General features: G+C 45.9%; 1 protein-coding gene across 1 annotated transcript; it reads right to left on the bottom strand.

The window, feature by feature from the left end:
* Positions 1 to 25,596: 25,596 nt before the first annotated feature.
* Positions 25,597 to 53,240, bottom strand: ZFAND5 (zinc finger AN1-type containing 5). Its single transcript, XM_040417076.1, has 6 exons — positions 52,929 to 53,240; positions 42,876 to 43,034; positions 34,277 to 34,388; positions 33,182 to 33,279; positions 31,969 to 32,094; positions 25,597 to 27,618 (listed from the first exon to the last, which is right to left on the bottom strand). Exons 2-6 carry the CDS (start codon positions 43,021 to 43,023, stop codon positions 27,470 to 27,472), a joined length of 633 nt encoding a protein of 210 aa, XP_040273010.1. The 5' UTR covers positions 43,024 to 43,034; positions 52,929 to 53,240; the 3' UTR covers positions 25,597 to 27,469.
* Between the last annotated feature and the right edge of the window lie 18,849 nt (positions 53,241 to 72,089).

The following is a 72,089-nucleotide window of genomic DNA, read 5'->3' as shown; positions in this document are numbered from 1 at the left end:
GCTCTGTATGAGCGGGTTTATTCTTTTCCAGCTTCAGATGGAGAGTTGCCAGTTCTCACATTGCTTGGGCCATTTCTGGCAGCTATTATTTTTTTTTAACTCCATTCATTTACCAGATGTCAAACGAAAGGCCTTTATCTCTGAATAAGAGCATGAATTGTTCGTTTCTACAGTACGAGTCAAATACAAAATGTCAAGTCATTAACGATCGCCTTGCTCTCCTCCTCTTATCGTGAATTAATAACTGTTCCCTGGCAGAAAAATGCATTGTTACCATGTCCTACAGACATCAAGTGTCAAATCTGCAGTCTAAGGGTCCATTCACACGTCCATGGATCCACAAAACACGGACATCGGGGATGTGCGTTCCGCATTTTGCGGACCGCACATCGCCGGCACTTAATAGAAAATTCCTATTCTTGTCCGCAATTGCGGACAAGAATAGGACATGTTCTATTTTTTTTCGGGATCGGAATTGCGGACCCGGAAGTGCTGCCCCATAGAAATGAATGGGTCCGCAATTCCATTCCGCAAAATGCGGAACGAAATTGCGGACGTGTGAATGGACCCTTAAGATCAGCATTCAGGTATTGTAAAGGCCAGTTGACTGCGCTGAAACATGTCCCAATCTCACCACCCTGAGAATGTATTTTTCTGAGGCTAGGGTCAGGGGTTGTTTGGCCTCAAGGTTTACTGAGAAATCCTAATGCGCCAAGAGACTATCATTAGCCAAAAGCATCCCAAGATAATGCCCTTTTGGCATACATTTGACTGGCATGTCAGTATACTGTACATTTACAACTGTATTAAAATGTGTAACCTTCTCAGATTTTCAACGGGCTACATACAGTAATAAAATCCGATTTATATTTTTATTTTCAATTAGAGTCAATCGAAGCCATACCCTTGAACCTAAGGGGACATTATCCTCTGTATGCCAGAAAAATTGCTGTGAAAAGTCACAAAGTTTGGAGCATATCACGGCAATGCAAAATCTTTAGACATTTTGGGGGTTTAGAGCACCGATTGCAACTATTCCAAAAAGACAGCCAGGCTGACTTTAGCATAGATTATAGTGGAAATCTACACCCGCTTCTTAGCTTTGTCTCTATAGATAGTGCAGTAGAGCGCATTCACATTATGGTAAGGGTCATCATTACCATCTTCCGATACCTTGCTTTAAAGGATAACTGTCATAACCGTCATATTTTTTTTATTTGCTAGTTTATTAGAGCTAGGCATGTATACCTGAGTTAGTCCGTCAATAATTGTCAAAAGATCTGTAATTACCTTATCATAACAGCTTTCATTAATGTCCCCTGTCCCTTTCCACTGCTCCCTTAAAAGACCATTGCTATGGCTTGTCTGTCTCCAGCTAGGAAGACAGAGGGGCGGTCCTTCACACTGCATGCCTGCATTAGGCTTCAGAGTGAGGAGGCGTGTCTCTCAGTATTCCAATCCGATTGGCTGTCAGGAAGCTGCTAGCTGCAACAAGAGTGTATGGGAAGTGAGGGAAAGCAGTTTTGTCCTCAGAGAACTGGCAGAGGAGGCATCTTGAGAAGGTCCTCATATTGTAAATGTTTAAACAGCCGTAACTAAGGGAAAAGAAACTAAAGATTGCTTTATGCATAATGCTGCTGCAGCAGTAACATATGCTATAATTGATTTTTTGATGAAAACATGACAGTTACCCTTTAAAGTGGGAAACAGATCAAATCAGAGCGTACAAGCCATACTATATAGTCTGTAGGTAATATTAAACACAGCAGATGCATTTTTTGTAGTGCCATTTTCTAAGTCTTAAGGTCTGGCATTTTTTCCCCTCCTTTTCTTGTGTTTTTCTCCCATAGACATCCACGGGTGACAGTGTGTGTTAATGGCGTTTTTGTGTGGAATTTTTTTTTGTATCAATGCATTTCTTCCATTTTGCTCTACATAGGAAGAAACATTACAGGAGGCTACGTATAATAAAATGTGAGGCATGCAAAAAAAAAAAAAAAAAAAAAAAAAATTGCCAATAAAAAACACCAGGTGGTCAAACAGTATTTAGGTATAAATGGCACAAAATTAGCTTCTGCTACAACAAATACACAAAATCCGGTCAATTACAGTTACACTATTACCTTGCTGCAGAACTGCATTCTTGATTAACAAATCAGTAATTGCTCTTTGTACAGTAACAGATGATAAAAAAAACACTACTTGTCAGTGTCCAAACTGTCTACAGAGACTGCACTGCTTCAGAGTTACCCAGCCTTTAGATGCCTCATTAATTGGGAAGCTTTTTCTGCACCTGGACATCCATATGCCCCCTACTTATTATGTAGGCACAGCAGCTCTGTCTGCCAGATCAATCACCGGAGCACAGCCTTAAAGGGGTTGTCTCACTTCAGCATTTATCATGTAGAGAAAGCTAATACAAGGCACTTACTAATGTATTGTGATTATCCATATTGCTTCCTTTGCTGGCTGGATTCATTTTTCCATCACATTATACACTGCTCGTTTCCATGGTTACGACCACCCTGCAATCCAGCAGCGGTGGCCATGCTTGCACACTATAGGGAAAAAAATTGCTGGTCTCTCTAGTGACCCGGACCGTTGGAGCTTTTTTATAGTATACAAACTAAGAAGACAGGTTGGCATTAGCAGGAGCTGCTCAAACCCACATGCAGTTGTGCATATATACAGGGGAGCAAATCCTGCACTTGTGGCCCGTTGCTAATGGCAATCCCCAGCAAAATGCATACAATGGAGGATGCCCGCGGCGAACCACAAGTACCACAATAGACATCCTACACAAGGTAGCAAGTGTGGATGTGATAATTAATATAACAATATAACAAAACAATAACAAACATAGGTGCACTCTGCAGTCTCACTAATTCTCAAACTGATTTTAAAATTGAGAGATTAGTCAACATGTCCTACGGTGTAGAACATGTCTAAGCCCGGACACCACGACAAGGTTTCTCAAGTAGCCCGGGACCCTACACTCTCCTACCTGAGCCATATGGGCGATACCAGGAGCCAGTGGGCAAATTACAGGAGCATAAGGCCGATTCGCAAACAACTCACCAGTTACCTCCAGCATGTGGCCATGCTTGCAATGGGAGGAGGGAGGAGTCTGTGAGTCCCACTCAAGACTTGCTGATATAGCCCAGGCTTCACAGGTGCACCTAAATGTGACCTGTAGATGGAAAACAGGCACATTTAACCTCTTAAGGACATAGGGCGTACAGGTACGCCCTTGTGCCCTGGTACTTAAGGACACAGGGCGTACATGTACGCCCTGTGTATTTTCGATCACGGCCGCGCGGCGGGCGGTGATCGGAACCCCGTGCCTGCTCAAATCATTGAGCAGGCACTTGGGGCAAATGCGCCCCCATGTATGCGATCGCAGAAAACCGCAGGTCAATTCAGACCTGCGGTTTTCTGCGTTTCCGGGTTGTTCGGGTCTCTGAAGACCCGATAACCCGGAACAGGATGGTGATGGTGGTGTGATTTCACCCCACCAATCACCATCCAGCGATCCTGAGTGGTGATGGTGACATCACCACTCAGGATCGCTTCCTGATTGGTCTGTGGGCGGTCCGGCGGCAAATTCAAAAGAGGCAGGCGCTCCTCTCTTCCTCCTTTTGTGTTCCGGAGCCGGAGGAGAGAGGAGCTGCCTGCACGTGTGTCTGTCAGCACCCCCAGGACCCGATCTGTGCCCCCAGGACCCGATCTGTGCCCCAGCACCCCCCATCAGGTACATAGGGACAGCATAGGGAAAGTTTGGTTTAGGCAGGGAAAAAAAAAGGGAAAGTTAGTTTTTTAACTTTTCTAACTTTTATTGCATCACCCTAAGTTAGGGTGTCTGGGGTCCACAGCACAGCTGTGTGACCCTAGACCCCCCAGGGGTGCTGCCACTTGCCCCCCCTTCCCCCTGCCCCCCCCCCCCCACCCCGGTGGGGTGCATTTTTTTTTTTTTTGTGTACGCTGATTGTGGCCGGCACTTAGTGTCCGGCCACTGTTAGCGCATCGCACACCCCACCGCTGATCAACTTCGGACGGTTGATCAGCGGTTTTGATTTTTTTTCCCCACATTTTTTGCATTTTTTTTAGTTAGTTTATTTTATTTTTTTTCTGTTAGTTTTAGGGTGAGTTCGTGAACACCCGTGCCCCCACACACACGCACACAAAATAAAGAGTTACACACACGCACATATACACGCAGACACACACTCCCCTATGGCCCGCCGGACGTTCTCGGCCGAGGAGGCATACGCCCAGCTTGCCTCCGACTCCGAGAGTCCCAGTGAGGATGAGGATGACCCCACATTCCTGTTGTCATCCGCATCCTCCTCATCATCTAGCGATGATGATGAGCCCCCAAGGCGGCGGAGACGCCGCCAGGCGGAGCAAGGGGACCGCCATGTTAGGGACTCTGTGGCCCACACTAGTACGAGCAGCTCTGGGGCTCGTACTGGTTTCCCGGCCCACCAGTTAAATCCACCGGAGCCCCCTGCCGGTGAACTTGTCTGGTGTAGCCCAGAGCGATACGAGCCTGTGATTCCTGATTTTGTAGGCCAATCAGGAATCCAGATTTCCACAGTGGGCTACACTGAATATGACTTTTTTTGTCATTTTTTCAGTGACCCACTGGTAAATCTGATGGTGGAGCAGACGAATCTGTACGCCCAACAGTTCGTCGCTCAACACCCGGGCTCCTTTTTGGCCAGGCCCGGTGGCTGGACGCCGGTCAGTGCAGCCGAAATGAGGACATTTTGGGGCCTCGTGCTGCATATGGGCCTGGTCAAAAAACCCAGTGTCAGGCTGTACTGGAGTGGGGACGTCCTATACCAGGCCCCACTTTACAGTACAGCCATGACACGCTCCCGGTTTGAGGCCATCCGGAAATGTCTGCATTATTCCGATAATGCAGCATGTCCCCCCCGAGGTGATCCTGCCCATGACCGTCTGTATAAGATACGGCCGGTCATCGATCAATTTGGGGCCAAATTCATGGAGGCCTATGTACCTGGAAGGGAGGTCGCGGTTGATGAGTCTCTCATTGCGTTCAAGGGGAGACTCATTTTCCGCCAGTATCTGCCCTCCAAGCGGGCGAGGTATGGCGTAAAGCTATACAAAATTTGTGAGAGTACCTCAGGGTACACTTACAAATTTCGTGTGTACGAGGGGCGAGATTCCCGGATTCAACCCCCAGAATGTCCCCCCACTCTGGGTGTTACCGGGAAACTTGTGTGGGACCTTATGTACCCACTGCTGGATAAGGGTTACCACCTTTACGTGGATAACTTTTATACCAGTATCCCCTTGTTCCAGTCCCTTGCCGCCAGATCCACGTCCGCTTGTGGGACCGTGCGGAAAAATCAACGCGGCCTCCCTGCCCACCCCCTCCAGATACCTATCCCCAGGGGTGAGACCCGTGCCCTTACCACTGGAAACCTGTTGCTGGTCAGGTATAAGGACAAGAGGGATGTCCTTATGCTGTCCACAATTCATGGTAACGGCATCACCCCTGTCCCTGTGCGAGGTACCGCGGCAACGGTCCTCAAGCCCGATTGTATCGTCGCCTACAATCGGTATATGGGAGGAGTTGATCTCTCTGATCAAGTCCTCAAGCCATATAATGCCATGCGCAAAACCCGGGCATGGTACAAAAAAGTTGCGGTCTACTTGGTGCAGATTGCCATGTACAACTCTTTTGTACTATCCCGAAGCGCTGGCAGCACAGGGACATTCCTCCAGTTCTATGAGGCAGTCCTCAAGGCCCTGATCTTTTCGGACCGGGAAAGAGCAGGCCGGAGTACCTCGGGAACTGTAGGTGCCCGGATCGTCCCTGGCCAACACTTTCCAGGTGTGGTCCCCCATACTGGAAAGAAGGGACGAACGCAAAAAAAGTGCAGAGTGTGTCGCAGGAGGGGGATACGGAAGGACACGACTACTCAGTGCGACACGTGCCCCGATCATCCGGGCCTTTGCATTGACGGTTGCTTCAGGGAGTATCACACTTCCATGGAGTACTAAATTTATATCCCAATTTAGCACTGACATCGGATAAAAAAAAATGGTTCTCAGACCTGAGACACCCAAAAAAAAAAAAAAAATTTATTAAAAGTAGACATATTAGGTATCGCCGCGTCGGTAATAATCTCCTCTATAAAACTACCCCATGACCAACCCCCCCAGATTAACACGGTCAAGAAAAAAAAAAAAAAAAAGGTGCAAAAAAAGTTTTTTTTTGTCACCTTACATAATAAAAAGTTTAATAGCAAGCGATCAAAAAGTCATATAGCCCCCAAAATAGTGCCAATAAAACCGTCCGCTCACCCTGCAAAAAATGAGCCCCCACATGAGATAATTGGATAAAAAAATTTTTTTAAAAATGACCCTTAGACTTTAGAGATACCCAAAAAATAATTTGTATCAAAAAAGATAATATAGTCTAAAACCTAAATAATTGTAAAAAAAGTAGACTTATTAGGTATTGCCGCGTCCGTAAGAATCTCCTCTATAAAAATACCCCATTACCCAACCCCCCAGATTAACATGGTCAAAAAATAAAAATTAAATAGGTGCAAAAAAAGAATTTTTTTGTCACCTTACATAACAAAAAGTTTAATAGCAAGCGAAAAAAAAGTCATATAGCCCCCAAAATAGTGCCAATAAAACCGTCCGCTCATCCCGCAAAAAATGAGCCCCCACATGAGATAATTGGATAAAAAATTTTTTTTAAGAATGACCCTTAGACTTTAGAGATACCCAAAAAAAGATTTGTATCAAAAAAGATAATATAGTCAAAAACCTAAATAATTGTAAAAAAAAAGTAGACTTATTAGGTATTGCCGCGTCCGTAAGAATCTCCTCTATAAAAATATCCCATTACCTAACCCCCCAGATTAACACGGTTAAAAAAAAAAAAAAAAAGGTGCCAAAACCACTATTTTTGGCACTTTTCCATTTCAATCCGTTTTTTACGGTAACAAAACAAGGGTTAACAACCAAACAAAACTTAAATATTTATTACCCTGATACTGCAGTTTACAGAAAAACCACATTTGTGGTCGTAAACTGCTGTATCAGTAAAAGGGAGGCCGCAAAAGGAAAGGACTGACATGGTTTCTGGAAGGCCGATTTTGATGGCCTTTTTTTATTGACACCATGTCCCTTTTGAAGCCCCCCTGATGCACTCTAGAGTAAAAACTCCCCAAAACTGACCCCATCTAAGAAACTACACCCCTCAAGGTATTCAAAACTGATTATACAAACTTTATTAACCCTTTAGGTGTTCCTCAACAGTTAATGGCAAATGGAGATGAAATTTCAGAATTTAAATTTTTGGTAACCTTGCCTCACAAAAATGTAATATAGAGCAACCAAAAATCATATTTACCCTAAAAATAGTCCCCCAAAAAATGCCACCTTATCCCGTAGTTTCCAAAATGGGGTCACTTTTAGGGAGTTTCTACTCCAGGGGTGCATCAGAGGGGTTGAAACAGGACACGGTGTAAATAAACCGGTCCATAAAAATCAGCCCTCCAAAAACCAAACGGCGCACCTTTCACTCTACGCCCCGCTGTGTGGCCGTACATTAGTTTACGGCCACATATTGGGTGTTTCTGTAAACGGCAGAGTCAGGGCAATAAAGATACAGTCTTGTTTGGCTGTTAACCCTTGCTTTGTTAGTGGAAAAAATGGGTTAAAATGGAAAATAAGGCAAAAAAATGAAATTTTCAAATTTCATCCCCATTTGCCAATAACTCTTGTGCAACACCTAAAGGGTTAACGACGTATGTAAAATCAGTTTTGAATACCTTGAGGGGTGTAGTTTCTTAGATGGGGTCACTTTTAGGGAGTTTCTACTCTAGGGGTGCATCAGGGGGCTTCAAATGGGACATGGTGTAAATAAACCAGTCCATAAAAATCAGCCCTCCAAAAACCAAACGGCGCACCTTTCCCTCTACGCCCCGCTGTGTGGCCGGACAGTAGTTTACGGCCACATATTGGGTGTTTCTGTAAACGGCAGAGTCAGGGCAATAAAGATACAGTCTTGTTTGGCTGTTAACCCTTGCTTTGTTAGTGGAAAAAATGGGTTAAAATGGAAAATTAGACAAGAAAATGAAATTCTCAAATTTCATCCCCATTTGCCAATAACTCTTGTGCAACACCTAAAGGGTTAACGACGTATGTAAAATCAGTTTTGAATACATTGAGGGGTGTAGTTTCTTAGATGGGGTCACTTTTAGGGAGTTTCTACTCTAGGGGTGCATCAGGGGGCTTCAAATGGGACATGGTGTAAATAAACAGGTCCATAAAAATCAGCCCTCCAAAAACCAAACGGCGCACCTTTCCCTCTACGCCCCGCTGTGTGGCCGTACAGTAGTTTACGGCCACATATTGGGTGTTTCTGTAAACGGCAGAGTCAGGGCAATAAAGATACAGTCTTGTTTGGCTGTTAACCCTTGCTTTGTTAGTGGAAAAAATGGGTTAAAATGGAAAATTAGACAAAAAAATGAAATTCTCAAGTTTCATCCCCATTTGCCAATAACTCTTGTGCAACACCTAAATGGTTAACGACGTATGTAAAATCAGTTTTGAATACCTTGAGGGGTGTAGTTTCTTAGATGGGGTCACTTTTAGGGAGTTTCTACTCTAGGGGTGCATCAGGGGGCTTCAAATGGGACATGGTGTAAATAAACCAGTCCATAAAAATCAGCCCTCCAAAAACCAAACGGCGCACCTTTCCCTCTACGCCCCGCTGTGTGGCCGTACAGTAGTTTACGGCCACATATTGGGTGTTTCTGTAAACGGCAGAGTCAGGGCAATAAAGATACAGTCTTGTTTGGCTGTTAACCCTTGCTTTGTTAGTGGAAAAAATGGGTTAAAATGGAAAATTAGACAAAAAAATGAAATTCTCAAATTTCATCCCCATTTGCCAATAACTCTTGTGCAACACCTAAAGGGTTAACGACGTATGTAAAATCAGTTTTGAATACCTTGAGGGGTGTAGTTTCTTAGATGGGGTCACTTTTAGGGAGTTTCTACTCTAGGGGTGCATCAGGGGGCTTCAAATGGGACATGGTGTAAATAAACCAGTCCATAAAAATCAGCCCTCCAAAAACCAAACAGCGCACCTTTCACTCTACGCCCCGCTGTGTGGCCGTACAGTAGTTTACGGCCACATATTGGGTGTTTCTGTAAACGGCAAAGTCAGGGCAATAAAGTTACAGTCTTGTTTGGCTGTTAACCCTTGCTTTGTTAGTGGAAAAAATGGGTTAAAATGGAAAATTAGACAAAAAAATGAAATTCTCAAATTTCATCCCCATTTGCCAATAACTCTTGTGCAACACCTAAAGGGTTAACAACGTATGTAAAATCAGTTTTGAATACCTTGAGGGGTGTAGTTTCTTAGATGGGGTCATTTTTGGGTGGTTTCTATTATGTAAGCCTCGCAAAGTGACTTCAGACCTGAACTGGTCCCTAAAAATTTAGTTTTTGTAAATTTCTGAAAAATTTCAAGATTTGCTTCTAAACTTCTAAGCCTTATAACATCCCCAAAAAATAAAATATCATTCCCAAAACAATTCAAACATGAAGTAGACATATGGGGAATGTAAAGTCATCACAATTTTAGGGGGTATTACTATGTATTACAGAAGTAGAGAAACTGAAACTTTGAAATTTGCTACATTTTTCCAAATGTTTGTTAAATTAGGTATTTTTTGGTGCAAAAAAAAATAATTTTTTGACTTCATTTTACCAGTGTCATGAAGTACAATATGTGACGAAAAAACAATCTCAGAACGGCCTGGATAAGTCAAAGCGTTTTAAAGTTATCAGCACTTAAAGGGACTCTGGTCAGATTTGCAAAAAATGGCCTGGTCCTAAGGTGTAAAAAGGCTGTGTCCTTAAGGGGTTAAATAGGAGTTTATACACCTCCAGGAATCTATATATACAAACTAAGAAGACAGGTTGGCATTAGCAGGAGCTGCTCAAACCCACATGCAGTTGTGCATATATATAGGGGAGCAAATCCTGCACTTGTGGCCCGTTGCTAATGGCAATCCCCAGCAAAATGCATACAATGGAGGATGCCCGCGGCGAACCACAAGTACCACAATAGACATCCTACACAAGGTAACAAGTGTGGATGTGATAATTAATATAACAATATAACAAAACAATAACAAACATAGGTGCACTCTGCAGTCTCACTAATTCTCAAACTGATTTTAAAATTGAGAGATTAGTCAACATGTCCTACGGTGTAGAACATGTCTAAGCCCGGACACCACGACAAGGTTTCTCAAGTAGCCCGGGACCCTACACTCTCCTACCTGAGCCATATGGGCGATACCAGGAGCCAGTGGGCAAATTACAGGAGCATAAGGCCGATTCGCAAACAACTCACCAGTTACCTCCAGCATGTGGCCATGCTTGCAATGGGAGGAGGGAGGAGTCTGTGAGTCCCACTCAATGTCTATTGTGGTACTTGTGGTTCGCCGCGGGCATCCTCCATTGTATGCATTTTGCTGGGGATTGCCATTAGCAACGGGCCACAAGTGCAGGATTTGCTCCCCTATATATATGCACAACTGCATGTGGGTTTGAGCAGCTCCTGCTAATGCCAACCTGTCTTCTTAGTTTGTATATATAGATTCCTGGAGGTGTATAAACTCCTATTTAAATGTGCCTGTTTTCCATCTACAGGTCACATTTAGGTGCACCTGTGAAGCCTGGGCTATATCAGCAAGTCTTGAGTGGGACTCACAGACTCCTCCCTCCTCCCATTGCAAGCATGGCCACATGCTGGAGGTAACTGGTGAGTTGTTTGCGAATCGGCCTTATGCTCCTGTAATTTGCCCACTGGCTCCTGGTATCGCCCATATGGCTCAGGTAGGAGAGTGTAGGGTCCCGGGCTACTTGAGAAACCTTGTCGTGGTGTCCGGGCTTAGACATGTTCTACACCGTAGGACATGTTGACTAATCTCTCAATTTTAAAATCAGTTTGAGAATTAGTGAGACTGCAGAGTGCACCTATGTTTGTTATTGTTTTGTTATATTGTTATATTAATTATCACATCCACACTTGTTACCTTGTGTAGGATGTCTATTGTGGTACTTGTGGTTCGCCGCGGGCATCCTCCATTGTATGCATTTTGCTGGGGATTGCCATTAGCAATGGGCCACAAGTGCAGGATTTGCTCCCCTATATATATGCACAACTGCATGTGGGTTTGAGCAGCTCCTGCTAATGCCAACCTGTCTTCTTAGTTTGTATATATAGATTCCTGGAGGTGTATAAACTCCTATTTAAATGTGCCTGTTTTCCATCTACAGGTCACATTTAGGTGCACCTGTGAAGCCTGGGCTATATCAGCAAGTCTTGAGTGGGACTCACAGACTCCTCCCTCCTCCCATTGCAAGCATGGCCACATGCTGGAGGTAACTGGTGAGTTGTTTGCGAATCGGCCTTATGCTCCTGTAATTTGCCCACTGGCTCCTGGTATCGCCCATATGGCTCAGGTAGGAGAGTGTAGGGTCCCGGGCTACTTGAGAAACCTTGTCGTGGTGTCCGGGCTTAGACATGTTCTACACCGTAGGACATGTTGACTAATCTCTCAATTTTAAAATCAGTTTGAGAATTAGTGAGACTGCAGAGTGCACCTATGTTTGTTATTGTTTTGTTATATTGTTATATTAATTATCACATCCACACTTGTTACCTTGTGTAGGATGTCTATTGTGGTACTTGTGGTTCGCCGCGGGCATCCTCCATTGTATGCATTTTGCTGGGGATTGCCATTAGCAACGGGCCACAAGTGCAGGATTTGCTCCCCTATATATATGCACAACTGCATGTGGGTTTGAGCAGCTCCTGCTAATGCCAACCTGTCTTCTTAGTTTGTATATATAGATTCCTGGAGGTGTATAAACTCCTATTTAAATGTGCCTGTTTTCCATCTACAGGTCACATTTAGGTGCACCTGTGAAGCCTGGGCTATATCAGCAAGTCTTGAGTGGGACTCACAGACTCCTCCCTCCTCCCATTGCAAGCATGGCCACATGCTGGAGGTAACTGGTGAGTTGTTTGCGAATCGGCCTTATGCTCCTGTAATTTGCCCACTGGCTCCTGGTATCGCCCATATGGCTCAGGTAGGAGAGTGTAGGGTCCCGGGCTACTTGAGAAACCTTGTCGTGGTGTCCGGGCTTAGACATGTTCTACACCGTAGGACATGTTGACTAATCTCTCAATTTTAAAATCAGTTTGAGAATTAGTGAGACTGCAGAGTGCACCTATGTTTGTTATTGTTTTGTTACTTTTTTATAGTATGCAGCACAGCCACGCTGCTGGATTGCAGGGTGGTCGTAACCATGGAAACGAGCAGTGTATAATGTGGTAGAAAAATGAATCCAGCCAGCAAAGGAGGCAATATGGATGATAACAATACCATATTTTTCGTCCCATAAGAAGCATTTTTCCCCCCCAAAAGTGGGGGGGGGGGGGGGGGGGATACTAATAAGCCGCTTCCATTATGGAAGCGTCATTAGTACCGGTGAAGGCTCTGTACTCACCGCTTCCTGGTCCTCAGCTGTGCAGCCTGCGCAGCTGTGTGCGTCACAGCCACGGCAGGAAGAAGAGAGAGAGCGCAGGCGGTGAGGAGCGGGGGCGTCCAGGAGCATGAGAGATGTGTTTTTTTTTTTGCGCTGATGGCTGCTGGCTGACATGAGGCTGGGGGCTGACATATGGCTGAAGGTTGGGGCTGATAGATGGCTGGGGGCTGATAGTTGGATGATGACTGGGGGCTGATCTGAGGCATTGGGGGCTGATCTGAGGTCTTATTGAGGGTCTTATTAACATTGGGGTCTGATTGGGGCTGTAAGCTGAGGTCTGACTAACATTGGGGGTCTGATTGCTGGCCTGATCTAAAATTTGATCCCCCTCTAAAATATCGGTGCATCTTATGGGGCGAAAAATACGTTATATTAGTAAGTGCCTTGTATTAACTTTCTCTACATGATAAATGCTATTTGCTGAAGTGACACAACCCTTTAAAATGGAGTCTGCCTACTGGAAACATTTCCATATATTTAACCCTTAAATGTTGCAAAATAAAAGATACGATAAACAAAATTTTCTGAAATTAATTTAACTTTATTAGAAAGGATTAGTAAACATTGCATACCATATACATACTGGATAATCACCATTACAACCCACACAGAGTTACAGGGGTCCTGAAAGCAGACAATCCTCAGGATCCACTTACAATAAAAAAACTGGTAAGCACTTACCTGACAGATCCCTCCAGTTATCCAGTCAGTGATTGGCTTCAGTAGTCACGTGTTGTCAGCGTTACGTCACCTCTATGGCTGTGTAAACAGAGCCTGGATGGAAAAACTAGAGTCGTGGGGTCTGTTAGCTTTTGTGAAGGAGGATCCTCCTGAGGCTGGACAATCCCTTTATTTAACTCCTTCCAAACCTCAGAAAGTCGCGTCTTTAAAGATGGCTCTCGTTCAAGAGCTGCACACAGCTTTTTTTTTTTTTTTTTTTTTTTTTTTGGTCGGCCGCTGGACGGACTTCTGGCAACACACAGTAGTTACGGATCCGACAGGCTGTTCCCCTGCCGGGACCATTAATGCCAGTGTGAAACTGGCCTTACACAGCAGACACTTGGTGGCAGAGACCATGATCAACAACACCGCAGATGCCATAGTCAAGTGTGATTACAGCATCTGAGCGGTCAGTTACCTGAAATTTACACTTTAAAAAAAAATAATAATAAAAGTCAATAAATATCTATTCAGCAGGGGTCGAAAAGTACTGCACACTCTAATGATTAGCTTTTTCACAGTAGTTTCAGCACCAAAGCTACACAACTCGGTCCATCGTGTAGTGGACAGAGATGGTTACGGTCATGCTGCTCCCATTCACTTGAGAGTAGGCCTGCAGTAATCAGCTCTGTCCACTACCCAATGGATGAATCTGTGTAGTTATGGCACTGATCAGATACTGATGACCATTAGGGCTTGTTCACACGAACGTAAGGGCTACGGGCTGCATACGGCAGTTCCGCAATACACGGGTCACCAGCCGCATGCATTCCGCATCACGGATGCGGACCCATTCACTTGAATGGCTCCGCAAATCCGGAGATGCGGTGCGGAACGGAATGGAAGCACGGAACAGAACCCCACGGAAGCACTACGGAGTGCTTCTGTGGTGTTCCGTTCCGTGCTTCCGTTCCGCAAGAAGATAGAACTTGTTCTATCTTTTTGCGGAATGGACGGATCGCGGACCCCATTCAAGTGATTCAAGCCGCATGCGGCTGCCACGCGGTCGGTGCAATTTGTGGTCCGCCGCACGGGCTCGGAGCCCTTACGTTCGTGTGAACAAGCCCTTAGTAGTAAAATCCAGGACAGCCCGCTTTAAGCCACTGCTCCACGACCCACAGCGCTACCTCATTTAAATGAATGGGAGACAGAAACTACGAAGCTATGTGAACGGCCCCTTAGATTGTGTTTTCTCCACCCCACTGTACCACAGAAAAATTATAGTACAGATAACAGGAAGTGAAGCCATATTGAATGTCACTTCTGAATTAGCTTCCCAGTTACTTACAGTAAAATTGTCACATTGCAATGGACTGAATGGGCTCAGGAAACGACAGTTAATTGAAAGTTGGACTAAAATACACTGCTCAAAAAAATAAAGGGAACACTTAAACAACACAATGTAACTCCAAGTCAATCACACTTCTTTGAAATCAAACTGTCCACTTAGGAAGCAACACTGAGTGACAATCAATTTCACATGCTGTTGTGCAAATGGGATAGACAACAGGTGGAAATTATAGGCAATTAGCAAGACACCCCCAATAAAGGAGTGGTTCTGCAGGTGGTGACCACAGACCACTTCTCAGTTCCTATGCTTCCTGGCTGATGTTTTGGCCACTTTTGAATGTTGGCGGTGCTTTCACTCTAGTGGTAGCATGAGACGGAGTCTACAACCCACACAAGTGGCTCAGGTAGTGCAGCTTATCCAGGATGGCACATCAATGCGAGCTGTGGCAAGAAGGTTTGCTGTGTCTGTCAGCGTAGTGTCCAGAGCATGGAGGCGCTACCAGGAGACAGGCCAGTACATCAGGAGACGTGGATGAGGCCGTAGGAGGGCAACAACCCAGCAGCAGGGCCGCTACCTCCGCCTTTGTGCAAGGAGGAACAGGAGGAGCACTGCCAGAGCCCTGCAAAATGACCTCCAGCAGGCCACAAATGTGCATGTGTCTGCTCAAACGGTCAGAAACAGACTCCATGAGGGTGATATGAGGGCCCGACGTCCACAGGTGGGGGTTGTGCTTACAGCCCAACACCGTGCAGGTAGTTTGGCATTTGCCAGAGAACACCAAGATTGGCAAATTCCCCACTGACGCCCTGTGCTCTTCACAGATGAAAGCAGGTTCACACTGAGCACATGTGACAGACGTGGCAGAGTCTGGAGACGCCGTGGAGAACGTTCTGCTGCCTGCAACATCCTCCAGCAATGCCAGCATGACCGTTTTGGCATTGGGTCAGTAATGGTGTGGGGTGGCATTTCTTTGGAGGGCCGCACAGCCCTCCATGTGCTCGCCAGAGGTAGCCTGACTGCTATTAGGTACCGAGATGAGATCCTCAGACCCCTTGTGAGACCATATGCTGGTGCGGTTGGCCCTGGGTTCCTCCTAATGCAAGACAATGCTAGACCTCATGTGGCTGGAGTGTGTCAGCAGTTCCTGCAAGACGAAGGCATTGATGATATGGACTGGCCTGCCCATTCCCCAGACCTGAATCCAATTGAGCACATCTGGGACATCATGTCTCGCTCTATCCACCAACGTCACGTTGCACCACAGACTGTCCAGGAGTTGGCAGATGCTTTAGTCCAGGTCTGGGAGGAGATCCCTAAGGAGACCGTCCGCCACCTCATCAGGAGCATGCACAGGCGTTGTAGGGAGGTCATACAGGCACGTGGAGGCCACACACACTACTGAGCCTCATTTTGTCTTGTTTTAAGGACATTACATCAAAGTTGGATCAGCCTGTAGTGTGTTTTTCCACTTTAATTTTGAGTGTGACTCCAAATCCAGAACTCCAAGGGTTAAAAATTTGATTTCTATTTTTTTATTTTTGTGTGATTTTGTTGTTAGCACATTCAACTATGTAAAGAACAAAGTATTTCAGAAGAATATTTAATTAACTCAGATCTAGGATGTGTTATTTTTGTGTTCCCTTTATTTTTTTGAGCAGTGTATTAAGGCCAAGTTCACACTTCAGTTATTATGAGCCAAAAGCACTAGTGAAGCCTGCTCAGAGATGAGGTATAAGGGAATGATGGGGCACCTTGCAGGGACCAGGTTTCCCTGTTGAATTGTACCAGTGGTTGCAGGAGTCACAAACTTTTACACAAAAACGTGCAACTTTTAGGTCCATTCACACAGCAGTGTAGTTTATGCAGATTTTTCTTCATTTCCGCACCAAAATCTATTACTTGCAGTTTGTCACAGATCTCATGCTTTGCATTGCGGATATTTTCTGACTGGAAATTGACCCGTGGTACGGAAACTGATGTCAGCGTGTCAATTGCTTGCACCGATTTTCAGTGCAGATTTCACCCTTTCCAATACAATCTGGGGCAGATCTGCATCAAAATCCACAAGTAACATGCGTTTTTTTTGTGAAATTCAGTGAAAACTGCACAAAAATCTGCATAAACTTCACTGCTGTGTGCATATACCGTTAAAGGGGTTGTCTCACTTCAGCAAGTGGCATTTATCATGCAGATAAAGTTAATACAAGGCACTTACTAATGTATTGTGATTGACCATATTGCCTCCTTGGCTGGCTGGATTAATTTTTCCCATCACTTTTTCCTATAGTGTGCAAGCACAGCCATAATTCCTGGAAACGAGCAGTGTATAATGTGATAGAAAAATTAATCCAGCAGCAATGGAAGCAATATGGACAATCCTAATACATTAGTAAGTGGCTTGTATTAGCTTTCTCTACATGATGAATGCCATTTTCTGAAGTCAGACAACCTCTAAGGTTTTCTGCTGTTCATTGTACTTTTACAAAAAGTGGATGGGGCTTGATGGTAGGGACCAGACATCCACAGCCCACCACAGATAATTTACAAACTGGCATAGGCTACAACTGAAATCTATGCCAGCATATAACTGCCATAGACTCCAGTTTCAAGCATATGGGCAGCACAAGATGCAACTAATTAGGAGTGTCCCTCTCAATAAATTTAATGAATCTTAGTCCAACTGACGGCAGCCTTTAAAAGTGGTTAGAAAAAGCAAAAGATATAAATGTATGTTACACTGAATCTTTACATTATATATATACACTCACCTAAAGAATTATTAGGAACACCATACTAATACGGTGTTGGACCCCTTTTGCCTTCAGAACTGCCTTAATTCTACGTGGCATTGATTCAACAAGGTGCTGATAGCATTCTTTAGAAATGTTGGCCCATATTGATAGGATAGCATCTTGCAGTTGATGGAGATTTGAGGGATGCACATCCAGGGCACGAAGCTCCCGTTCCACCACATCCCAAAGATGCTCTATTGGGTTGAGATCTGGTGACTGTGGGGGCCATTATAGTACAGTAAACTCATTGTCATGTTCAAGAAACCAATTTGAAATGATTCGAGCTTTGTGACATGGTGCATTATCCTGCTGGAAGTAGCCATCAGAGGATGGATACATGTTCTCATTCTGTTTACGCCAAATTCGGACTCTACCATTTGAATGTCTCAACAGAAATCTAAACTCATCAGACCAGGCAACATTTTTCCAGTCTTCAACAGTCCAATTTTGGTGAGCTTGTGCAAATTGTAGCCTCTTTTTCCTATTTGTAGTGGAGATGAGTGGTACCCGGTGGGGTCTTCTGCTGTTGTAGCCCATCCGCCTCAAGGTTGTGCGTGTTGTGGCTTCACAAATGCTTTGCTCCATACCTCGGTTGTAACGAGTGGTTATTTCAGTCAACGTTGCTCTTCTATCAGCTTGAATCAGTCGGCCCATTCTCCTCTGACCTCTAGCATCCACAAGGCATTTTTGCCCACAGGACTGCCGCATACTGGATGTTTTTCCCTTTTCACACCATTCTTTGTAAACCCTAGAAATGGTTGTGCGTGAAAATCCCAGTAACTGAGCAGATTGTGAAATACTCAGACCGGCCCGTCTGGCACCAACAACCATGCCACGCTCAAAATTACTTATATCACCTTTCTTTCTCATTCTGACATTCAGTTTGGAGTTCAGGAGATTGTCTTGACCAGGACCACACCCCTAAATGCATTGAAGAAACTGCCATGTGATTGGTTGACTAGATAATTGCATTAATGAGAAATAGAACAGGTGTTCCTAATAATTCTTTAGGTGAGTGTATATATATATATATATATATATATATATATACACAATATATATATAAAGGACGACGTATATATATATGTATGTATGTTCCGCGATCACTCAAAAACGCAACCATCGATTTCAACTAAACTTGGTATACACATCCCTTGCTACCTGGAAAGAAATCTTGTGGGGGTCTTAGCTCTCTAGGATATACCGTTCCTGAGATTTTCCCAAAAAAATGACCTGCATTAGCCAATACAAGCCTACAAGTCTTTCCCTTCATATCCCAACTTCCATACACACGGTCACATGTCCCTTATCAGCCAATAGAAGCTTGCAGTCCCTTAGTCTTCACATACACACAGTTTTACTCCAGGTTTCCATAACAACCCAGCCATTTATCGTCACTGCTGTAGGTAAGCTTTAGGCTATATGTGTCGTGCAACATTGATGTCACGTGACAATTTTTATAATGATAGTCTATGGTGTTGCACTGCGACATGTGACATGCTGCGACTGCGGCAGTCGCAGAAAAATCCATCTTCGCCTATCATAAAAATTGTTGAGACAAAGTGTCGCACGACACATGTCGTTGTGTAGCCCTGGCATTAAAGGGGCAGGGCACTGTGGATGTTACTGTTAAGGGGGCAGGCCACTGTGGAGGTCATTGTTAAGGGGGCAGGGTCCACTATTAAAGGGGAAACTGCTGTGGAGGTCACTGTTAAGGCAGGGGGGTACTGTGGAGGTCACTGTTAAGGCAGGGGGGTACTGTGGAGGTCACTGTTAACTGAAACATTAAATGAAATAGATAAAATATACTCGTGCAAAGCCAGGTCCTTCTGCTAGTGTATATTCAGATGGAATAACATATCATATATTCAGATGGCATGACATGTACAGTACACTGGAATTTGGAGCTTTCAACATGATGCCCACTCAGGAGCTGAAGGGGCGCCAAAGCCGTCCAGTGACTGCTGTGTTATACAGCAAACACCTACTGGTAGTTTCTGTGTTCAAAGAAAACTCTGATCACAAACATTTAACCCCTCAGATGCCACAGTGAATTGCAACCACGGCATTTGAGTAGTCATTTACCAGGAGCAGGCTGCTCCCGTTGACCAGTTTCCCCAGTGACGAGATTGCAAGAGAACACTCCATGTCTTCCATAGCAAAGCTCCTATTCAGCTTATAAGAACACAGTAATTTTACCACAGACAACCCATTGCAGTCTATAGTAGAAACCCTTCAACTATCGCAAGTAAAAATCAGTTTAAAAAAAATAAAATGTCAAAATCTGAAAGAAACCCCTGAAGAATTAAAAATCCAAATTGCCCCCTTTTCCTAATTTTGAAAATAATTTTTTTTATATATATTTTGTGGGGACTCGCTCTGGTAGACAGGATTAGCGGACGCAGTATGAAGGCAACAAAAAGTTCTTTGGAAGGGGACAAAACAAGCAGTCATAATCAAACAAAGTCACCTTGCGGTGTTGGTGGTAATTCACACCATGCGGCAATTCTGCCTCAGAGTCCTTGCTGATAGCAGCACCAACCTGTTTTCACGCCAAACAGGTAGCAAGCCTTCATCCAGAAACAAGGCTCCCAGATTCTAACACAGACATGGCTTCTGAGCCCAGCTCCCTATTTAAGGACAGCCAGGTGCTGCCAAAACACGGACCGACATTTAAAATCCGGTCCGGTATTTGACCTCACCTGGCTGTAAATCCATAGCTAGGCTATGAGCTGAGATTGGCCAGCGCTACAGCATAGGAGAAGTCGACGGCGGCAGGATCAAGTGGGTGGAGCCTAACTACTTACATACCGGAGGCTATAACCGGAGAACGGAGAGGCGCCCGGGGATAACAGTAAGTGCAGCGGGATCCCTGGGCGCCGCTCTACACTTCTGTATAGTCAGTTTAGAGGCTTTCTTCTGGTGAAAGGTCCTCTTTAAACACCTGAGAAAATCAGTGTTAATATTTGGTACAAAAGCCTTTGTTTGCAATTACAGAGGTCAAACGTTTCCTGTAGTTCTTGAGCAGGTTTGCACACACTGCAACAGGGATTTTGGCCCACTCCTCCACACAGATCTCCTCTAGAACGGTCAGGTTTCAGGGCTGACACTGTGCAACATTGAGTTTCAGCTCCCTTCAAAGATGTTCTATTGGATTTAGGTCTGGAGACTGGCTAGGCCACTCCAGAACCTTGATATGCTTCTTACGGAGCCACTCCTTGGTTATCCTGGCTGTGTGCTTCGGGTCGTTGTCATGTTGGAAGACCCAGCCACGACCCATCTTCAATGCTCTGACTGAGGGAAGGAGGTTGTTGCTCAAAATCTCACACTAAATGGCCCCATTCATCCTCTCCTTAATACAGTGCAATCGCCCTGTCCCTGTCGCAGAAAAGCACTCCCAAAGTATGATGTTACCACCCTCATGCTTCACAGTAGGGATGGTGTTGTTGGGATGCAACTCATCCCTCTTTTTCCTCCAAACACGAGTGAAGTTTAGACCATAAAGTTCTACTTTGATGTCATCTGACCACATGACTTTCTCCCAGGTCTCCTCTGGATCATCCAGATGGTCATTGGCAAACTCCAGAATGGCCTGGACATGTGATGACTTGAGCAGGGGAACCTCCCGTGCAATGCAGGATTTGAAACCATGCCGGCAAAGTGTTCTACCGACAGTGACCTTTGAAACTGTGGTCCCAGCTCTTTTCATGTCATTGTCCAGCTCCTCCCTTGTAGTTCTGGGCTTGATTCCTCAACTTTTGTATCATCAGTGATACCCCACGAGGTGCGATCTTGCATGGAGCCCCAGTCCAAGGGAGACTGACAGTAGTCTTTAGCCTCTTCCATTTTCTAACAATTGCTCCAACAGTTGATCTATTTTCACCAAGCTGCTTGGCAATTGCCCTGTAGCCCTTTCCAGCCTTGTGGAGGTCCACAATTTTGTCTCTGGTGTCTTTTGACAGCCCTTTGGTCTTGCCTATGGTAGTAGTTGGTGTCTGACTGACTGTGGGGTGGACAGGAGTCTTTAAAGAGCTCAGACAGGTGCTACTAAGTTAGATTAATGAGTGGAGTAGAGGTGGACTTTTTAAAAGGCATAGTAACAGGTCTTTGAGAGCCAGAATTCTTGCTGTTTCTCAGGTGTTGAAATACTTATGTTCAGCAGTGCAAGACAAATAAATTCTTAAAAAAAAAAATCATACAATGTTATTTCCTGAATTTCCACATCTTTTGCCGGCCCCATTGAAATGAATGCGGATCCATTTATATGGTCATGTGAGTGAACCCTTAGAATGAATTGGCTCCGATGAGCTGAAGTTATTACTTCGCTAAGTCTCGCAAGACTTTGCATAATAACTTCATAAATGGATTTCTACTAGGGATCGACCGATATAGATTTTTTAGGACAGATACCGATAATTTGTGAACTTTCAGGCCGATAGCCGATAATTTATACCGATATTCTGGGAATTTTCATTTTTGAAGAAAAAAAATTCCTACACAAATCTGCTGAAAATTGTTTGTTAGAGTGTAGTTTATTTTTTTTGTAAATCTTTCTTTTTCATCTTTCTTTTTTTCATCTTTCTTTTTTTTTATACTTAATATTTTGGTGTTGTTTTTTTTTTTTTTTTTTACTTTTAGCTCCCTTAGGGACTAGAACCTTTGTCCTATTCACCCTGATAGATCTCTATCAGGGTGAATAGGACCTCACACTGTCCCTGCTGCTCTGTGCTTTGTGCACACAGCAGCATGAAGCTTATCATGGCAGCCAGAGCTTCAATAGCGTCCTGGCTGCCATGGTAACCGATCGGAGCCCCAAGCTTACACTGCTGGGGGCTCCGATCGGAGGAGCAGGGGAGAGGGGATCCTGTGGCCACTGCCACCAATGATTAATACTGGGGGGGGGCACACTGCGCCACCAATGAAGAGAAATCTCTCATTCATTCGTATACAGGAGGCGGGAGCTGGCTGCAGAATCACATAGCCGGCTCCCGACCTTTATGAGCGGTAGCTGCAATCCGCGGCACCTAAGGGGTTAACTACCGCAGATCACAGCTACCGCTCATAGGAGGTCGGGAGCCGGCTCCCCTTCTCTTGTCCTCCTTCCTCTCATTGGTGGCAGCACAGGGGGAGAGGGAGACACTGCTTCCTTCTCCCCTGTGCTGCTGAGGGAACACAGAGCGCTGAGAGCAGCGCGATCTGTGTTCCCAATAGGTTATCGGAATATCGGCAAAATAGATGCCGATAACGGTCAAAATACTGAATATCGGCCGATAATCGGTCGATTGCTAATTTCTACGGTTTAAAAAATAAAAATTTCCCGAACTCTGGTTCGGTTCCAAGTGGTCTTATTGGGGCAGTATGGGGCGAAAAAAGGAAGTTTTCTGAGGAACCGGGAAACCCCCTCTTCTTATCTGAGGCCGTCTCTAGGATGTCATCAAGCAAGGAACCAAACAACCTAGAACCCTCACACGGAAGAGAGCAAAGTCTAGACAGAACCCTGATCCCCCCTTCCATGATTTAAGCCAGATAGCCCGTCTAGCTGTGTTAGACATGGCAGCTGCTCTGGCAGAAAAACTGATCACATCAGTAGAGTCGTCCTGCGGCATTAAAGGGCTTCTATAACCAGATTTGGTCCTATTTAGCTGACTGACACTAGCGATGTGCTAGTGACAGCAGTCCATAATAGTGTTCTTACTTATCTGTCTGCTGCCGTTCACCTTAAAAAACGTACTTTTATAGATATGCTAATGAGCCTCTAGGTGCTATGTGGGCTCCGTCCACTAACCATTTCAGCCGCCCATCCAGCCTGCCCCACTCCTGTTGATTGATGTGAAACTTCTCAGTATCTCGCACCAATTCCCGCGCTTCTATTTTGGCGCAGGCGCGAGTGAATGCCGCGCTCCTGGTGCCGGCTTCCTCACTGTAACGTAGTTGGCGCAGTGAGGAAGCCGGCGCCGGGAGAATACAGAAGCGCATGGCGCAGGAATTGGTACGGGATACTGAGAAGTTTCACGTCAATCAACAGGAGCGGGGCGGGCTGGAGGGACGCAATGGGCGGCTGAAATGGTTAGTGGACGGAGCCCTCTAGGTGCTAATGATGACCACATAGCACCTATAGGCTCATTAGCATATCTATAAAAGTACGTTTTTAAGGTGAACGGCAGCAGACAGATAAGTAAGAACACTGTTATGGACTGCTGACACTAGCACATCACTAGTGTCAGTCAGCTAAATAGGACCAAATCTGGTGATAGAAGCCCTTTAACAAAAAGGTAGGGAGGGAAGTAATTCCTCTCTAGGTCTTTTGTCCTTAATATGAGACTCCAGCTGATCTAACCATAGCCTTAAGGACCTGGAGAACCAAGAGGCGGCAATGGCCGGCCTAAGACTTGTTGAAGCAGACTCCCAAGCACATCTAAGATGGATTTAAAAAAAGCAGACATCTAACAGATCTCCTAAGCCACCTAAATCATAAAATGGTAGAGCAGATATTTTAGCTACCGGGGCGGGGCATCTACAGTGGGGGCTCTGTCCCAGACACCTGCTACCGACTCCTCAAACAGATATTTTCTTTTTACAGAATTAGGAATGAAAAATTTTCTATCAGGATTTTTCCATTCTTTTCTGATAAGGGTTTCCATATTTTTTATGTATGGGGAAAACTATGCCTTTTAGGGCAGAGACCCTCAAAAACCTTGTCAGCAATAGATTTAGGTTATTTTACATCCTCTAATTGCATGGTGGTTTTAACTGCTTTAAGTAAAGACTCTATCTTTTGGTGGAAAAAGAGCCCTCCCTGCTGAATCCTCATCTGAAGAGAAGAAATCATCTGAAGAGGCCGGGCCGGATTCTCTATCCTCGTCCTCCCCAGACAAATCCGAATCAGAGTCCTCATAATAAAATCGGTAGACCTTTCTGGAGACCTTTGGCGACTCCGACCGAGTGATTTAATAGAAGATTTAACTTCTGACTGTACCAAGGTCTTAATATTTCTAGATAAGCTGTGAGACTCCTCCATAACCAACTTATCTATACATGCTTGACAAAGGGGTTTAATATAGGAGGCTGCTAAGGCTACTCTACATCCTCCCCATTCTTTAAGTTTAGTCTTTCCGGATGATTTTTTTGGTGTTTTAGCTACCTATAACAAAGCAAAACAGCCAAAATTAATTAGGAGAGGATAAATCTCACGAATAGTAATATCAAGCTTCCCCACTCCTCAGGACCAACACCGGGCTTGTGGGCCTCGGCACGTCCTGAATCACCTGGTTCCGACATACTGGTGGAAACCCAGATCCTGCACAGCACTGTGTGCACACAAGGCTGGCAGCCTTCTACTGCCAATTTATAAGACGCGCCTCGGCTTCTTTAAACCCTAGGCCCAAAATACACCTAATCCAAAGCATAGAGATGCCCACACCTCTTCCGGCCTGGCGCCTGGAGATGACATTGAGCCGAAGGAGCAGTCCCAGCGTGCATGCGCAGAATGCCAAAGAAGCACGCGCCGCCATCTTTGAAGCGGGATGCCCACCCCGCTTCAATAGACCAAGAGGCGCCTGAACACTGCCACAGCAGTTCCCCAATGAGGCAGAGCAGGCTCGGACAGCAGCTCCCCCAGGAGACTGACGCAGTCAGGGATAGATCCCTTTACGGTGTAGTAGACCCGGTTTCCCCAGCCTCCCGAGGTGAGAACCAAGCAACGGTAGGAGCCAGAGCTCCTCAGGAAACTCCTATATGGAGGACCGGAAACCTGAACTGAGGTGTGGTGGGGGTGTGAACCATTTTATCTCTTCAGGTGTCCTAGTCACATGGGTGAGAAAAAAAAAACAAATAAACAACCCAAAACAGAATTGAATGGAGAACGCACATCAGCGCTATTTTTGGAACTCTCATAGCAGCGAAAGCAGGTTGGTCATGCCAGTGTAGTGGCTCTGTTCACTTTGGGGGCCCCCCCATTATGGAGATGGCACTGGCACCTGACACTGATTGCTTATCCTAGTGATAGGCCATCCCCTTTAAAAGATTACATGCGACAAAGCCTGGCATAGTTACGAAATAATGTGTTATTTCATCATCTCTCTGTATGGTGACAAGAAATTAGAATAAAAATGTTTCACTGAATCTCCAAAGGTCACTAACTTTTCAAGATTCAAACCAATGGCACAGACATGATTCCCTCTGTACATTTTTATTATTTACATAATACAATATAGCATAAATGCTGAATAGCAGGATTATGTGCAATACATAAATATGAACTATCTGTACACATTTGCATATCTAGTAACTCAGAACAGAAATACAAGTTGTAGAGCAAAAAAAAGAAAAACTGATTCTTCGGAACAAAAAAAAATTAGTTGAGGGCAGAACACAGAAAACAAATCTTAATGTAAGTGAACATACATACAAACTATTTACAGATGAGAACAGGCAATACCACAACACTACTCAAAAAAAAAAAAAAAAAATCTAAAGAGCAAAAGAAATTATTAAAAAGTCTCATTCAAACCTTCCATTATAACACAGAAGTGATATTACCAGACAAGCATCAGTGAAGTTTACTGTCTTTTCTAGAGTAGTTTTTGTACAAAGCTGTAGATAATGCAGCCCATGCAAGAAAACCAAGAAAATTACAGTCCTACACCCAATTACAATTGAAAACTATAAAGTTGAGCAGCCCCTGCTCCTCATATTGTGGTTCCTGGCAGAACTCATGGAAGAACTAAAACATGAAACACACACACACACCTCAACCCTATATAAGAATAAGAGGATCTACAGCAGCCAAGTAAGGTATGGTTTTCATGCAAATCTGTGCAAGTGAATCACATAGGAAAACCTCCATTTAATGGGTACAAGCCATTAGATTACCTTACTAAATCCAAGAGAAACAAAAAGGATGGTGTGTGCAGCAAGCTAATGTTCAAGTTCTTGTTTTCAAAGGACTGAAAGTTCGGGCTGGGATTAATCGACAACCTGCAAATCCAGAATTTCTGGTTGCCTCAGTTATAACAACTGCAAACAGAAAAGGCACTGTAGGGTTCACAACACATTAAAACCCTGCAGGATTACAATACGAGGGCACCAAAACAGCCATGACTTATCAGAACGCAATAGCTTAACCAACGCATATTCGATGCTCTGCAACCTAGGGTTTGGAAAAAGGAGATTGGGGGGTGGGGGGGAAATAAAAAATAATTTATATATACTTATTTCACAGAAATAGTAACTGCTGTTAAATTGCCAGAAGTACTGAAGTATAATAAAATCCAGTGTCAAATACTAAACAAAGTATTGCTCATTGTAAGTGTTAAAAGGCAAGTTCAAGAAAAAATAAAAATCTAATAAATCATGTGGCCATGTTTTAACTATGCTCTATACCAGGGATGCCCAACCTGCAGCCCTCCAGCTGTTGCAAAACTACAATTCCCAGCATGTCCGGACAGCCTACAGCCATCAGCAAGGCATGATGTGAGTTGTAGTTTTACAACAGCTGGAGGGCCGCAGGTTGGGCATCCCTGCTTTATACTAATGGTGAAAGAACGCAGTCATTCAGTAAGAAAACAGAAAAAAATAAAAAATATGCAGCTGTGGTGCACACACATCAGAGCTCACAGTCCAGACTAAATACTGGTAATCTCTGCTGCAGCCGTACGGATTTTAGACCTACATTTTGGCACATTCAGTTAGCATTTCCTCAAACAGATACAGTATGCATTCCACTAAGAGGGGTGAAACCAGTATGGAGGCGTCCAAGTTCTGAAAGCTCAGGAACACAAAAAAAAAAAAAAAATGAAAAAAGAGGGGCTGTATCATCTATTCATTCAGTTTTGCCTGTAACACTCAACACATCCTAAAAAAAAAAAAAAAAAAAAAAAAAAAAAAAAAAGGAGGAAAAAATAAAATAGTAGACATCACAAAAAAATAAAAAATGTTTAACATCGGAAAGAAAAACATGCATCTGCTCTTTAATGTTTCCCTAGGATATATTAAAATCAGAACCAAAAAAATAATGTAATAAAGTCAGTCTTCACAAATTGTAGATTTATATTCTCTGTATTTTTTCTGCCACGACAACAGGGTTTTCTTTCCTTATTTTTGCTGCGGCCTCTGCTTTGTAATCATAAGGGCAGTTGTGCTTGTCAGAGTAACGATGGAGTCCACAAAACAGATTCCCACAACGGCAGTCAAAACCTAAAGAAAAAAAAGAGACGGTCCATTAAAAAGGTAAAGTAGAACAGGGGGAGTATTCAGCCAGCCGACTGCCGCAGCAGTTAGGTAACCTACTTTTTGTTAAATCCATGCCACAACACACAAAAGATACCCATTCATCTTTTAGATATGGCACAAGTGCATGTGGGAGCTACACATGTATGTGCTTGATTGATGGGTGTGCAGCAACACATTTAGGGCTCATGCATAGGACTGTGGTTTCTGTCCGCACCCGATCTGCATTTATTTGAGCATCGGATGTGGACCCATTCACCTAAATGGGGCTGCACACTGTGTGTACCTTCTGTAGCCCCCGCAAAATAGTTTTTTTATACAAGAAAACTTTTCTACGGACGTTAAAAAGATTGACGGCATGCACTCGGCCAGGATCAGTTTTACAGACCACAAAACACTTATGGCTGCATGCACGACCCCTTACATGGATTTTTTTTGTCGCTTTGGTATAGGAGGCGAGACTTGGGCTTATTAAAGGGAACCTGTCGGATGCATGCTGCTTTTTAGGCACCATAAGTTCCTGATAGACTCCCACATTAAAGAATTACCATATTTTACTCTAAAATGTGCTGGATTCACACAGTAGCCTGTCAATCACCGCCCTGGGGTGTACACACCTCTTACACAAGACGAGTGTTAAGTTGACCCATTCAGTTTAAAGGGGTTCTGCAGTTTATCCTCTGGATAGATCAGCATCTGATCGGCAGGGGTCTGACACCCGGGATCCCTGCGATCAGCTGTTTAAGAAGGCAGCAGCGCTGACAGTAGTGCCGCTGCCTTCTCAAACAGCTGATCGGCAGCGGTCCCGGGTGTTGGACCCCCGCGGTCAGATGCTGATGATCTATCCAGAGGATAGATCATCAGTTTAAAAAAACTGCAGAACCCCTTTAAAAAGGAGTTGTCGGGGTATTTTCTATTGATGACCTATCCACAGATCATTATTATGTAGAGAAAGTTAATACAAGTCACTTACTAATGTACACATTATACACTGCTTGTATATCCAGGGGTTACAACCACATTGCAATCCAGCATTGGGGGGAGGGGACACAGTGCTTGTACAATATAGGAAGCCTCTCCGGTGGCCCGGATTGTGGAAGCATGCATATGCAGTAGCTCCCAGCCACCTCAATGGTCGTAACTAGGGCTGAGAGAATCAAGCTTCTTTGAGTGGCGGGAGGAATTCCACCTTGTGTCCTTGGACGTGGAGAGCCTCTACACAAGGATTCCCCATGACCTGGGGCTAAAAGCCATAGCATTAGTCTTGAGTCGCTCTGATAAAAGCCCTGTGTTTTCCCAGTTTATACAGGAACCCTTAGATCTAATACGCACTAACAACGTTTTTCAGTTTGATCGCCAGTGGTACCGCCAGATACTAGGTACAGCGATGGGCACACCCGTTTAGTGCACCTTCGCTAACCTGTATCTGGCAGTATTTAAAGAGACATATGTCTTTTCTGTGGAAAACCCCTTCCTCAGGTATGTCCATCTTTACCTGCGCTATGTGGATGACGTGTTTCTGATCTGGTCGGGCAGTGAGGGGTTGTGTAGGCCGTTTGTGCAGCATTTAAATGACAGCAATAAAATGAACATGAAATTCACCCTCAACTTTGGTGGCAACACACTAGATTTTCTGGATGTGAGGGTCACCGCCGTTGAGGGTGCGCTGCACACTACAGGTTTCCGTAAACCTACGGCAACCAACTCGCTGCTCCACCAGACCAGCTTCCATCCCCCGGCAGTAAAAAATGCTGTCCCTTTTGGGCAATTTATACGCCTACGCAGGATTAACAGCACTGACCAAGATTACTTCAGGCAGGCCTATCAACTCAAAGAGACTGCTACAAAGGGGGTACCCGAGGAGAAACGTGATCGATGCTTTGCATCGTGCGTCTCTGCATCCACGATCTAGTCTCCTCAGTGACAAGACCCATGACAGTAACCAGGATAGGTTTACGTTCATTTTCAAATTTAGTCCAGCTGCAGACATTGTTAGACGGGCAGTGTCAAACTGGGACCTCTTGAAAGGTGATCCCTCTTTGGGGGAACGTGGTATCGAGGAGACCCCTGATCACGTTCAAGAAGTGTCACACTTTGAAAGACAGGTTGGTTCATAATGTTTTGAGACTTACCAAACAGACTAACTGGTTGCAGAGTAGAAGACCTCAGGGCAACTATAAGTGTGGAACATGTTCTTTTTGTTCCCACAATTCACAGGGGAAGATACTGTCCCTGGGTGGTGTAACCAACAAAGTAAAAGACTTCATCCCCTGTCGCACTACTCATGTAGTCTGTTATATCATGCACTTGCAGTATGTTCTATATCGGTAAAACAATTAGGCCTTTGTTTGAGAGAGTGCGGGAGCATCTGGGTTCCATTAGGACAGGCCGTGGGTTGCCCTGCTTGATAGACCATGTCCGTGCTGCCCACAATGGTGATCCATCCAGCCTCTCCTTTGCAGGCATTGAGGCTGTGGGGCCCATCCCTCGGGGTGGAGACCGCCACCGCCTTTTGCTGCAGTGGGAGGCTCGGTGGATCATCAGGACTGGCGCCATGGGCTTACATGGTTTGAACGACAAAAATTATATGGCCGTGTTCCTTTAAAACTTGGTGCTGCACCACCATAGGACACCATTAGGTCCGCTGCGGCTTTATCATCCGTGTGCGGTTTTACCTGCCATGGCGGCTCTTGCATAGCATCCCTACATTCTTTCTCCCTCCCCTCGTTGGTTTTGGATTCGGGGGGACCTATCCCTTTATTGGGGAGGTTCCACCACGGATCCTTGCCGCGATGGGAAGTCTCATCCATCAGCAGAGCGTTTTACTAGTTAGTAATGGGCTCCATCATACCAGACACTTACTGTGTTTTATGTATTATATTGTATCATTTCCCTATTGCTCTACTTCCACACCTCCTCCCTGCTAAGATGTTGCTTTTTGCGAATTTGTCGCTACGATGTCTCAGTGCTCATTTACATGTCGTTACAATGTTTTTCCTTTTTGTATCCGCTACAGTAGCGCACCTGTGGAAAGTCGATGGTCACCATGGCGATGACCCGCGCCTTGCTCTTAAATGCACGGCGGTGCGCCTGTGCGTCACAAGCGGTCCGAGGAAGCGCGAGATACGCGCGAAACGGCCATCACCGCCGGTTCACACCACCTGGCCATCCCGCTCCCCAGCCTGTGCCTCCGTACCACTATGTAAGCAATAAAGCTTCTTGAAGATTTGCCTGATCCTGGCGAGTGCCGCGTTTCTTTTTTATTCCTGCCGTTCTTTGAAATGCTGTTTCCATGTACAGGATTAAAATGTATGTGCTCCGTGTAGGAAAACTTTGGCTCTGCATGACTTCGGTATTCCTATCTGCGTATTTAAAAACATTCTAAAAAAGGAATCTGAAATGGGCTTTGGCACTGGCTGGTACCATGGTACCAAGGCTGACTTCGGATTCCCATTTTAAAATGTTTTTAAATAAATAGGCAGATAGGAATACCGAAGTCATGCGGAACTTCAGGCGAGCCAGAGTTTTCCTACACAGAGCACATACATTTTAGGCTACTTTCACACCTGCGTTAGGTGCGGATCCGTCTGGTATCTGCACAGACGGATCTGCACCTATAATGCAAACGCTTAGATCCGTTCAGAACGGATCCGTTTGCATTACCATAAAAAAAATAAAATGTTTTTTTTTTTGGTTCATGATAATGCAAACGGATCCGTTTTGACTTTACATTGAAAGTCAATGGGGGACGGATCCGTTTGAAAATTAAGCCATATTGTGTCAACTTCAAACGGATCCGTCCCCATTGACTTACATTGTAAGTCTGGACGGATCAGTTTGCCTCCGCACAGCCAGGCGGACACCCGAACGCTGCAAGCTGCGTTCGGGTGTCCGCCTGCTGAGCGGAGCGGAGGACAAACGGTGCCAAACTGATGCATTCTGAGCGGATCCGCATCCACTCAGAATGCATTAGGGCTGGACGGATCCGTTCGGGGCCGCTTGTGAGAGCCTTCAAACGGAACTCACAAGCGGAGCCCCGAACGCTAGTGTGAAAAGTAGCCTTAATGCTGTATAGAAACAGCATTACAGTTTAACAAATAGACTTCAAGTCTATGATTCGAAGATCGATTCGCGCAACCCTAGTTGTAATGGATAAGAGCAGTGTCTAATGAGATGGAAAAATGAATCCAGACAGCAAAGGAACAATATTGAAAATCACAGTACATTAGTAAGTGTCTTGTAGTAACTTTCTCTACATAATAAACAAATAGACATCTGGATTGCTGCATAATGATATGGAGGCAAAAAGTAGAATACCTGTAAGCCCAATCTTCTTCCTGCACATGAAACACCTGTTCTTTTTTGGTTTGGGGAGTTCTGGAGTTTTTTCTTCATTTTGAGATGTACTGGGCTGAGATACTGAAGCACTTGGCTGAGTCACAACTGAAATGAATATAAATGAATATATTACGGTAGATAGATAGATAGAAGATGCATCATACTCCTATAGTCTATTGTTCCCTGTGAGGAGACACCTTGGGCTAGACAGAGCCTCACTGCAAATCAATGGTCAGATTTAAAGAGGTTTTCCAAGACTTTAAAGGCCCATTCACACGACTATCTTTCTGTCCACATCCATTCCGTAATTCTGCGGAATGGATGCGGACCCATTTATTTCAATAGGGATACAAAAGATGCAGACAGCACATTGTGTGCTGTCGGCATCTGCACTTCCATTCTGCAAAAATACAGAACATGTCCTATTCTTGTCCGTTTTTGCAGAAAATAGGCATTTCTATCATAGGGAAGGATGTTCTCATCCGCAAAATACAGATACGGTCGTGTGAAAGGACCCCTATACTGATGACCGATCCCCTGGATAGGTCATCAGTATCTGATCAGTGGGGGGCCATCCTGTGAGCGCAGCACTGTACATTGTATTGCGGCTGTGCTTCGTATTGCAGCTCAGCCCTAGTCACTTCAATAGGGCTGAGCTGTGCCTTGGCCACGTGACTGATGAACATGTTGTCACACGGCCTAGGGAAAGCTAAGAGAAGGGCAAGGTGCTACTGCCTTCTCAAACAGCTGATCGGTGGGGGTCCTGGGTGTTGGACCCCCACCAATCAGATACTGAATACCTATCCAGAGGACAAGTAATCAGTATTAAAATCTTGGAAAACCTTTTTAATTTAAAGGGTGGCTAAATCTGCATACCATAGTTTATCTAGTTGCATCGGAGTCGCAAAGGAATCTGTAGAGTAGGGATGGCCAACCGGAGGCTCTCCAGATGTTGCAAAACTACAACTCCCAGCATGCCCAGACTGCCAACAGCTATCAGCCTACAGCAGGGCATGGTGGGAATTGTAGTTTTACAACAGCTGGAGAGCCACAGGTTGGCCATGCCTGCTGTAGAGTAAAGTCACTTTGCAATGAGGTCCTTCCTTTCCTATAGCAGAGGTCTGAGGATATTACATAGTGAACACTGCCCATGAACACTGGGCCAAAACCATGATCTAAACTGGAAACATACCTGGTTCAAAGGATTCTGTTTTTGGAGAAGTCACATTATCTTCTCTTGAAATGCTCATTTCTGTCATTTGCTGGGTCACAGGTAAAGCAGCCACATTTCTAAAAGGAAAAGGGTAGAATTAGGTGAAAGGAAAGGTCCTGTAGCCACATTTTAGAGAGAGACAGACTGGACTCTATGCATCACGTGTATGAAACTGGAGAAGCTAAGAAAATATATTCAACATTTGTAAAGAAGACTCATTCATTCAAATGAGTTTCCAGTTCCATGCAATAAAGGTTATTCACTGACTAGACAACTTTGTCTTCCAGTTCCTTACTATTGGTAAGACTTTTTTTTTTTAACATTCAAAAGCTGAAACACGGACACAGGAGCAGCCCAACAAACTGAACTGTTTTCTAGAGAATAATGAATAAGCAGATTTACATAAATTAAGGCTACTTTCACACTGGCGTTTTGGTTTCCGTTTGGGAGATCCGTTCAGGGCTCTCACAAGCGGTCCAAAACGGATCAGTTTTGTCCTAATGCATTCTGAATGGATAAGGATCTGCTCAGAATGCCTCAGTTTGCCTCCGTTCAGTCACCATTCCGCTTTGGAGACGGACACCAGAACCCTGCCTGTAGCGTTTGGTGTCAGTCTGATGAAATTGAGCCCAATGGATCCGTTCTGACACACAATGTAAGTCAATGGGAATGGATCTGTTTTTCTCTGACACAACATGGCACAATAGAAAACGGATCCGTCTCCCATTGACTTTCAATGGTGTTCAAGACAGATCAGTTTTGACAATGTTAAAGATAATACAAACGGATCCGTTCTGAACGGATACATGCGGTTGTATTATCGGTGCGGATCTGTCTGTGCAGATCCATGACGTATCCGCACCAAACGCGAGTGTGAAGGTAGCCTATGTTACAATGATGAAGGCTATACAGTATGTCACACACTGATAGGCTGTACAGTATCGGACGTGGGCATGGGAAGCTTGTTAAGCAGACTGCAGATATGCCCGTTGCGCTGGTCAAGGCTACACGCGTCCATTGTCATCTGTGGGCACCAGTAATCTCACATTGAAGACTGAAGGTTTCCTCATTTACCTGGATTTGTCAGTAGGGCTGCCAACATCGCTCTCACAGTTGTTTAATGCAGTTTCTACTCTCTGTATGGCTGCAGCTTCTGCGGTAGGACTACTTGAACCACTGGCTGCTCCTGGATGAAACAAATAAGGCACATTCTTCAGGCCATTGCTAATTCACATCTCCTGGCATACGTGAGAGGCGAGTCTAGAATGGACGGCCTGCTCTACCGAATCAGTTACAATGATCATCATCACACAATCCAGAACACCATTTACAGGGAGCACAAAGGGCAGTCATTAGCTTATGTGTGCACAATCATTACACTCCGTTACCACAGGAAACAACATTTGAGTAATGACCATCAAGGGTAAAAGAACCAAGCTCACTTGCACAGAAAGGCTACTTTCACACTGACGTTTTGGTTTTCCGTTTGTGAGTTCCGTTCAGGGCTCTCACAAGCGGTCCAAAACGGATCAGTTTTGCCCCAATGCATTCTGAATGGAAAAGGATCCGCTCAAAATGCATCAGTTTGGCTCCATTCCACTCTGGAGGTGGACAACAAAACGCTGCTTGCAACGTTTTGGTGTCCGTCTGACGAAACTGAGCCAAACTGATCCGTCCTGGCACACAATGTAAGTCAATGGGGACGGATCCGTTTTCACTGAAACAATCTGGCACAATAGAAAACGGATCCATCCTCCATTGACTTTCAATGGTGTTCAAGACAGATACGTCTTGGCTATGTTAAAGATAATACAAACTGATCCGTTCTGAATGGATCCGTCTGTGCAGATCCATGACGGATCCGCACCAAATGCAAGTGTGAAAGTAGCCTAAAGTGTATGTCTAATTATTAACAAGTTTTCAGAAAATGAATAGCACAGGTGACTATAAGAAACTTTGTAATATATCCTTAGTAAAGTATGCTTCCTCCTAGGCTTCTCAGGGTGGTTTCCTCTTTCTTCCCTTCACTCAGCCTCACAGACAAAACAAGTCTATGGAGAGAGGAGGGGGGATTAGGGGGCTGCTGTCAGCTAGCAAGTGATTTATTAGCTCACTCTGAACAGTGGTAGAGCCCTATCCTACTAGATATGGTGGAGTCAAAAATGCGATGTGTAGCAGAGCTAGGGAAACTGAGTCTCATCCAGCAGCCGCCTCTCTCCATAGACATCAATGTTAAAAGCAGGAAAGAGCACAGCAGCCTGACAAAAGCAGATAGAAGCATTTTTCTTTAACAAGATATATTACAAAGTTTCTTATATTCACCCATACTATTTATAGAAAATTTTTATAACTGAAATTGTGCCTGAAAAAGAGGACAAGGCACACACACTTGACATTTATGCTTTAGTAAACACTTGTATACTTGTTAAAGGGAACCTGTCATCTGGAGTTTGGGTATAGAGCTGAGGACATGGGTTGCTAGATGGCCGCTAGCACGTCTACAATACCCAGTCCCCATAGCTCTGTGTGCTTTTATTGTGTAAAAAAACCGATTTGATACATATGCAAATTAACCTGAGATGAGTCCTGTACGTCAGATGAGTCGGGGACAGGACTCATCTCAGGTTAATTTGCATATGTATCAAATCGTTTTTTTTCCACAATAAAAGCACACAGAGCAATGGGGACTGGATATTGCGGATGCGCTAGCGGCCATCTAGCCACCCATGTCCTCAGCTCTATACACAAAATCCCAGTGACAGGTTCCCTTTAAATGCTGAATCCTTTCTCAGAACCCTATACCATGGTTCCATTCTTATGTTACTCCTCCTATAAATGTAAGAATAAGTTGACAACTGGGTGAAGGTGTCTCTCCACTGTCTGGTACCATCAGCACTGACAGTGGCTCTGCAGGTCAATGTATTCATACATTTCTAGGAAGAACAGGACAAAATGCAGAGTTCTCAAAAGATGCTCCACACTTGTTATAATATGGAGACTACAAGGATATACAAAGATGCCTGGAATGCTGACAGGTTGGGAAGATTCACCCACCTGACCACTGCACCATGTGAAAGTGCCGCTGATCACCCAAACACTCGCTTGTCAGGTGATTGCAGCACCAAAGATCCTTCTTTGACAGCATGCTGATGTAGTCGATCAGCTCATTATGGGGCAGAATATCTGCCTGTGTAAAAGAACCCTACGCTATGACAGCATTATTGATAATATCTAGTATATTTAGCTTATAGGCTGCAGAGTTCACCGTATCCAGCATAGTCAGATAATGCCTCCAACCACCTGATCCCCACAGACCAGGGTTCCTCAACTCCAATCCTCAGGACCCACCTACTGGTCATGGTTTTCAGATATCACTAGTGTCAATGCATCAGGACTTACCACAGGTATTCATTCTGTGGGATGTTCTCAAATCATGACCGAGAGGTGAGCCCCCGAGGACTGGAGTTGAGGAACACTGCCACAGAATACAATAGGATCTGACCTCCAGCGGGAGTTCACCGTATCCAGCATAGCCAGATAATGCTTTAAACTGCCGAATCCCCGTAGACTAAAGTGGGGTCCAGCATGACAAAAAGTTGTGCGTGCAAGACTGTCCGTCTGAAAGCCAGCATTTATGCTGGACCCCACTTTAGTCTACGGGGATTCGGCAGTTTAAAGCATTATCTGGCTATGCTGGATACGGTGAACTCCCGCTGGAACGCCCTGCCAGATTTCAAAACGCACATGTCAAAGTGGCCTTAGATAGAATGGTTTTAACTCTATAGATTGTTATATAGATTACCGATGTAACGGTATGTTATTAAATACTGATAAATGTACTGGTGTTACCATTTTATTTGGGAAGGAGAGAAAAACTTAGATCATTAAACTCTGAAGGTAAGAGTAAAGCAGCTGTTGGGACAGGAATGAGTATCCGTGTGTTTCGCAGGAAGTGGGTCACATGGGTGAATCCAACGCAAGTCATAGGAAAGAGAACAAGGTTTTTCACCTGAGGTGCACATGAAAAACTGATACTATACAGGTGAAACTCAAAAATTAGAATATCATGCAAAAGTCCATTTATTTCAGTAATGCAATTTAAAATTAGGATATTGTGAACAGGTTCAATATTCTAGGCTCAAAGTCTCACACTAGTCAGCTAATTAATCCATACCCCCTGAGCAATGGGTTCCTCAAAATTGAGACTTTGGGGTTTCATAAGCTATAAATTAGGGATCGACCGATAGATTTTTTTTAGGGCCGATACCGATAATTTGTGAACTTTCAGGCAGATAGCCGATAATTTATACCGATATTCTGGGAATTTTCATTTTTGAGAAGAAAAAAAATAAAAAATTTCCTACACAAATCTGCTGAAAATTAATATGTTTATTGTTGGTGTATTTTTTTTTTTGTAAATCTTTTTCATTTATACTTAATTTGTGTTTTGTTTTTTTTTTACTAACTTTTAGCCCCCTTAGGGACTAGAACCCTTGTCCCATTCACCCTGATAGATCTCCATCAGGGTGAATAGGATCTCACACTGTCCCTGCTGCTCTGTGCACACAGCAGCATGGAGCTGAACATGGCAACCAGGGCTTCAATAGCGTCCTGGCTGCCATGGTAACCGATTGGAGCCCCAGGATTACACTGCTGGGGCTCCGATCGGAGGAGCAGGGGAGAGGGGATCCTGTGGCCACTGCCACCAATGATTAATACTGGGGGAAGGGCGCACTGCGCCACCAATGTTTTTACTATTGGGATTGGGGTGGGGGGCGCACTGCGCCACCAATGATTAATACTGGGGGGCTTGGGGGGGGGGGGGGGCGCACTGCGCCACCAATGTTTTTACTATTGGGATTGGGGTGGGGGGCGCACTGCGCCACCAATGATTAGTACTGGGGGGCTTGGGGGGGGGGGGGGGGGGCGCACTGCGCCACCAATGTTTTTACTATTGGAATGGGGGTGGGGGGCGCACTGCGCCACCAATGATTAATACTGGGGGGCTTGGGGGGGGGCGCACTGCGCCACCAATGAAGATAAGTTTCTCAATCATTCATATACAGGAGGCGGGAGCTGGCTGCAGAATCACATAGCCGGCTCCCGACCTCTATGAGCGGTAGCTGAGATCCGCGGCACCTGAGGGGTTAACTACCGCGGACCGCAGTTATTGCTCATAGAGGTCGGGAGCCGGCTATGTGATTCTGCAGCCAGCTCCCGCCTCCTGTATATGAATTAATGAAAGACTTATCTTCATTGGTGGAGCTGTGGCCACAGCCCCTCCCCTTCTCTTATCTTTTCTCCTCTCATTGGCGGCAGCAGCAGCACAGGGGGAGGGAGACACTGCTTCCTTCTCCCCTGTGCTGCGGAGGGAACACAGAGAGCGCTGAGCAGCGCGTTCTGTGTTCCCAATACGTTATCGGTATAATCGGCAAAATAGATGCCGATAACGTTCAAAATCTTGAATATCGGCCGATAATATCGGTCAAACCGATAATCGGTCAATCCCTACTATAAATCATCCAAATTATAAGAAATAAAGGCTTGAAATATCTCGCTTTGCATGTAATGAGTCTCTCATATGTTAGTTTCACCTTTTAAGTTGCATTACTGAAATAAATTTACTTTGCACCATATTCTAATTTTTCGAGTTTCACCTGTATAAAGCAAATCACCCTCTATGAGAAGGCCGTGATAGATATATCAGTAGGCTGGAAACTGCATCTAACAATAGGAATACTGAACATCCTCTTTGAGCAGATCCCCCTCCCCCCGACCACCACTTTTCAATAGAATTTTGGGGTCATTTTTAAGAGGTTTCACTGTAAATCATTGCAGTGAGTCAGTGGAGGTCGTATATCTGGACTTCTCCAAAGCATTTGACACTCACTGTACCACATAAAAGGTTAGTATATAAAATGAGAATGCTCGGACTGGGAGAAAACGTCTGTAAGTGGGTAAGTAACTGGCTGAGTGATAGAAAACAGAGGGTGGTTATTAACGGTACACACTCAGATTGGGTCACTGTCACTAGCGGAGTACCTCAGGGGTCAGTATTGGGCCCTATTCTTTTCAATATATTTATTAATGATCTTGTAGAAGGCATGCATAGTAAAATATCAATTTTCGCAGATGACACTAAACTGTGTAAAGTAATTTACACTGAAGAGGACAGTATACTACTACAGAGGGATCTGGATAGATTGGAGGCTTGGGCAGATAAGTGGCAGATGAGGTTTAACACTGACAAATGTAAAGTTATGCACATGGGAAGGAATAATGCAAGTCACCCGTACATACTAAATGATAAAACACTCGGTAAGGCTACTTTCACACTTGCGTTTTGGAGCGGATCCGTCTGGTGTCTGCACAGACGGATCCGCTCCTATAATGCAAATGCTTGTATCCGTTCAGAACGGATCAGTCTGCATAACTGGGTTTTTACAGATCAGATTTTTCACTTCGTGAAAACTCAGATCAGACAGTATATTCTAACACAGAGGCGTTCCCATGGTGATGGGGACGCTTCAAGTTAGAATATACTAAAAGGACTGTGTACATGACTGCCCCCTGCTGCCTGGCAGCACCCGATCTCTTACAGGGGGCTGTGATCCGCACAATTATTGTGCGAATCATAGCCCCCTGTAAGAGGTCAGGTGCTGCCAGGCAGGAGGGGGCAGACCCCCTCCCTCAACTGTATTAAATGTGACCAATGCGGCCCACCTCCCTCTATATTCATTGTTGGCCAGTGCGCCCCCCCTCCCCCCTAATTAAAATTACACCCTCCCCCATCATTGGTGGCAGCGGAGAGTTCCGATCAGAGTCCCAGTTTAATCGCTGGGGCTCCGATCGGTTACCATGGCAGCCAAGACGCTATTGCAGTCTTGGCTGCCATGGTTACATAGCAATAAATAGAAGCATTATACTTACCTGCGAGCTGCGATGTCTGTGACCGGCCGGGAGCTCCTCCTACTGGTAAGTGACAGGTCTGTGCGGCGCATTGCTTATAGCACAGACCTGTCACTTACCAGTAGGAGGAGCGCCCGGCCGGTCACAGACAGACATCGCAGCTCGCAGGTAAGTATAATGCTTCTAAAAATTGCTAAGTAACCATGGCAACCAGGACTGCAGTAGCGTCCTGGTTACCGATCGGAGCCCCAGCGATTAAACTGGGACTCCGATCGGTACTCTTGGCTGCCACCAATGATGGGGGGGGGGGGGGGATGGGAGGAAGAGGGGAGGCCGCACTGGTCACATTTAATACTGGGAATCCGCACTGGCCACCAATGAATATAGAGGGTAGGGGGGGCCGCACTGGCCACCAATGAATATAGAGGGAGGGGGGGGGGGGGGGGGGGGCCGCACTGGTCACATTTAATACTGGGGGAGGGAGGGGGGCTGCACTGGCCACCAATGAGTTAAATGCGGGGGGGTCTGACCCCTGCTGCCTGGCAGCACCTGCCAGGCAGCAGGGGGCAGTCATGTACACAGTTCTCAGTATATTCTAACTTGAAGTGTCCCCATCACCATGGGAACGCCTCTGTGTTAGAATATACTGTCGGATCTGAGTTTCACGATCTAACTCAAATCCGATGGTATATTCTAACAGAGGCGTTCCCATGGTGATGGGGACGCTTCAAGTTAAAATATACCATCGGATTGGAGAAAACTCTGATCTGATGGTATATTAATAGGGGACTCCTGACTACATTGAAAGTCAATGGGGGACGGATCCGTTTGAAATTGCACCATATTGTGTCAACGTCAAACGGATCCGTCCCCATTGACTTGCATTGTAAGTCTGGACGGATCCGTTTGGCTCCGCACGGCCAGGCGGACACAAAAACGCTGCAAGCTGCGTTCGGGTGTCCGCCTGCTGAGCGGAACGGAGGCCAAACTGATGCATTCTGAGCGGATCCGCATCCACTCAGAATGCATTGGGGCAGTACGGATGCGTTCGGGGCCGCTTGTGAGAGCCTTCAAACGGAGCTCACAAGCGGAGCCCCGAACGCTAGTGTGAAAGTAGCCTAACACTGACATGGAAAAGGATCTAGGAATTTTAGTGAACAGCAAACTAAGCAGTAAAAACCAGTGTCAGGCAGCTTCTGCCACGGCCAATAAGATAATGGGTGGCATCGGAAGGGGCATAGATGCCCGTGATAAGAACATAGTCCTACCACTTTACAAATAGCTAGTCAGACCACACGGAGTACTGTGTACAGTTCTGGGCTCCTGTGAACAAGGCAGACATAGAGCTGGAGAGGGTCCAGAGGAGGGCAACTAAAGTAATAACTGGAATGGGGCAACTACAGTACCCTGAAAGATTATCAAAATTCTTCACATATGCTTCACAAAAACATCACTAACAACACTAAAGGGGTATTCCCATCTGGGACATGTATGGCATATCCACAGGATGCGACCAATGTCTCATATGTGCGTTTCCCCATCTCTGGGACAGGCTCCCTTCTCCCGAATGGGACCCCATCGCACCTAACCAGGATGAGAGGGTTGGCCGCACATGTGTGGGTCTCCCCATTCACTTCAATTGCACTTTTGAAAACACAAAAGCTGAATGGGGTCCGTTCTGTTCTGTGGATATGCCATAAAATGTCCCAGATGGGATAACCCATTCAAAGGGAATCAGTCACCAGTTTTATGCAGCCTTGATAGTCACAACCTCCCGGCTCCCTGCTTCAGCTTTGTTGCCTCCCCCAACCCCCATGACGCACACACACAAGCACTGCAAGTACAGTTTGTGAGTGCGTTCTGGGATGAGGAGCAAGTCAATGTAAGTCAGCGGGGACGGACCTGTTTTCTCGGACAAACGAGAATGGATCCATCCCCCATTTTTAGAGACAGATCAGTCATGGCTATTTTGGAGATAATACATCCAGATCCGTTTAGAACAGATGCAGATGGTTGTATTATCATGACGGAAGCGTTTTTGCTGATCCATGACGGATCCAGCAAAAACGCAGATGTGAAAGTAGCCTTACATCTGTGTGCTTCAGATTAGAACTGATCTTCATGGAAATAGTACAACACACAATGTCAGAATCTGATATTAAATCCTGTAGTCTTTCTGCAAGTTCTGAAGCAGAACACATTAAGACTTAAGCAACTAGAAGAAACTGGTGCAGAGAATGTCTAGATTCTGTGCTTCAGAACTTGAAGAAAGACTACAGGATTTAATATCAGATCGGCGGCGATCCGACTCCCGTCACCCCCCGTCTATCAGCTGTTTGAAGAGAAGGCAGCGCTAATATGAGAGCTGCCTTCTCTTTATTGTTTACCTGCTCGAAATTGCAGTGGTGAGCAGGTGTAATTACAAGTATGGCGTTCCCATTTACTCCTATAGGACAGCTCTGTAGTATTCGCTTGAACAGACGGAGCAGTCTCATAGAAGTGAATGGAGAAGGCATACTAGTAATTACACTGCAATGGCTGTGGTCAGCAAGTAAATAGAGCAGGGAAAGCAGCTGATCAGCGGGGTGCCGGACCCCGCCGATCTGATATTGATGACCTATCCTGAGTAAAAAGCAGCAAACCCCCTTTAAGATTTGCCTCCCAAGTGAAGCCACCAGCCAAATCCAGTTGTGCAGTAGCTTCACATTCCACGAGGGATCAGATAGTCATGGCTCATTTAATTAGTATGTGCTATGGGACTTACCCATTGGACTGATCCGGCCACTGTTCTGCCTCTGAAGATGCTCTTTGTAGCACACAGAGCACATTCCATTTGTTCTAGGGTTCCCATAAAAGCCACAGCCCGTGTTGCAGAGCATAGGGCCTGCCGTTTGATTGGTCTGCTGAGCCATTGTTTTCTATGCTGTAGGAAGACAGAAGAGAACATTGTATTAATGATGGAAGGCGATCATACTTACAAAGACACTCTGGTACAGGCTAGAAACTTACAAGGGAATCTGTCCTCAGCGTTATGCTCCTGATTTTCATAAGCGCTGGCTCCCCCACCGCCTGCTGGGTGACCGGTTTTTTTCCCTACCATTATCAGCAGAAGGCGAGCAGGGGGAGCGACGAGTGCCCATGAATATCAGGACTTAACATTAGGGTCCACACGGACACCGACATGGTGTGTTCCGCATTTCGCCAGCACTATGATAGAAAATGCCTTTTCTTGTAGAATAGGACATGTTCTATTTTTTTTCGGGAACGGAATTGCAGATGTGGACAGCTCATGTGCTGTCCTCATCCGTTCCTGCCTCATTGAAAATGAATGGGTCCGCACAACGGACCGGACCCAAGTTGCAGACGTGTGAATGGACCCTTAAGCTGTGCAATACAACATTTAAAGGGAACCTGTCACCGGGATTTTGTGTATAGAGCTGAGGACATGTGCTAGCGGTGATCTAGAAGCCCATCCGTAATACCCAGTCCCCAAAGCTCTGTGTGCTTTTGTGTAAAAAAAAAAACTATTTGAGACATATGCAAATTAGCATAAAAGAATCATATCTTACTTGCGTGACCAGAGAAGAGTCATGTTTTCAAGCTCTGACTCATCTCAGGTTAATTTGCATATGTATCAAATCGTTTTTTTTTTTTACACAATAAAAGCACACAGAGCTATAAGGACTGGGTATTGTGGATGTGCTAGCGGCCATCTAGCAACCCATGTCCTCAGCTCTATACCCAAAATCCCGGTGACAGCTTCACTTTAAAGCACAACCGGTTGTTATCCCCCTAAGAACAGAGGCAAGAATTTAGACATTTACAGCCGCTGTGATACCTATTGTGTATTTTTACAGCTTATTTATAGATATTAAAGAGGACCTTTCATGGGTCCAGACATTATAAACCAAGTATTAGGATACGTAGGGCATAGTGCAGGGATCTAACTTCTCCCGCCTGGTATGCTAATTTTAGCATCGGTACAGGGAGGAGGAGTCTGCCCTGTTTCTCAGTGGGCGCCTCCTCCCTGGCTGTGAGCTGTCCAATCACAGCGGAGAGCGTCACAGCCAGGGAGAAGGTGAGCTGTCCAATCACAGCGGAGAGCGTCACAGCCAGGGAGAAGGTGAGTTTTTTTTCTCCCTGGCTGTGACGCTCTCCGCTGCGATTGGACAGCTCACAGCCAGGGAGAAGGAGGCACCCACTTAGAAACAGGGCAGTCTCCTCCTCCCTGTACCGATGCTAAAATTAGCATACCAGGCGGGAAAACTGCAGGGGGGCACAGCAGGCGAACAGAGCAGCGGACAGATAGGCTAGTAAGTGATCTTACATGCCTGCACTATGCCCTACACAACCCCCTACTTATTTCAGAATGTCTGGACCCATGAAAGGTCCTCTTTAACCCCTTAAGGACTCAGGGCGTACCGGTACATCCTAAGTTTAAATCGCGATCGCGGCGCGGCGGGGGTTAATCGCAACAGGATGTCCGCTGAAATCATTCAGCGGGCATCCTGTCACAACTCCGGGGGGAAAGGGGGTCCCGATGGAATGGAAGGTAGCGCGATGTCTAAGGAAGGCATCGCGCTGCCTTCCAGTGACGAGCCTGTGAGATCCAGCCCCCTGGATCTCACAGGCCGGAAGCTGTACGAGTAATACACACATTATTACTCATACAGCCAATGCATTCCAATACAGAAGTATTGGAATGCATTGTAAAAGGGATTAGACCCCCAAAAGTTGAAGTCCCAAAGTGGGACATAAAAGTAAAATAAAATTGAAAAAATAAAGGTTTCCCCCCCAAAAATTTAAAGTTTCAAGTAAAAATAAACAAAAACTTCATTTTCCCCAAATAAAGGAAAAAATAAATAACTGAAAACATTGGGTATCGCCGCGTCCGTATCGACCGACTCTATAAACATATCACATGACATAACCCCTCAGATGAACACCGTAAAAAATAAAAATTGTGCTAAATAAACCATTTTTTTGTCACCTTACATCACAAAAAGTACAACAGCAAGCGATCAAAAAGGCGTTTGCCCACCAAAATAGTACCAAACAGTCACCTCATCCCGCAAAAAACGACACCCTACCTGAGACACTAAAACATCTTTTTTTTCTTTCAAAAATGATATTATTGTGTAAAACTTACATAAATAAAAAAAAAAAAAAAAAAGAAGTATACATATTAGATATCGCCGCATTCGTGACAACCTGCTCTATAAAAATATCACATGATTTAACTTGTCAGATGAATGTTGTAAATAACAAAAAATAAAAACGGTGCTAAAACAGCTATTTCTTGCCTCACAAAAAGTGTAATATAGAGCAACCAAAAATCATATGTACCCTAAACTAGTACCAACAAAACTGCCACCCTATCCCGTAGTTTCTAAAATAAGGTCACTTTTTTGGAGTTTCTACTCTAGGGGTGCATCAGGGGGGCTTCAAATGGGACATGGTGTCAAAAAAAAAAAAAAAAAAAGTCCAGCAAAACCTGCCTTCCAAAAACCGTATGACATTCCTTTCCTTCTGTGCCCTGCCGTGTGCCCGTACAGCGGTTTACGACCACATATGGGGTGTTTCTGTAAACTACATAATCAGGGCCATAAATATTGAGTTTTGTTTGGCTGTTAACCCTTGCTTTGTAACTGGAAAAAAAATATTAAAATGGAAATCTGCCAAAAAAGTGAAATTTTTAAATTTTCTCTCTATTTTCCATTAATTCTTGTGGAACACCTAAAAGGTTAACGACGTTTGTAAAATCAGTTTTGAATACCTTGAGGGGTGTAGTTTCTAGAATGGGGTCATTTTTGGGTGGTTTCTATTGCGTAAGCCTCGCAAAGTAACTTCAGACCTGAACTGGTCCCTAAAAATTGGGTTTTTGAAAATTTCAAGATTTGCTTCTAAACTTCTAAGCCTTGTAACATCCCCAAAAAATAAAATATCATTCCCAAAATGATCCAAACATGAAGTAGACATATGGGGAATGTAAAGTGATAACTATTTTTGGATGTATTACTATGTATTATAAAAAGTAGAGAAATTGAAACTTTAAAATTTGAAATTCTTTTACAAATTTTTGGTAAATTTGGTATTTTTTTATAATTAAAAAGGATTTTTTTTTAACTTCATTTTACCAGTGTCATGAATATGTGACGAAAAAAACAATCTCAGAATGGCCTGGATAAGTCAAAGCGTTTTAAAGTTATCACCACTTAAAGTGACACTGGTCAGATTTGCAAAAAATGGCCAAGTCCTTAAGGTGAAATAGGGCTGTCCTTAAGGGGTTAAGTAGGGAAAGTGGGTGATTTGAATTTAATTAAAATACATATTTTTTTTCCTCACTAACTTTTAGTCCCCCTTGCTAGTTTCACACTACTGCTTTTACATCCGGCAGGCTGCATTCCAGCACTGCATCGCCACTGCCTATAATGGGGACCGGCGGAGATCCGACCGCATCCCGGCAAATATGCCGAGACTCACAGCAGTTTTCGTCTGGCCGATTCTTGGCATCTTTGCCAGGTTGTGGTTGGTCCCCATTACAGTCAATAGGACAGAGCGAGTATCCGGTAGCATACAGCAGTCCTGGATCCAGTATATCCAGCACGCTGCTCCTTGCTGGACAGCCTGCTGGAGATGTCCAATGCTAAATGTGAAATTAACCTTAGGGCAGGGATGCTCAACCTGCGGCCCTCCAGCTGTTGCAAAACTACAATTCCCAGCATGCCCTAATAGCTGTCGGCTGTCCAGGCATACTGGGAGTTGGGCATCACTGCCTTAGGGGACTTGTACCTTAGGCTGCAACAGAATCCTATTGCAGTATATGGGATTCTGACAGGCTGTCTGTCAGGCTGTGCTTTCGACACAACTCTACAGGCTGGTCTGTATGCCTACACATGGAACTTTCAAAAGACCCCCCCAGGATGTCAAACCAAAGAATCGGAGCTCCACGATTTTGCTGCGTGGGCACTGACTAGAAGGCAGAGGGAGCCTCTTTACCCCCAGTCACTACTGACAGAAGCACCTGAGGGGTTCAGTGACCGAGATCTGGGTTCTCTCTGATCCAGGCGCCACCTGTAATACATAGCCGACACCCACTGCATATGGAGCGGGATAAGCTGATCACTTTTGCTTTGTGCCACCATATTAAGAGAACTTTACCATCACACCAAACCACTGCACTGATAGATAAGGGGGGCAGGTTTTGGAAGAGACTGAGCTTACAGAGTAACCAACACAAAACTGGAACATGTTGTCAGGGACCACTTATATAGGCCAATAAACTGTAAAGATCGGGAATGAACGTCAAAAGGCCTATCATGGCCCAATCTACATGCAGCAATCAGTTTTATTGCTTGTGGGCTGCATAACTGTAGTTGGGGGGGGCAGCTCCTATACACATTATTAGATGGTGGGTACAGCAGACATTTACCCAAGTCTATAACAACAAGGATGACAGTATTGAGTTGTCCTCTTCTATAAAGTGGTGAGAACATACATGGACACTTCAACCTAATCTGTGATGTGGAAAAACCACAAAGACTGGACCCACAGGGAAGGTCATCCTGCTTTCCAAGACCTCTGAAAGGTAAGTCGGCTAGACAGACTTGCCTACAGAAAGCTTAGTAATAACCCCCTAATTGAAGATGCAACAGAAACTATAGTGTCACCGGAGCCAGATGGACCAGAAACACCAGGACAGCTCCATCCAGACACGTCTTTTCCATGTCCATTACAGAAGCAACTCGGCAATGCATGGTGACCAGTCGGAAGATCACTTAGGACATGGGCACAAAGTTTAGAGCTGGATTCTGATCAAACTGGAAACCTGGGGTCAAAAATCCAAGAGTTGGCCGCAGACTTGCGCCACAAATTCTGCACGTGACCTTATGGGCAAAACTCTTGCTCGTAGAGTCTGCTGGCAGAAACGGCTATATGCAATGGTATTTGTCCTGCCAACACCCAGAGTTAATGCCGGATCACCGCCACCTCCCCCCATTATAGTCAATGGGGATCAGGTTACCGAAGATGTGAACGAGTCCTCACATCTCTTCAGTGCCCTCAGACTGCTTCAGGCGTGCAGTCTGCACCAAAAATCCTTCATGTGAACATACACTTAGGCTAGTGGCACCCTAGCGTTTAGCAATCCGACCAGGAACAGCGGGACGCTGCCAGAATGCCGTCCGGCCCCAATAACTATAATGGTCTCCAGTGGTGATCCAGCAGCAATATGGCAAACGTGCTGAGAAACGGCCGACCACTTCACGCAGCGTTTGCCTGGCAGATTTCCACATTGTGAAAAAGGCCTTGGATGTTCTCAAGCATAAAGCCCACTGTGTCATAACCATCCAGCATGCAACATGCTTAGGGCTCGTGCACACAACTGGTGCCCGTCTTGCCGTGCACAAACCATGGTTACCAGCCGCACGCATTCCGCAGAACGTCCGGCCCTTATAGAACATGTTCTATATTGTTGCCAGGGAACGGACGAGAACAGAACGCAGTGTGCTAGCCCCATTAAAGTGACCTGAAAAAAATAAATACGTGGACGATAAAAAGAAACAAACATTTGTGTGTGAACCCTAAGAAGGAGGCAATACCGGCTGGTCACCCATCCAGCACCCGAAACAAGATGTACAGTGGGTGGAGGGGCAAAAAAAAAAAAAAAAAACTATGTTAAGTAAGGCCACTTAGTACTTTCACACTCGCGTTTGGTGCGGATCAGTCATGGATCTGCACAGACGAATGCGTTCAGATAATACAACCGTCTGCATCCGTTCAGAATGGATCAGTTTGGATAAATTTTAACATAGCCAAGACGGATCTGTCTTGAACACCATTGAAAGTCAATGGAGGACGGATCCAGTTTCTATTATGTTAGATTGTGTCATAGAAAACGGATCCGTCCATAATGACTTGGGGTACTTTCACACTTGCGGCAGGACGGATCCGACAGGCTGTTCACCCTGTCGGATCCGTCCTGCTGCTATTTCGCCGATTCAACCCCATTGACTATAATTGGGACGGGGACGGAGCTCCGACGCAGCACAGCAGTGCACGGTGAAAGTCCGCAGGACTAAAAGTCCTGCATGTCCGACTTTAGTCCGGCAACCTCTCACCGCGAACTGTGCCAGAGCTCTGCTCCCATTATAGTCAATGGGGTCGGAGCGGCGGACTGGCGAAATAGCGGAAGGACGGATCCGACAGGGTGAACAGCCTGTCGGATCCGTCCTGCCGCAAGTGTGAAAGTAGCCTTACATTGTGTGCCAGGACGGATCCGTTTGGCTCAGTTTCATCAGACGGACAAGCAGCGTTTTGTTGTCCGTCTCCAAAGTGGAACGGAGTCAAACTGATGCATTAGGGCAAAACTGATCCGTTGAACGGATCTCCCAAACGGAAACCATAACACCTGTGTGAAAGTAGCCTAAGCATGTCCGCACACGCCGTAAGGCTCCGGAGTGAAGTCGGCTGACAGCCTACTGATCTTAAACATCTTTTTAGCCAATCCTGGCAGACGTCACGCCGTGTAACCCGCATGCAAAGTTATTCCGCTCCGTGTTTTAAAAAGCTGTGTAAGTAGAAGACAACGCGCCATACGGGCTGCTCTGCCCATTGCAATCCCCACCCTACTAGTGGAAAGCAGCTTGCAATAACAGCACGCTCCCTTCTTGCTTTACTATTTCTCAGAAGCTGGGGGGGCTGGGGACATTGGCTTTCGCCTGTCACAAGGCTGCAATGTGACAGGCAGGCGGATCTGCAAGCTCAGACACACAAAACCTTGTCAACAGGGGCCTCTGAAATCAGCCGCTATATATAGCTACACCGCCAGGACTCCACTTACTGTACCACACGCTGCCAACAGGGGTCAGCAGCCACACATCTAGCAGGGATCACTTCTCGTTAACCCTTTTAGTGTCAAAGACGTCTAATCTTCCATATTTCCTAGAGAGGAGTCCCAGGCCATGCTATATAGAACCTTGACAGAAAGCACCTTTGTTTTCCTGGAGATTGACGTCACCCGGCTGTAGGACAACCTCCTTGACCTTAAACAGACATCCCAAGAACTCGCTCAGCAACTTATGTAAAACGGGGGAGGTGTAATGCTCCTGTGCCAAGCCTCGGGTAAGCTGGATCAGGCTAGTAGGAGACAACCGACCCGTCAGAGGGTGTTCCCTCAGCAGTGAGTCAAACAACACCAGGTTTCTGGGGAAGTGAGGTGGCAAGGTTACACAAGTAGACTTAGGACAGCCAACAGTCCAGGGAGCCCTGTTATATTTAGAATAGGAGGGAACACGCCATACCAGGCGGGAGACATGGACCCCGCTCTCAAGCCAATCAGAACACAGTAAAGTAGGGGTTAAAGTCATCACCAATGAAACTGAAGAAGTCTAGGAGTCACTGCAAGTCCTTGAGATGCCTTCACCTCATTACATGGACAGGCCAGGTGGCACGAGCTGTGGCTCTCACTGTATCACCAGCAGGGTGGCTATAGAGATGCCCTCACCTCATTACCTGGACAGGCCAGGTGGCACGAGCTTTAGCTCTCACTGTATCACCAGCAGGGTGGCTATAGAGATGCCCTAACCTCATTATCTGGACAGGCCAGGCGGCACAAGCTGTGGTTCTCACTGATACCATGGCACTGTATCACCAGCAGGGTAGCTATAGAGATGCCCTCATCTCATTACCTGACAGGCCAGGTGGCACAAGCTGTAGCTCTCACTATCACCAGCAGGGTGGCTATAGAGATGCCCCCTCTCCCTGTCGCACCAGCAGGGTGGCTATAGAGATGCCCCCTCTCCCTGTCGCACCAGCAGGGTGGCTATAGAGATGCCCCCTCTCCCTGTCGCACCAGCAGGGTGGCTATAGAGATGCCCCCTCTCCCTGTCGCACCAGCAGGGTGGCTATAGAGATGCCCCCTCTCCCTGTCGCACCAGCAGGGTGGCTATAGAGATGCCCCCTCTCCCTGTCTCACCAGCAGGGTGGCTATAGAGATGCCCCCTCTCCCTGTCTCACCAGCAGGGTGGCTATAGAGATGCCCCCTCTCCCTGCCTCACCAGCAGGGTGGCTATAGAGATGCCCCCTCTCCCTGTCTCACCAGCAGGGTGGCTATAGAGATGCCCCCTCTCCCTGTCTCACCAGCAGGGTGGCTATAGAGATGCCCCCTCTCCCTGTCTCACCAGCAGGGTGGCTATAGAGATGCCCCCTCTCCCTGTCTCACCAGCAGGGTGGCTATAGAGATGCCCCCTCTCCCTGTCTCACCAGCAGGGTGGCTATAGAGATGCCCCCTCTCCCTGTCTCACCAGCAGGGTGGCTATAGAGATGCCCCCTCTCCCTGTCTCACCAGCAGGGTGGCTATAGAGATGCCCCCTCTCCCTGTCTCACCAGCAGGGTGGCTATAGAGATGCCCCCTCTCCCTGTCTCACCAGCAGGGTGGCTATAGAGATGCCCCCTCTCCCTGTCTCACCAGCAGGGTGGCTATAGAGATGCCCCCTCTCCCTGTCTCACCAGCAGGGTGGCTATAGAGATGCCCCCTCTCCCTGTCTCACCAGCAGGGTGGCTATAGAGATGCCCCCTCTCCCTGTCTCACCAGCAGGGTGGCTATAGAGATGCCCCCTCTCCCTGTCTCACCAGCAGGGTGGCTATAGAGATGCCCCCTCTCCCTGTCGCACCAGCAGGGTGGCTATAGAGATGCCCCCTCTCCCTGTCTCACCAGCAGGGTGGCTATAGAGATGCCCCCTCTCCCTGTCTCACCAGCAGGGTGGCTATAGAGATGCCCCCTCTCCCTGTCTCACCAGCAGGGTGGCTATAGAGATGCCCCCTCTCCCTGTCTCACCAGCAGGGTGGCTATAGAGATGCCCCCTCTCCCTGTCTCACCAGCAGGGTGGCTATAGAGATGCCCCCTCTCCCTGTCTCACCAGCAGGGTGGCTATAGAGATGCCCCCTCTCCCTGTCTCACCAGCAGGGTGGCTATAGAGATGCCCCCTCTCCCTGTCTCACCAGCAGGGTGGCTATAGAGATGCCCCCTCTCCCTGTCTCACCAGCAGGGTGGCTATAGAGATGCCCCCTCTCCCTGTCTCACCAGCAGGGTGGCTATAGAGATGCCCCCTCTCCCTGTCTCACCAGCAGGGTGGCTATAGAGATGCCCCCTCTCCCTGTCTCACCAGCAGGGTGGCTATAGAGATGCCCCTCTCCCTGTAGCACCAGCAGGGTGGCTATAGAGATGCCCCCTCTCACTGTATCACCAGCAGGGTGGCTATAGAGATGCCCCTCTCACTGTCTCACCAGCAGGGTGGCTATAGAGATGCCCCCTCTCACTGTCTCACCAGCAGGGTGGCTATAGAGATGCCCCCTCTCACTGTCTCACCAGCAGGGTGGCTATAGAGACGGCCGGTCCCAGACAATAGGAGCCGGCGGCCGCCATGATGACAGCCGGGCCGCGGATTAGGGGACAGGACACACGGCCTGAGGTGGCAGGATCTGGACACAAAGAGGAGGAGGGGCCAGGAGACAAAGGAGGCAGAAGCAGCTCCAGCATGGAGACAGGAAGCCCAGGCGGACAACTACCCCAGGCTGGGAGTTGTAGTTACATCCCCTCCCCCTCCCGCCCCCGGCCTAGGCGAAAGCACTGAGTCATTGGACGGGAAGCCATGGCAGCCACCTCCACGCACCGGGCGTCCATGTTCTTTGTGTGCCCGCTCCCCCCTCTGCCAGCAGGCTGTGCCGCCATATAAGGAGCTCCCCGCGCTGTAACCCTTCCGCTGCTGGCGCACACAACGTCACACCATCCGACCGGACACACACACGGAGGGCTTACGTTTCAGAACTCTGAGGCCACAGGCGGGCGGGGAGGACGTCTTCACCGCGGCACAGCTCTGCCTCCTTCTTTGTTTGCTGACTAACAGTAACAACAGCAGGGCCCTTAACTCCTCCTGGCGGCGCCGTGTAATAATCCGGGGTGCTCCTCACCGAAGACCGTACCACAAGTGAGCGCTGATAAGTCCCCGGTGTCCCCCGCAGGTCCTGCGATGACTATCCGTTCGCTTCGCCCCCGAATGGGTCTCCTGTGTGTGTGAGAGAGAGAGCGTTGTGTCTATACACCGCCAGGGGGCGGAGCTGAGCCCTACTGCTGACGGAGGCGAAACACCCTCCCACACCTCGTTACACCGGTCACGTGGGCCGACGTAGCCAATGAGGGCGCTGCTGACTGTTGTACCCCGGGGCGCGGGGCCTAGTACTGCACGTTTCAGCTGTTACGACATGGCAGCGTCATAGCTTAGTCATGGTGGACAGCTGGCTGTTCTGTCTGGTTTCAGCAGTGTAATAGCCCTCCCCTCACTGTGGTATCTGTCTAAGAATCGGTGGAACTGGCTCTTTTTGAGCTGTTATGAACCGGCCAGGTTGCTGTCTGTAGTACACGCTGAGGGCGACGGGAGACACATGTATGAATGTACCCCAAGGTCACCAACAGTGGAGCTGAAGTAGTCATGTGAATGGACACCATGCCAGCTGAGAACAGGGAACAATAGCTGGCATTCAGTCAGCCAAGTAAGATAGATGACCATAAAACTGCTCGAAAGAGGCCCGGTGTTGCCCATAGCAACCAAAGTCCAGCTTTCATCACCCCAGAGTCTACTTTTGAAATGAAAGTAGTGACCTGATTGGTTGCTGGAAAGGATTTTTTAAATGAAAGCCCAAGGAATGTGCTTTCTACCCCCGTGCATCAAAATCGTGCAGCGTGCCACACCTTGCGGTCCATCGCTGGCCCCCTCCATAAGATAAGGGTCTCACATCAACCATTCCCTATCCCTCCAGGCCAGAAGGCTCCTGCAAGGGACTGGGACAAGTGGCAACCCGAAGCCGAGGGTACGCCTGTCTGGGCTTCGGCTTTCGCCTGGCTGCCACCCAAGGTGTCAGCCAGGGCTCAACAAACTAGGTCTGGACTAAACCCGGAGGGAGAGCCCGAGGGGTTATGCAGGGGGGTGAGGAACCTGATGTGAACAAATGGGTATAGTGCGCACACAGTGAACATAAAATATAAATAGGTGAATGTGTGCAATTATGGGCCAGACATTCGACCGGAATGATAACATTTCCTCATCTTTTCTGGGCCGAAGCCAAGCAAAGAGAGGTGTGTGCGCTCAATGTGAGAAAGTGATGTGCATATGTGCCGTCACTCAGTTGGGCTCCCACCCCCCAGCGAGTTCAGGCACCCCAGGGTCACCACTCCTAGGGCACTTCTGCGCCTTGGGCTTTCATCACAACCAGGCCCCTGGCTTCGATCTGGCGATGCCTTGGTCACCTAGCATAGGGCACTAATGGCCCAAGCCGTACACCCTAGGGACGACCGTGTGGTGATCTCCGTTCTCCTCGACATCTCAGAGGTTTGGCACTACAGGCTCTCCCTCTGTACAAATAAGAACATACTACACTTGATCTTAGCCAAAAGGCCTAGAAGCCTGGAAGGATGCTGACGTATTTTTATAGATCAGTGATGTCATGGGATTACTTATCCTTATCCATACAAGAAAGGTGTTAGTAGTAACCAATTAGATTCCTACTGCAAGGCAGGGTTGGGAAGAAGATGCAATTGGATTGGCTGCCACTGATACCCCCAGCCAATCAGTAGTACATCCAGAAAAAGGAAGCAACTCAAAGGCCTCTTTCACACGAGCGTGGCGTGTGAGGGCCCGAAAAGATGCGGGTGCGTTGCGGTAAAATGCACGATTTTTCCACGCTAGTGCAAAGCGTTTTAATGCGTTTTGCACCCGCGTGAGAAAAATCGGCATGTTTGGTACCCAGACCCAAACCCGGACTTCATCACTGAAGTTCGGGTTTGGGATCGGTGTTGTGTAGATTTTATTATTTTCCCTTATAACATGGTTATAAGGGAAAATAAAAGCATTCTTAATACAGAATGCAAAGTAAATTAGGGATTGAGAGGTTAAAAATAAAAAAAGTTAACTTACCTGCTCCATAGCTGCCGGTCTCTGTTCTATCTTCAGGACCTGGCAAAAGACCTGTGGTGACGTCACTGTGCTCATCACATGGTTCATCACCATGGTGAGGGACCATGTGATTGGACCATGTGATGTGACGTCACCACAGGTCCTTAGCCGGCAGCTCAACATTACAGAAGAAGACAGAGATCCGCAACTACGCGATCAAGTGGACTCGGTGAGTTAATTTTTTTTATTTTTAACCCCTCCATCACTATTTTACTTTGCATTCTGTATTAAGAATGCTATTATTTTCCCTTATAACCATGTTATAAGGGAAAATAATACAGATCGGGTCCCCAGCCCGATCGTCACCTAGCAACCATGCGTGAAAATCGCACAGCATCCGCACTTGCTTGCGGATGCTTGCGATTTTCACGCAACCCCATTCACTTCTATGGGGCCTGCGTTGCGTGAAAAACGCAGAATATAGAGCATGCTTCACAAGTGATGCGTGAAAATCACAGCTCATGTGCTCAGCCCCATAGAAATGAATGGGTCCGGATTCAGTGCGGGTGCAATGCGTTCACATCACGCATTGCACCCGCGCAGAATACTCGCCCGTGTGAAAGGGGCCTAAATAGTCTTGACTAAATGTTTCCCTTGCAGATCTGTGTTCAGACTCCAGACAAGCCCTGTGTAGTCGCATCCTGATGTTGCCAGTCCCTTCATCCCTACTTCTTGCTAAGACCTCAAGCACACGACCGCGTCCGTCTCGCTCCCATCACTAGAAAGAGCTAGTCTCATCCGCAAATGGACCGCAATGTTCTATGATCAGTTGAACGGAAAAACGGATCAGCAAAAATCCCTGACGTGTGCATGGCCCCACAGAAATGAATAGGCCAGTGTGCCGTTCATGAAAAATGTGGCTGTGTGCATGAGGCCTAACCTACCAAATCCAAGTGTATGTTTGCTAGAGGATTCTCAATCCTAGCTTTTCACTCCCCAGGATTCCTAGACAACCCCCTTGGGGCAGGTTCACACATAGGGGGTTTCGTACACTTTTTAGGCTGGGGCTACATGACAACACTTGTTGTGCAACTATGTTAGCTGACGGTCTGTGGGAAAAAAGAAACACAGGACACACATGCAGTTTTCTTTTTTTGCTAGTGGTGTTTGTGTTAATTAGGTGGCGTTTAGTTATTTTTACGGCATTTTGATATCTCTATAGGGGAGAAAACTCCAAAAAATGTAGTTCTCACAGCTTTTTAGAAAAAACACATGCGATATGAAAAAAAGAAACCCACAAGCGGTTTCTGGCTTTTTTTTTTCTTGTGAACAAAAAAATTCCAGATATAGGGGCCTTAGGCACATATGTATTTTGTGGTGTTTTTTGTGCACTTTTCTTAACAGTATTTTTTGTATATACAGAGTAAGGGCTTATGCCCGTGACAGTTGCCCAGCTGTGCCCATATTGCGGCCTGCGAACAGCTTGAATGGGTCCGCAATCCGGAAGGTCCAGTGCCCCTTCTCTATAGGGGAAAATGCAATTAAAATATCGCCAGACCAAATTTGTGTGTGTAGGAACCCTACATCATGTGTGAAACTGTCCAATGGAAGCCTTATACACAGAGTGGGCCACAAAAAGCAGACCCCTGTTTCCCTTGTGCGCTTTGAACAGGACAATGCTTATCGGGCCTCGGTCATCAGAACTGTCTTACCATAAAACCCACAGCAGCCAATCAGAGCTCAGCTTTCATTTTACCAGAGCAGTATAAGAGATGAATGGGGCCATCGTCTCCCTCGCTGCCAGTTGGGTGGTGCTCTTTATGGAGGGAAGTAGTGCTGGATGGGAGTGTGTCCAACATGCTGTATTCGAAAGTGGAGGCCTATGTACACACAAGCTCATTCATAGTAACAGAAGGTCAATTTCCGGACCCTTCCATTCCAGCAAGAATCAGTAAACATGGCGTGTCGTAACACACGATCTGTGGACGAAGCCCAAAAAAAATAGGGAGCCACGTGTTTGGACACCTGTTGTTGTAGACTTCCAGGAGAGGATTAGGAACAAGTATATTGAGGTGAAAGCAGAACAGCATGTCAACTTCTGCTGAAATTGCTTCACCTGAAGCCATACTTGGTGTTAGCCGTGCAAGAGTTAGGGTGCCTTCACACGCGGCAGTCTTATTCATTGGAAAGCACATGCATTTCAGCCAGCCCCATTCAGATGAATGGAAGTGATTTTCTGTCGCGGAAAATTCTGCAAAAAAAAATCCATGGCGTGTGAAGACCCCCTTAAAGGGGTTCTGTCATCTCATCATTACTTAGGCAAGATGGGTCTAATGGCTCATGCAAACAGCGGATCCCCAATATGCGGGCACCGGCCATGTGCACCTCGCATCATGGATGCAGACCCATTCGCTTGAAGGTCTGTGCGTAACTGAGGCACAGAACCCCATGTTCTTTTTTGCGGTGTGGATGGACCCATTAAAGTTGAATGGGTCTGGATATGTCTGCGGCACAAATTGCAGTCCCCAATGCACGGAACGGCCTTGTAAATGAGCCCTAAGTCCCGACAACAAGGTGGCTGGGAAACAGTGGGGCACATTTACTATTGTGTCTGCACCTGTTTTTAGGTGTAAAAATGCTGTTTAAGATGGTCTTATTTTGTTAGTCACCTATTTTGATTTTTTTTGACTAATTCAGAGGTTTTCTAACTTTTGCTCCTTTTTCTGACTATTTACAAAGTTTGATGCCTCCTGGACTTGGCTACTGCATGTGATCGTAGAGAGACATTTGGGCTTGTTGGAATACATCATGTCCAAAAAAGAATGGTTCCATCTTTCTGGTGTGTCAATTTGCAGAACAATTAGTTCTGCGGTCACTAACCGCCTCGTATGCTGATGATGGGTCCAATATTTTTTTATTATTCTTAGAGGAACATATGGTGAGCAACCTAACAGACCTAACAGTGTGTGTGGTCACCCTGAAGAGTAGGTTTTATAAAACTAATGACCCGACAGTGCCAAAACTGAAAGAGCAAATTGAAATTCATGTCCAGAATCTGGAAGATGTGGTGTTACCAAAAGTGTTCCTGAACAACCCAAGATGGGCATAACGACTTCCAGCATCTCGTGTAATGGGTTAAAAAGAGGACCTTTCACCGGATTTTAGCAATTAAGATAAGTACCTGTACTTTTCTCCCTGGCTGTGACGCTCTGCGCAGCGATTGGACAGTGCTGCAGCCAGGGGAGAAGGAGACGCCCACGGAGAAAGACTGCGTCTCCCCCCCCCCCCCCCCCCCCCCATTGGTCCGATGCTCAGAATTAGCATACTGAGCGGGGAAAATACCGGGGGCACAGCGCGGCGTAGGAGCGCTATTTTAACAAAACGGGTAAGGTGGCAGCATCAGCTGGGGGTACCCCGCAAGAACAGGTACTTATCTCAATTATTAAAATCCGGAGGATGTCCACGTGATCGGAGGGGAGGCTGAGATGGTTTCGCTAGTTAGGCGTGCGCCCGTTGAACTGGAAATAACGTGAAGCTGGTATTTGTAGTACTCGTAGCCGCAAATATAGTATGTAGTACTCGTAGCTTAAGCAACATTCAAGGGATCCCACATACTATATTTGTGGCTACGAGTACTACAAATACCAGCTTCACGTTATTTCCAGTTCAACGGGCGCGCGCCTAACTAGCGAAACCATCTCAGCCTCCCCTCCGATCACGTGGACATCCTTTGATCACATGACCAGGGATCACGTGGAACAAGATAGAAGGTCCTTGATACACTTGGCGTCCGACCGCATGCAGACCGGATCATCCAAGTGAACCACAATTGGATCAAACGCCTTCTGAAGGGGTAAAGTACTCATGGCATAAAGTATCTAATATATATATACACTCATGTTCATGTCCTCTTTCAGTACCGTATGCCTTCTATAGCATATGCCCCCCAAGCGGCGCAACGGTATTTAGGAAGTAGGCTGCATTAACCCTTTCCGTCATCAGCTATCTCACATGAGAGATTGTTGTTTTACTTGGATATCCAAACCATCTGGAGTCCTTACCGATCATGGCATTGTGGACCTATATAGACTCATTTGTCCCAAACAAGAGCCCTTGAGCTCCAACGATCGGGTTCCTATATACATAATATACCATCAGGAACATCCAGTGACATTTTAATTTAATTTTTATTATTTTTGTTTCATTGGCGCCATCCAGAGTGATGTTTTTTAATATTGAATTTTTTTAATACTGAATTGTCTATATGTTGATTTTAGTCATCTTTTGAAGTGGATTCCTCCACTACTATCCTCAATAAATATTTGTTATATACTGTTCATAAGACTCTTGTCCATCTGGTACCAGGTAGTTGAGTGCCCCCTACCACTTGTCACATTTCTATTTTGTTCCTTCTGCGACCAGAGGTAGGTCGCAAGGGTTGTGCACCATATCCAGCTGATACGAGATGTGGAGCCACTGTACTTTTTTCTTCAGTTTAATAATAGATATGCGGTGCTCGACCACAGCGAGGCTGCATTGCAAACGAGACACAACCGTACCGTGTGGTCGTAACTAAGGAAACATGCTTCCTTACCCAACGTTTTACTAAAGCGCCCTTTATATGGGCCGAGAATCTGCCAGATAATCGCTAACTAGTGTTCAGGGGAACGCTTGTTAGCGGTTATCTGGTGGTGTAAAGGTGCCGCCAATTACCCAATGAACGAGTGAAACGCTTGTTTGTCAGGTAGTTGGATTGTTTGTGTAGGCACCTAAATCGTTGTTTGCTGACTGCAGATCGTGGCATCTAAACCACATTCTGCTGCTGGCAAATGAGTCTGTATGGGGATGAGCAATGGCATTAGTGATCGGTCATCCCCATACTGTGGAGGAGATCACTGCATGTAAATGTTTTCTCATTCACTGATGAGCAGGCGCTTGCTGGGAAGGAACACTTCTTTCCCGACAATCTCCTGCTGAATTGGTCCATGTAAAGGGACCTTAAAGGGAGTCTGTCACCTACCTGACCGGTTTCAAACAGGTGACATTGTTCAATGGGGCACAAAGACATGACACAGATGTTACCCGTGGTTAGTTCTTCTGATGCTTCAAATTGCCTAAAAAGTCGTTTTTATAATATGCTAATGAGCGGTCGCAAGTGCCCAGGGGCGGAGAGTTTTCTGAAAGTGCCCAAGTTCCTCCGCCTCACTCGCACCTAACTGCGCCCCTCAGTAAGCTCAGGCCAGCCCTGTGGCTCTGTGACATCATATTTCCCTGTAGGCTGTTCGCGCATCACTGCCGGGCCCGGGCATGCGCACTGCATATCTCTGTGCCTCTGACCACAGTGGGCAGAACAGTGTGCATGCCCGGGCCCGGCAGTGATGCGCGAACAGCCTACAGGGAAATATGATGTCACAGAGCCACAGGGCTGGCCTGAGCCTACTGAGGGGCGCAGTTAGGTGCGAGTGAGGCGGAGGAACTTGGGCACTTTCAGAAAACTCTCCGCCCCTGGGCACTTGCGACCGCTCATTAGCCTATGAAAAAAACGAAGCATCAGAAGAACTAACCACGGGTAACATCTGTGTCATGTCTTTGTGCCCCACTGAACAATGTCACCTGTTTGAAACCGGTCAGGTAGGTGACAGACTCCCTTTAAGCTTACATGTTTCAATGAGCAGTGCACTCACTGGCAATGTCTTGGAGCAAAGGATGGTGTATAAAAAGGAAAAGGCCTTCAAGGCTGCATTTCAGAATTCCAGAAATGGTGCAGATTAGTAAATAATTCACAGGAGACTACATACAGGGAGTGCAGAATTATTAGGCAAGTTGTATTTTTGAGGATTAATTTTATTATTGAACAACAACCATGTTCTCAATGAACCCAAAAAACTCATTAATATCAAAGCTGAATATTTTTGGAAGTAGTTTTTAGTTTGTTTTTAGTTTTAGCTATTTTAGGGGGATATCTGTGTGTGCAGGTGACTATTACTGTGCATAATTAATAGGCAACTTAACAAAAAACAAATATATACCCATTTCAATTATTTATTTTTACCAGTGAAACCAATATAACATCTCAACATTCACAAATATACATTTCTGACATTCAAAAACAAAACAAAAACAAATCAGTGACCAATATAGCCACCTTTCTTTGCAAGGACACTCAAAAGCCTGCCATCCATGGATTCTGTCAGTGTTTTGATCTGTTCACCATCAACATTGCGTGCAGCAGCAACCACAGCCTCCCAGACACTGTTCAGAGAGGTGTACTGTTTTCCCTCCTTGTAAATCTCACATTTGATGATGGACCACAGGTTCTCAATGGAGTTCAGATCAGGTGAACAAGGAGGCCATGTCATTAGATTTTCTTCTTTTATACCCTTTCTTGCCAGCCACGCTGTGGAGTACTTGGACGCGTGTGATGGAGCATTGTCCTGCATGAAAATCATGTTTTTCTTGAAGGATGCAGACTTCTTCCTGTACCACTGCTTGAAGAAGGTGTCTTCCAGAAACTGGCAGTAGGACTGGGAGTTGAGCTTGACTCCATCCTCAACCCAAAAAGGCCCCACAAGCTCATCTTTGATGATACCAGCCCAAAACAGTACTCCACCTCCACCTTGCTGGCGTCTGAGTCGGACTGGAGCTCTCTGCCCTTTACCAATCCAGCCACGGGCCCATCCATCTGGCCCATCAAGACTCACTCTCATTTCATCAGTCCATAAAACCTTAGAAAAATCAGTCTTGAGATATTTCTTGGCCCAGTCTTGACGTTTCAGCTTGTGTGTCTTGTTCAGTGGTGGTCGTCTTTCAGCCTTTCTTACCTTGGCCATGTCTCTGAGTATTGCACACCTTGTGCTTTTGGGCACTTCAGTGATGTTGCAGCTCTGAAATATGGCCAAACTGGTGGCAAGTGGCATCTTGGCAGCTGCACGCTTGACTTTTCTCAGTTCATGGGCAGTTATTTTGCGCCTTGGTTTTTCCACACGCTTCTTGTGACCCTGTTGACTATTTTGAATGAAACGCTTAAATTGTTCGATGATCACGCTTCAGAAGCTTTGCAATTTTAAGAGTGCTGCATCCCTCTGCAAGATATCTCACTATTTTTGACTTTTCTGAGCCTGTCAAGTCCTTCTTTTGACCCATTTTGCCAAAGGAAAGGAAGTTGCCTAATAATTATGCACACCTAATATAGGGTGTTGATGTCATTAGACCACACCCCTTCTCATTACAGAGATGCACATCACCTAATATGCTTAATTGGTAGTAGGCTTTCGAGCCTATACAGCTTGGAGTAAGACAACATGCATAAAGAGGATGATGTGGTCAAAATACTCATTTGCCTAATAATTCTGCACGCAGTGTACATACAGCAGTGTGTGGTGCCTGGCCCAGTGACAGGCATATACAACCATGTCCAACACTACTAAACAATGAAGAGAGAGAGAACACCTTGTAAATACTTTAGACGAGTCACTGCCAAAGAGTCAACAGTAAGGAGAACAATGGGCAGATTAATAGCGTGAAATGTAGCAAAACATACAATGCTATCCATGGCAGACATAATAGTATACACAGGCATACCCCTTAACTTTTGAGACGCCCAAGAAGGGACAATATCAGCAGTGCGCATAGCGGCATTTTTTTTACAGTAAGCCACACCTCAAATTCTGCCCAGTGCCTATCTATACAGTCCGCCCTGTCCCTATTGTGCCCCCTCACAGTAGTTATGCCCCTTTCACAATTTAATGCTCCATAAGAGCCCCCACACAGTACGAATGCCCGGTCGGTGTCCATATACAGTAGTTATGCCCCCTTAGTCATACCTCCCGACTTTTGAAAAGCACAAAGAGGGATACGTTTGGCACTGTGGCAAATCTTTTCATGCTAGGGCATGCCTCTAATGTCACAGCCTTTGGTTTGCGCTGTGACACTGTTGCCACACTTGCTGTTGCCCGCGGCAACGTGTTGCTGTGTGAGCATGCGGTGGCAGTGTCTCGGCCTTCTGGGTGATTGCCGTGACATGGTAATGTGTGGTTTAGTATGCTTGTGTGTGCACTTCCCTTTAAGGTGGAGCCTCCCTCTGTCTGGTGCTGTAAGGGTTAACTCCTTGACTGGGTGTGGTCACTTGGCTTTTATCTTCTGTGGTTTCCTGGCTGGAGTAAGTTGTACTTCAGCTGTTGTTGCTGCTGGAGCTCTGCTCCAGTCCAGGGTGTTCCATCTGTCCAGTGAGGGCCACCCTTGTGGTCATAGTTGTGGATGAACAGGTCGTCTCTTCCCGGTTCCTTGGTGAGGGATTACCAGGGCGACTTAGGGTCTCTAGGAATCCAGAGTATGAGTCGTCCTACCATCGGGGTCCGTTCATATGGTGAGGAGTCAGGGAGAGGATTAGGGACGCTGTAGGAGGTGACCTGCTCTGTTATTACTCTTTTTGGCCAGGCTGATCCCCTTTTTACCCTTTGACACCGCACGGTGGGGGGTTTCCCCTACTCCCCACCGTGACATCGAACTCTTCCCAAAACATAACTATACACACCCAATTCCCTCAGTCCTCTTAATGCCCCCACATAGTAAATATGCCACCACACAATAGTTATGACCACATTGTGCTCCGTCGCAGTACTAGTGCCCACACCATGCCCCTCACAGTAGCATTGCCCACATTATGCCATCTTACAGTAGTAACGTGCATATTTTGCCCCTCACAGTAGCAATGTGTCACGGATGTAGTAGGGGAGAACACCAAAAGACAATAAAACCCTGCTCCTGGCCTTAACTACTATCTGTATGGGCACCTCTCGATGGTAGAGATACCCATATACAGGAACCTAGAAAACCCTGGTGACCCTCAGATGCCCTAAAGATATTGACAGGGCAGAGACCACCCATTCCTTCCCGGGTGAAGGAACTAGCGTCTCACTGAGGCCTAGTAAACAACCAGGACCACGAACCACACTCCAGCTCTTCCAAGACCAAATTAAGCTATTCCAAGCAAGAAGTGATGGGAAAAGTCAGACTAAATAGGGCGAGGTAAAGGTCACATGATCCACACCTGAACAGGAGGTGTGGACATACCAGCAACACACAGACAAAGTGAAACCGAAAGAGGCTGTCAGATCACTAATGCGTAGATAATATTTCAGACCTTCTGAGACCTGTCACAGATGTGACACAATGTCCACATTGTGCTTCCTCACAGTAGCTATACCCACGTGTGCGCCCTTCACAGTAGTTATGCTCATATGTGCGCCCTTCACAGTAGTTATGCCCACACGTGCCCCTTCACAATACTTATGCCCACATGTGTGCTGTCATAGTAGTTATGCCCACATGTGCCCCTATCACAGATGTTATGACCACATGTGCCCTCTTCACAGATGTTATGACCACATGTGCCCTCTTCACAGTAGTTATGACCAAATGTGCCCGCTTCATAGTAATTTTGCCTAGATGTGTCCCCTTCACTGTAGTTATACCCAGATGTGCCCCTTCACAAAAGTTATGCCCACATGTGCCCTCTTTACAGAAGTTATGCCCGTAAGTGCCCTTTCACAATAGTTATGCCCAGATGTGCCCCTTCACAAAATTTATGCCCACATTTGCCCCCTTTACAGCAGTTATGCCGATAAGTGCCCTTTCACAATAGTTATGCCCAGATGTGCCCCCTTCGCAGAAATTTTTAAAAAAACTGTCAATTCTTACCTAGTTTCTCTGATGATCACAGCTCACCCTGTGCTCCCCAGCAGCAATGTAAACGATATAGAAAAAAGGAGCATAAGTTGGGGTAAAGATAAGTAAAGGGTTCGGACAAGAGGGAAGATAGTGGACAATGGGGGATGGAGCCGGATGGGGGGAGGAAAAGAGAGGAAAGAGTGGAGAAGGAAAAGGAAGTGTAGACGTGGGACTGATGGATAGGTGGAGGGAAGGACGTGTTTTTTTTTTTGAGGCGCCAAGAAGTACCAAAGATCGTTTTTAGAAAAGGGCCTAGATCGTGAGGCTGCTCACACCAAAAAACTCAGACTTGCAGGCCGCAACAGAGGAAGATAGGTGATACTACCATTTGCTCTCTGGCGCTCCACCGGTCTTTTTAATCACCTATCTCCCCAGCAGCAGGCAGGGTACAGTCACACATCGTGTTGCTGGGCTGTGTAGGAGAAGCAAAGGCTGATTCCCAGGCTGGCACCTCTCCTCCTATACAGCCCAGCAGTGAGATGTGTGACGGCAAACTGCTGCCTTCTGGGGAGCACTAGCAACTCAGCTGAATGGTGAAGTGGAAACGGATGGCTCTCTGCTTCACCATTACTGGCAACTGTCTCTGCGCCCCCTTAAAGTAAGACTGCCTGTAGGTGCCCTACACAGTAGTTATGCCCCTAAGTGCCTCCTCACAGTAAGAATAACCCCTTAGAGCCTTCTTTACAATAGTGTTGCCCCCTAAGTGCCCCCTCACAATATTCTGTGTTCTCGTTTTTTAGGAGGTCCTAAAAATCAGGGGATGTGCTGATGACAAATGAAAAATGATATGAAAACATGTATATGGCACTTAACAAGGAGAAGATAAGGACCTTTACCCTTGCACTTTTCATCCTGAGTTAATAGGATTATCCCATGATTAATGTAAAAAATAAAAATAAGACCATACAATACATGGTAACCTACTTGTAACAAAGCTAGAACTAGTCCTGTATCTCACATGGATCCAGAGATCTCCCCATTCATTGTTCCAATTGCTCTGCTATTTTTATTTCAAGTTGGCCGCTCAGGGGCCTGTCCAGCTCAGGGACTGTGTCCTTTCTGCCCATCTCTCTCTCTCTCTCTTCTTATCACAGCTCAGGATGGAACTGAGCATGTGCATCCACCTCTGCAAAGTGGACAGAGAAATAAGTCTGTGAAGGTTCTCATTTATCCAGGTCATGGTATATCTGTAAAGAATAAATCAAGGCAACTGGACGTACTGTAGATGACAGAGAAATAAGAAAGAAACTGTAGGTGGTGCTATACAAATAGATTTTATTGAATAACTCTATACTAGCTTTTTAATTACATGTAATTACAAAGGACTTGGACCCCGGGCGATCTGATATTGATGACTAAGGATAGGCCATCAGTATAAAAAACTTAAGACAACCCCTTTAAAGAGGAACTGCCACCACAAAATGCAATACAATCTGCAAGCAGCATGTTATAGAACAGGAGGAGGTGAGCAGATTGATATGTAGTTATGTTGGAAAAGATTCAGTAAAACTTGTAATATATACATTTAAAAGGTTTTTCCGAGTTTTCTGATCAGATGCCCTATCCCCAGGACCCCGCCGATCAGCTGTTTGAGCAGGTACTGGCACTCACAGTAGCACCTCAACCTTCTAGCAGCTTTCCCTAGGTCATGTGACATCATGTTCATTGGTCACCTGGCCTAGACATAGGTCAGCCCCATCGAAGTGAATGGGGCTGAGCTGCGATATACCAGGCACAGCAAATGGATGACACTGTGCTTGGTGGGCAAAGAGAAGGCCAGGGGCGGTAACCCTACAGGGAAATTTCCCGATGGGCCGATGCTCAGGAGGCTCCCCGAATCTTCATCATGGTTGTCAGCTGGATACCGAACAATCTTATGCTCTAAGTCAGGCATGCTCAACCTGCGGCCCTCCAGCTGTTGCAAAACTACAACTCCCAGCATGCCCAAACAGCCTACAGCTATCAGCCTACAGCAGGGCATTGTGGGAGTTGTAGTTTTACAACAGCTGGAGGGCCGCAGGTTGAGCATGCCTGCTCTAAGTAGTAATTCATGCTAGAAGCATCAGGAACTTATGGCCTGGCTGGTGGCCACAGGGACCCTATGAATTCAACTGTATCTCTGTCCTCAGGACGGTAATATAGTTGAATACTGCAGCAGGGGAGGCAGTATTTCCTGCTGCACTGTATTGCTGACCCCGACTACTTCTGTTGTCCCTGCCTATTTGTGATGCTCCTGCCTACTTGTGTTGCCTCGTCTTCTGTCAATTTAAATCCATCCATATGGTGGGGCTTCTTTTAGGTTTATTCCAGGGCCACTTTAAGCTCCCAGTCTGCCCATTGAGAAGGCCGCTGCGCTAGCTCAAGAGCTAATGTCTTTTTAAAAAGCTTATCGATGGGGGTTCAGGGTGTCAGACCCCCACTAATCACCTTTGCTCCAACAAACCAGCAGTAAAATGCATTGAGAGGACTCCTTAGCTCATGCACATTGTGGAGAGGACTCCTTTCAATGCATTTTACTGCTGGTTTGTCAGAGCACAGTGTCGTAAGTGAGCATGAAAATCAAAATTACGTAATCGGTTGTTAACGGCCATGAAAAACGGATGGAAACAGCCATTAAAAATGGACAGTTTTGATGTGTTTTTTTTTTTGGTTTTTGGTGTGGATTTGATGCGTATTTGCATTAAATCTGACCCCGCACATCGCCGGGACTCTCATAGAAAATGCCATTTCTTATCCGCAAGAATATGACATCTTATATTTTTTTGCGGAACGGAAGTGCGGATCCGCAAATGCGGATATGGACAGCACATTCCGGCCCCATTAAAAATGAATAGGTCCACACCTGTTTTGCAAAATTGCGGAACGGATGCCGACCCATTTTGCGGACGCGTGAATGGACCCTAAGAGTGTTGCCACATGTTCAGCCTTTTTTATGCAGTTTTGGAAGCCAAAATCAGGAGTGGGTCTTAAAATGAGAGAAAATGTAAAGATCAGATACAACTTTTTTGAATCCACTCCTGGTTTTGGCTTCCAAAACTGCATGCAGAAACCAGACCCATCTCAAGTATGGTATATTGTTGTCAGATTACCACAGGTAATAAAGTTTGGGGGTAGTTTACTCATGTTACTTCTTTTTGTCTTTAGAACAAACATTTTCTCATCAGAGGCAGCTCCTTTCAAAATACAACCACGTGGGAAATGTAGTACTACAAGGTAACCATTCATATTATACATGGACAGAGTGATTACATCAGAACCTGAGATGCTCTCATCAAGCAGCACTTTGTTCTGAGGGTCCTGAGCAGGTTACACTCTTCTATGATGTCCATATGGTTTAAAAGGGCACGTGGATCAGGATTGTCTTCAAGAGGCAACTCAATCAGAGGTGCAGCTTTGGTGGGTTAGGGGGGGGGGGGGGGGGAGATTGCCCACCCCCCAGGCTAATTGACAAAGTGGAGCTGTCACGCTCGTGTGTGGTAGGAAAACACCACACTGAGCATAGAAGGGAAAGGGGATACTGGAATAAGGCCTGGAAACTAGGGAAGGAAGATGGACACCCCCTAGAGAAAACCCTAACTCCAGTCCTGACAGACTACCAGTATGAACAGGCCTCAAAGGTAGGCAAGTTCATACACCAGATATCTAGAATCCTATCTCACCCTATAGGACCCTGGAACTAATATCAGGACTGATTCTGACCTGTTCCTCCAAAGGAAAGGACAAACAGGAGTCTCCCTCAGGCCTAATGACAAACAACAGGGAAAGGCAACACACACACACATATATATAGACAAAATACAAAAGGGAAAGGAAACACTTATCTTCAATGAAGCTTTGGTAGCACCAGGAACTCAGCCAAGAATTAAACACAAGCTAACCACAAGTCCAACAGAAACTATAAACCGCATAGCATAGTGGGAGAAACAACAATAAATAGAGAAGGTTAAATTACCACAATAGCCACACCTGGGGAAAGAAGGAGTGGCAAGCACCAGAAACAACACAGATGTCATTTGATCCAAAAGGAAAACATGTCAGATCAAACCACCTGTTGCCAGTCTCACAGATTGTCACGGTAGGTAAGATAAGGGAAGGAAACAGAACACGACAAGGCAAACAAAACAACTAACTAGGCCCCAAATGCTAGGGAACAAAGGGGTCACCTCCTAGCAATCCCTAAAACACTTTCCCTAAGCTGCTATGCCCATGTGCATATCTCGATGGTAGATATGCACATGCCCACGTACCTAAGACCTCTAACACACTGAATCAAACCCTCAGCTGTAGGGAAGAGGGAAAGAGACACCCAGCTCCTTCAACAACCAAAGAAGCTAGCGTCACCCTAGAGGCCTAGTAAAAACAGACACAGAAGGAAAAAGGGAAAAGGACTTTTCTAGAGATGTGTTGCAGAAGATGATCCACCAAACTTCCAGAGCTCACACAAGGCAGAACTATAACCCGCAAAGGCTATAGGGAGAGGGAGGAATAAATAGCCTCACCAATTACCTAGAGAACAACACAGGTGGAATTCAGTTCAAACAAAGCAAACTGTCAGATCGAGTCACGTGCAGAAACTCTGACAGATCTCCTCAGAACACCCACAGGGCAGGGCGTGACAGAGATCTCCTGCCACCTGTCGCTTGAACCTCCATATGTCTCGGTATGTCCGTGACTGGAGCCCACCCATTGTGATACCTACAATATAGTTATCAACAAGTCCTGTTTTGGAGCAGATATGTGAAATCTATATTAGTTTGCCTTATTATGGTGAGCTCTGAAAAGTCCTCTCCTGCACCTCCACACACTATTGGCCCCACCTCAGGAGTGGTACATTTCTTGTAGTAACCCAGCAGTAGCGTTTTCAGCCTCAATTCCCTGCTGCCCACCACTTGAAGACCTGCTGCCCCCAACACAGCTTGCTTCTCCTTTTGTTAACAAGTAGAGGCATAGATCCACTTCTTGGCTAGTGACCAAACAGACAGGTATTTGGAAATTATTAACCAGACACACAAAATATAAAGGTGCATACAGACCCTTAGCAGGTTCTGGATGTAGCCTCTCAAGAGTGGCAGCCACAGGGCATAATATTATATATTATTAAGGAATTACTGTGAATCCAATTCTTCATACTGCTCTCAGCCTCTTTTGCTGGATTTACATCTGTTGACCAGCAGCCAATTATTGGGAGAAAACCGTTCCTTCCCGACAGTTGGCTGCTCGTTTAGTAAAGGTGAAACTCAGCATTTATATGCAGAGATCACCTCTACAGCGTGAGGGCCACCAGTGGCTGCTGCAATTGCTTGTCCTCATACAGCTGCATTGTTTCTGGGCAGCAAAGTGCTGTTTAGACAGCACAATCTGCTGCCCATAAATGATAACTTACTTCATCAATGATTATTTCACCCGATAAACAAGCGAAATGCAGCACCTTTAGACACTCAGATTGTCTGGAACCGGTGTTCATATGAATGTTCGTCCTCAATAACCTGCCTTCATTCATCTTGAGTAATGTAGAAGCTCATACTCCTACTGATTCGGAATGCATTGTTGTCTACCAAGGTGCCCACTGGTGTTCTCATACTCACTATGATTAAAATGTGCTTTCCCCCTCCCCATGCTGAATCCCTAGCTATACCTCTACCTTTAAAGAGGTTTTCTAGCTTTTTTTTTTAATTTCCTCCCCAGCCTGTGGTACCTGTAGATAAATCCATACTCATTTGCTCCCTATTACTCCATTTCGACTCCCTTGCTGTTGTCATGGGTCTTCCAGATGCAGATTCAGGGAGGAGATGAGTATGAGTATGGAGTACTTCCGTCCATCTGGAAGTGTACAGATGGGAACTGGAAGACCAGTGAAAAGGGCCTAGAGGCTGGAAGAGAGTGGCGGGGAGCAGGTGACTATGCATTTCTCCACACGTACCTCAGTCTGTAGCGGAAATTATTAGAACATTTTTTTAAAATATGGAAAAGCGCTTTAATGCTTTATTCTTCAGCAATTGATGATTGCACTAAGCTTACATATAATATAGATATACACAATATTTATCATCGAGGCAAAGCCACCATACCTACATTGGTGTCTTTTCAGTGGCTGGGAAAGGTAGACCAATCATAGTTGAGGGAAAGCTGAGTGGTGCAAAGTACAGAAATATTCTTAATGAAAGCCTGATCCAGAGTTCTCTGGTCCTCAGACTGGGCTGAATGTTCAATTTCCAACAAGACAATAACCCTAAGCATACAGCCAAGATAACACAGAAGTGGCTTAGGGACAACTCTCTGAATGTCCTCAAGTAGCCCAGCTAGAGCCCTGAGTTGAACCCAATTGAACACCTCGGAAGAGACTTCAAAATATCTATCCACCGACAGTCACTATCCACCCTGACAGAGCTTTAGGGGATCTGCAGAGAAGAATGGCAGAAAATCCCCATATTCAAATGTGCAACTCTTGTTGCATCATACCCAAGAAGACTGTAGGCTGTAATCACTGCCAAAGATGTTTCAACTAAGCATTGAGTAAAAGGTCTGAATACTTAGGTCAATGCAAGATTTTTCCATTTCAATAAATTAACAAAGATTTAGAACATTCTGTTTTAACTTTTTCACTATGTGGTATTAAGTGCAGAATGATAACTCAATTTGAAAAAAGTGTAAGGGTCTGAAGACTTTCCGAATGTACTGTATGTGGCTAGCAGTCTCTCTTCCAGCCACTAGTACTAGTAAGTCTAAGCCCTTTTATCTTTATTGATATATATTTTATCAAAGCAATTTTAAATTAAGTCAGCTTATTAAAGCAGCATTTCCATGTAATGTTCTTTCAAGCCACTTCTAAGCAATGTTTCAACGTATACTTGGGTAAAACACTTGAAATGTAAAGAAATGTCAAATTTATATTATTACTGAGCATTTTATGCCTCTAGAAACTGAATGGCTTTGATGCTGTTCACCACAAATTTCATTCATCTTGAGAGAATGTCATGGTACCAGGATTGCTAGGTCTGTTCAGTCAGTGAATGGATTTTACTTATTGACTGCCTGACAATTCATAGACATTATTCCATACAGCCAGTAGATGTGCAGCATTTTTAATGAATTATTACACAGTCGAGTCACAATGTTATGACCACTTCTTACTTTCCATGTCAGCATCGTGTAGCTCATGAAGGAAGTCACAGGCTGGCTTGGTGGGTATATAAGGTGTGCGATAGGCTGTCTGCACACATATCCCTCAATGCTGTCTCATAGACTTCCAAGAGATGATTATTGTCTGTCAGGCCAAGGGTGGCAGTATTTCTGAAATATAG

This window comes from Bufo bufo, chromosome 2, assembly GCF_905171765.1.
Source record: "Bufo bufo chromosome 2, aBufBuf1.1, whole genome shotgun sequence".
Lineage (NCBI taxonomy): Eukaryota > Metazoa > Chordata > Amphibia > Anura > Bufonidae > Bufo > Bufo bufo.
Note: the sequence above shows the minus strand (reverse complement) of the source record. Positions and strands in the feature narration are given on the sequence as shown.

Bases quoted from the DNA above. Each gene is read 5' to 3' on its own strand.
- ZFAND5 (XM_040417076.1), bottom strand. From the start codon at position 43,023: ATGGCTCAGCAGACCAATCAAACGGCAGGCCCTATGCTCTGCAACACG. The intron at 33,280-34,276 runs GTAAATGAGGAA...TTTTCCTTTTAG, and splicing joins AGCCCTACTGACAAATCCAG to AAATGTGGCTGCTTTACCTG. The intron at 27,619-31,968 runs GTATTCTACTTT...TTTTTTCTTTAG, and splicing joins GAAGAAGATTGGGCTTACAG to GTTTTGACTGCCGTTGTGGG.